We start from the raw sequence: 71096 nt of genomic DNA on the forward strand, positions 1-71096 counted from the left end.
GAGAAATTATCTGATTTGAAAGATACTTCTAAAATGCATTTGTATGCTGTGGAATAACAGAGACCTCATGTGGCCAGTTTGACTAATTCAAATAATCTAAATCTCCTTCAAGCAAAGGAATCCAGACTTGGGTGCCTGACTCAGTGCTCAAGCTGACAGTCTTAGCTTTTCACGAGATTATCTTTTTAGACCTGGTTTTCATTGATGCTAAAACTGACCTATGTCTAATAAGTAGAAACTGATAGAAAACACTAGAAAGTTAATTTACTGGGTTTAGGGCGCCTGGGTGGCTCAGTTGGTTAAGCGACTGCCTTTGGCTCAGGTCATGATCCTGGAGTCCCTGGATCGAGTCCCGCATCGGGCTCCCTGCTCGGCAGGGAGCCTGCTTCTCCCTCTGACCCTCCCCCCTCTCATGTGCTCTCTCTCTCTCATTCTCTCTGTCTCAAATAAAAAAAAAAAAAAAAATCTTTAATTTACTGGGTTTATCACAGAAAGGCTTGTTGGGTTTAGAGCACAGTGATTTAAGATTATAAAATTGCATTCTTGGGTGAAATATGTATTTTGAATATAAATGGTTCCCAGCTTATCCTTCCAGCGGATCTCTTCACATCTGCCTTAAAAGTGCTATTTAGAGATACATTAACAGAATTTCATGTAATAAAAAAGTTTGAAAATCTAACCTACAAACAAAAACTGCATTGAGAATGATGTTCAGTGGATCCAAAAGCACGTAGGAACATGTTCCTGATTTTATTCTCTGAATTATATTCAGTTTCATGGTTATAACATGAAGAAGTCATAATTATTCTTAACACCATATGGAATTCATTTGGTAATTATGGGTCATTTACTTATTTCCTGAGTGAATGTTGTGTTAACTCTTTAGGTGGTTGAATGTTACCTGGCAGTTGGGAATTATGGTTTGAAGTGATTTGTATGGGAGGTGTGTACTCTAAACAAAGTCATCTAGCTATTAAAAACATAGCCTTCATAACCCTTCTTTTCTTAAAAATCCATGATCGTCTGCAGTTTCATCCTTTTACATAAATTCTGGCCTGAGTTTTTACTAAGTTGCAAGTTCTTAAAATTGTCCTTGATCTGGGATTGCATGCTTCCTCAGAAAAAGTTTATAGTTACTGGAGAGTGTCCTATAGGGTCTGCATATGACAATACTTGTAGATTAGTTCTTTGGGCTCTTTCACTCAAAGGTTTTTGTATTTCTTATTAGTCAAATAACATTATTCTTCTGTGATTTTTGACTGTAGCTTATATCTCCCTGTGATTTGTATCAATGCTGAAATGATTTGACTATCCAAAATTTCTAGTGTAGAGGTATTTCAGTTGAAGGTGGACGTTTCCAAGTTTGTTGAAACAGTTCATTAGGAGCCAACTAGATCAGCTGATGATGTTGCCATTGTTTGTTTTGGCAGGAGGACTCATTACAATTTATTGATTTCTTCACCAGATGCTTTTTTTCCTGGAAAAAAATACGCTATCTTAGAGATTTTATTTTACATAATTTCTTAACCTTGATTTCCTCCTGCTGACCAAATAGTGTGAATTTTACATCCATTATTTCCTTAGCTGACCTGACTTTATTCTTGGCTTTTTCAGCCCTAGATTCCCTAGGTTTTCTTTGGCATTGCTTATGAGTATTGTACCACTTAAGAGAAAAGGTCAAAATCATTTTGAGGCAAACATGCTCTTTTATCCTTGTTTATGACAACAGAATAGTGAAATTTAAAATTGTCCGTTATGAAAGAATTAACAATGTTGAGACATTTTCATTTGGAGGATAGTAACATTGCTCTTGGCGGCCTTAATGGAGGAGCCAGCATTGGCTTCTTTTCCTGACACTAGGAAGCATAGTCCTAAAACTGATGATCACGTACAGGTTTCCTAGCAGAGCTCATGGAATTCAGCACATCACCAGATTTCCATTTGCCCGTTGTCTTTTCTTTATATTTTTTAGCCTTTTTTCCCTCTATTCCTACTAGCTCTGAGTAGCATTGATGTTCTGCTGAAGTTGGAATCTGTGTTAAAAATTGACTTTCAATTTCTGATGTAATTGTTTATTAGGAATAGCTTTGATTGCTATGAAATGATTGGTATTTGTTCATTTTTAAAATTATCACTGATAATCCTGAAATAATTCACCTTCCTTTTTATCTGCGGCTCAGTTTCAATGAACTATTAAACATTTGTGTGCAGCATCCTATTTTGCCTGTCTATATGGCATTTTCACTTGGAGGAATTGAACCCCAGGAACAGGGCTAGAGGAGAATGCGGATATGTTAGAGAAAGGAAAATAGGAGCTTTTTGCTCATGGATGAGAAGGTCCACAAATCTAAATGAAAAAGAAAGCTCTCCATTTTGGACCCTAAATTCATTTTGCTAATGCAGTGCTGTGAAGATGACTATCAAAAGGAATCACAGCTCATTCTGTGTCGTCTTTGGAAAGCAGCATTCCTGGTTAGTTTCTTTTCTCATCTTCTCCCAAAGAGCTGTTAGAGGTCTTGGAACGGAAAACCCACTGTGATGGGCTCAAGATTTTAAACTAGCTGAGCAGTTTCTTGAGAAGGATCCAGTGGGAAAACCAGCAATAAAACATTCTGACATGCAGTTTTGGGGCTCCCATGGGACTTGCTTTTTCATCAAGTTGAAGCTCTTGCCACAGCACAAGCTCTGTACCATCTGGGATGCTAGCATTCACAGCACTTAGTGTGGATATCTGAGCTGTCTGCCACACCAATACCAGCCTGAAGAGATCATCATTCTTCAGTTTCACCCAGTGCTTAATGACTGCCAGATTAATTGGCAGGAAGGAAAAGCACTGTGTGATACACTGAACAGGCCTGTGTGCATGATTATGGAGTTGCTCAAGTAGCCGGTTTTGAGCTTTATTTCTCTCTTTTGCTAACAAATCTCAAGAAAGCCTTTGTTACAGTTTAGCCAGTGTCATTTGGTTGGGGTTTATTTTCTAGCCTTTTAAAATAGGAAGAAAATTGTCATTTCATGTTTAACTTACAACCCATACAGAATTACACTGGCATCAATTGTTTTCTGTACTTTAATTATGCACAATCCCATGGGTCACTGTTTATCTACTTTGCCAAGAAATCCATGAGTTCTGGCATTAGAAGTATTTAATAATTTTGGAGGTGCCTGGGTGGCTCAGTCAGTTGAGCTTAGGTCTTGATCTTGGGGTTGTGAGTTCAAGCCCCACGTTGGGCTCCATGCTGGGCCTGGAGCCTACTTAAAAAAAAAAAAAAAGTATGGAATGCCTGGGTGGCTCAGTAGGTTAAAACTTCTGCCTTTGGCTCAGGTCATGATCCCAGGGTCCTGGGATCATGCATTGGGCTCCTTACTCAGCTAGGGGGCCTGCTTCTCCCTCTGCCTGCCACTCCCCCTGTTTGTGCTCTCTCTCTCTCTGACAGATAAATAAAATCTTTTCTTTTTAGGGGCGCCTGGGTGGCTCAGTCATTAAGCGTCTGCCTTCAGCTCAGGTCATGATCCCAGGGTCCTGGGATTGAGCCCCACATCATCAGGCTCCTTGCTCAGCGGGAAGCCTGCTTCTCCCTCTCCCACTCCCCCTGCTTGTGTTCCCGCTCTCGCTGTGTCTCTCTCTGTCAAATAAATAAAATCTTTAAAAATTTTTTAATTTAATTTAAAAAGTATTTAATAAATTTGGTTTATTCTATAGGTCTCCTTCATGTCTAGAAAGTGATTAATTATAGAAGGTATCTAGAATAAGTCCAATTCCATTGCAGCTGGCAGAGCTTTATAAATTCCTTTTGCAACAAAGAGAGGATCTTACACCATCAGGGCCGTGCCATTAGATGTCTGCTAGTGACCGTTTTAGCATCTTGCCTTGTAGTTGCTGTGTTTACCTTCTTGTGATGAAAGGGGAGGAAGCTGAGGACAGAGATGCATGGCTTTACCTTTTTTCAGTTACCTACGTTGGAAGTCCTAGGATACTCCACCTTTGTAAAGGCTTAGCTCAATGTTACATATACACACTAGCTTTACTTTCGAGAGCACCGAATATAAACTGTTAAGACATACTAAAGTAAGTGTCTACCTGACCTCAAATCTGATAGCAGGATATCAAACTCCAAAATTTAAATATGAATACTCTTCTGTGGGGAAGATACATGTTTTTAAAAGTTTTATACACTTGGTCTCCTTTTGAGATTTTTTTTTTCCTCTCCCAGAAAAAATGATTTTGGTGACTGACCAGTTGTAAACTGTTTTCTCCTTCAATTGTAAACCACCCATTTAGAGAAATTAAAGTGGACTTCCTTTCTTTATGCATCACATTTAGCCTGGCCAAGAGATGCTGTAATTTTGTTATTCTTTAAGCCACCTTGCTTTTTTGACTTGTGCAAAATGTCTTTTGAAATGAATAAATTATGTAGTATAGTATTAATTTTCCTTTATGCATAGCCTGCAGCTCAATTGCAAAATAATGTGATATTTTCCTATGAGCAAATTTCCTTTATGGATATATATATATATATATATATATATATAATCTGTTTTTAAAGAGATTCCTTCCCTGTCACCACTTCAAACTCTATGTACAGTTGAGTCTGCAGCCTCAGAAAAAGAGTATGGGATAGCTAAGATAAGGACCTTCTTGTCTTGGTCTTAGTAACAAACATTATTCCATCTTTCAAAAATGCCATATTTATACCTAAGCAGCTTGGGAAAGATGTTACCATTTTTTTTAAGTCAACTCTTTTACTTCTTTTGTAAAGTAGCATTCAGTGGCCAGAAATTAAGATCCCTTCAAATTAGAGATAGATCCTCAAAACTGAAGTTGGACTGGAAATTAGATTGGGAAGAAAGATACAGCTCCATCCATACCCAAGAGTCTATCTTGCCGGGTTTGCTTATTAACACTGTGGACAGCTTCTTCTCTTTGTTAGACTGGAAACATAGTGTTACCGCCGCTGGCTCATCTGAAAGTTGGAGAGTGTTAAATTTCTTTTATGGGACTTTTAATAGTAACACTTATTGTTGTTTGTGATATAAAAAATGTTTATCATAGAAATTTAGGAAATTACTAAGTGTAAAGAAGGAAAACCACTATTAATTAACTGATGAGACTTACTCATTTTGTTTTTCCTGACTTTCTTCTGTTACCCCACATCGTAAAGCCCAGAAAAAGTTAAAAAAAAAAAAATGGATGCAGTCATTCTCATTGTGTTTTACTACAAGTGAGGAAGAGCAAGATGCGAGCGTGCGTCCCTGCCCTTACTTAGATCCCTTTAAGCACTGCCCCTTCCCAGACTGACAGTCTGAAAATAATTTTCTTGATATGTATCTTTTAAGCCTGAACTATGGGTATAAAGTATCGCTATAGGGAGCTGCCTTGTTCAGCTTCCTGGAAATATCATCTCTAAAACTCAATTTGAATGTTTAAGCCCTTTATGCACAATTTATGCAGCTTTTTATGATGTTTGAAGCATATTCATACCGATGAAGAGCTTTCTGTTTCGGTGGACTTTTTAATATGACCATAAGTAAACCCACACCCAAAGAGAATGAGGTACTTTTTTCAAAGGCCAAACGAAAAGCAGAGAAAAACAAAGCAAAAACAAAACAGATGCACATAAATGTAAATAAGGAATCCTGTAAACAAGAGTTCCCTTACCATGCTTGAACACATGTCTCTCCAAAAAAATGTATTTCTCTGCTCACCAGGTAAGATTCAGTTGTGTATTTCATATGAGACTCCTTTTCTTAGTGTGTAAAGCAGAAAGCTGCAACCTTTCAAGGTTCTGCTCTTTCCTTTTACCCTCCTCTTCTGTGGCAACATGGCTTAGGGCTGTACCCTAAAGGACCTAAATCAGAAATGTAAATCCTGAGGGAACTCTGGAATAACAGGCGTGAGCTAGTTGGAACTTTTAAACAGAAATGCTTTGGGGGCATCAGCTCTCTTCTCACATGATTGGTGTTCTGGGTCATTGTTGGACTGTGTTGGGTGTGTTCTGCAATCTTCCCCACTCCCCTCATGATCCTCTCTGGTTTATCTTATTTTTGCCCAGTCTGTATGGACTTTTTAGGTTTTTCCTTTTCTTTCTTTCTTTTTCTCTTTTTTTTTTAGTACAGGTAATTTTCTGATCCCAGGTTTGGTGAATGTGTTAACACTGCTTTGTGAATAAATAAACGAGTGATCTGCTGAACGATTGCAATTGTAGAATTATGTTGTATGTAATGTACATATGGAGAAAGAATGTATTTTGTTCATTTTCTTAATAAAAAGTTATATATGTACACTACAAGATGTCTCTTATGTTTGCTGAAACTGCTTTTGAAGTCAACTTTTAAAATGTTTACATACTTTATACTTAGCATTCGTTGTATTTTTCCCCTCAAAAAGGTGAGTTTTATTCAGGCTTCCAAAGGTGGAGAATGATACCCGCTGTAGAAGGGCCCTTTGGTGTTTTCCTTTGAGACAGGGCCGAAATAAAGAAGTTGTGATGGATCTCACAAAATTTCCTGGAGATGTTTCCATTTTTAAAGAACACTGGTAAATTATTTTGTAAGATGGTGTCTTTTATCTACCATTGATGTCCAGCAGTATTTGATCTGTTTTGTAAATTTGGACTGGTTGTTTGCCAGGTTTTCTTTAAGGGGGACATACTTACGTAAATTAGGAGCTAGAAGAAAGTTAATTGTAGAAAAGATAGTAAAGAGAGTTGGAGCTGTTGCAAAGTTTTCAAAAATTCTGGATCCCTGTGTCTAACAAAGGGGACAGAAACTTTAAGGACTGAACCTTTGAAAAAAGAAATACAAAGATCATGGGTTGTTAGGGGGGAGTTGTGTGAGCGTTTCCCAGATGGACTCGACAGGACCTCCTCTTGACCGTTTTCATCTCCTGGTCTCGTTTACATGCTTACTATAAGCTTTGTGATCCTGCATTCTGCAGTGAGTTAGTTGTCAACCGATTTTATTCAAAATGGGGATTATAATGTTTTCTCAATTTATAAATCAGATAATCCCTCTTACTGCATAGCTCTCATTTCTAGAGTGTGCTTTGAACACTCTAGGTGTTCATCAACGGCTCATAAGTAACATTTTTATTTTCAAAACAGGAAAACATGATGTGCAGTGATAAGGTAAGAAATTGGCCTTTCCTTGGTTAATCCTCCAGAGATTTAACTCAAAAGGATCAAAAATGTGGTACACCACCTCCTCCCCCTTGATATATTTTGTCTTCTGGCAGGAAGACAGCAAATAAGCCAAGAGGGCTTTGTGTTCGAACAGTTGGGAAGACACCTGCTCACACGCCAAGTGAGTGTGGAGACCTACAGCGGTTGGAAGGGCTACATGGAGACTCTGCTTACCCAAGGAGATAACCCAGCTCCAGCAGGGAAATGGCTGTGCCCATATCGACATTCTTAGAGAAGTCAACCACAGAGGTGATGGAAATTGAAAAAGTATCTTCCCTGTTAATGAAGGCAGTATTTTTGGTTTTTACACCACTATGAGTGGAAAGGCAAACTGCTGGCTATCCTGAAGCCTGGGTTAGTCCTGGCTTAGACGTAAATACTGGTTGGTTATATTTCTTCTTTCCCTTAGCACCAAGATGCCAGATCTTTTGCCGTTTTGGTGTCTTGGCAGAAGAAAAGGAAGAGGAGAAATTTAGCTTTCTGTTGTATAGGGAAAGTGGGACAGTATAACACGATGCCCGAAACATCCTATCATTCTTGCTCTGAAACTTCTGTCATGTTCACAGGGGACTTCCCGCCACTCTGGGCCCTCACCTCGGAAAAGCAAAGGCAGTTATATCCTTACCAGAAACGTTCTTATTACAGGGAAGAGAGGAAAGCTATAGGTTGAGGCAGCCTGTCCACTGTCGTTCTAGGAAGTTTTAATGGTTGGCAAATCCCAAGCGGGGAGATGAGGACACTAGGCAACATGTACAGCACACATTGTTAGAGCTGCCGTCTGAACTTGGGCCAAAGGATGGGTGGCCCAGGGCAGAGGCAGGAACCCTAGGGTTATTTCCAGATCCACCAAGGACTTCTGTGGAGCCCTGGGCAGCCTCAAATCCTCTGCCTCACTTTCTCCATCTGACAAATACATGTTGGCAGCAGATCCTGTTTGCTAGGATCGTGTTGAATTTTTTAATTTGTAAAATGTCAAGGTCTTTGAAAAATACCATCTCCGTATTCATCACTTGTGTTAGTTATAATAGCCAGGCATATATATATATATATTTTTTTTTTTTTTTTTTTTTACTTTTTTCCCTTAGGCTACAGAAGAAATGCCTGGTTTGGGACTGAGCTTGCAGGACAGGGGAAATGTGAGTGACAGAGGCCTAACAAATTGAAAAGGACTACTGAATGCTTCTTGGTTGGCAGGGCAGGGAACAGGGTGAATGACCTATTCAGGAAAAGAACGGAAAGCCTCAGGTCTAATTGGTGGCCAACGATAAACTGTGAGCCATTCTCTTCTTAGAACAGTGTGCCTCAAGCATGGCCAAGGAGCCTGCCCTGTTCCTGGTGCTTGTACTCTTTTCTGTATTCTTGGCACACTCCTGAAGTTAACCTCAAAACACCCCAGGCCCAACTCTGGCCCACTGTTAAGGGTGTTCACTGCCTTTCAGAATTCCCGTATAAAAGGAAAATCCTATTGGGGTGGGGGGAGAAAATTCTATTGTAACAATGGTCGCATTGTAGAAATATACTTTGTTGTTGGAACTCCTGCATTCATGTGGTATTGAAAAAAGAATGGGAGACTAAAGAGAACCGATACAGCTTCCAGGCCTCATGCTGCCACAGAAATAGCTGTGTCCTCTCAGAGAATCCTTCATCTCTGTAGGTAAGTTCCCTGTTGGTAGAGAAGTGCCCATCCCTAAGCAAGATTATGTAAAAATGTTTTGTGAACTGTAAGGTACCAGGCCCATAGAGGAGATTGCTGTATAGCAGTCTGAGCGGGGGCCAGACTCATCGGACGGTTTCCCTTCCACAGTTCTGCAAGTTGGGAGCGATAGTTTCCCCCTCCAGTGAAGAACAGGGAGCGAATACCACCCTAGGAGAGGAAGAGAAGCAGAATCATTTGAGTGCTTCCTTCCCTGCACTTCTCCATCTTCACTCACATCTCCAGACAAGGGACAGAGAGAGGCTTCTCATGACAAGTAAACGGAGCCTTTTGTGAGCAGGAACAGGGCCAGAACAGAACCTCTTTATTTTTCATATCTTCGTTTTGTCTCTATGCCAGTGTATTCACACCTGACCAGGACTCTGGGATCTTTAGTGGTGGGTGACTCATTGTATCTGAGGCAGAAGCACAGGAAAGGAAGAAGGTAGAACACTGACAAAAGTGTGAGGGAAAATTCAGCTGTGATCACTGCAACAGCCCAAGATCCCCCTCAGGATCCCCCTCTTCCTTTCTTTTCAGCTTCCCTCTTTCTCCTTCTCTCTCTGCACCCTCCCCCTCCCCCCCCCCCCAATTTGGGCGGCACAGGGTAAGAGCAGACGGCACTTCCGTGTCTTCGGGCGCTTCGGCCATGAGCCTCAAGCACAAGTGAAGAACATAAGCCAATCAGTCAATCCAGTTCAACAGGGCTTGAACCAGCTTACACAAAAGCACTTTAATTGACAGTATACAATTTTCCAAAATATAGTTCTGTAAGAAAATGGCAATAATTAAGTATAATCTTTACAAACAAATTTCTCAGTAAATTCCAGTGTACTTCAGACCCCTGTCCACGAAGACACATGCTCCCCCAGTCACCTGGGCAAACTGTTTAACATTCACTGATAACAAAAGAGACACACACACATTGAATAGTCATCCCCTCCCTTCCACTGGGTGTTGGGTTTTCACCAAACCTGAGCCAATCAGCTCATGACAGTGATAAACGGTAAGCCATTGCTTTACTCTTGCCCCCTCTGCCTTCCTGGAGCTTGTTCCCTTTGATCCTTAGTCCTGCTAGTAGAAGATCCATGTGTAAAAATTCATTCAAAACTGTTTCTTCACAGAAAAGTATCACTCATTTAAGTCTTAGGACTAAATAACTCCAAGGAAGTGTAGACCAGTTATGGTTCCTATTGTGGTCTCAGGTCCTCCCCAGCCTTGCTGCAGGACAAGATTTGAGAAGGGAATTCTGTCCTTGGTGTCATCCTGGTGTCTGACCTTACTTTACTCATTCATTCTGAGGCCCACAGCACCAGTGTTTTAACCCTGTTTCTGTCGCTAACCATGTGATTTTGGCTAAGCCACTTTATTTTTCTGGGCTTCAGTTTCTTTTTCTGTAAGAACAAAACAAAGACTGGACTAGGTCTCTAAAAGCCTCTCCCTAGGACTAGAGTGTCACATACTGACTCCAAGCCTTCCTGTAATAGGCTAGGACTTAGCTGGGGAGGGGGGTTGAGGATTGTCTTTAAAAATAAAAATGCCTGATCTATAAGACAAATAATTTGTCATCAGCTTGTCTTATATTTCACTTTTCACTGGAGAAAAACAAAACAAAACAAAAAAAACTTGTCATTTCTAGTGAAATAGACATTTACATTCCTGTTCAGAGAAAAAAAAAAGCCACCTCAACTAACAAATGTTTTTACAGTGTATATTCACTTAAAGCAGTATAGAGTGGATTAACATGTGGCTGTTGTATTTACATTATTAAAAACTATGTATATCTGTATCAGCTTGGTTTTCAAAGTTTCTCCAGTATATTGTCAAAAAAGTTTAAAGCTCAAGAAGTGGTTTAAATAAACCTTCTGCTAGCTTTCCTTATCATGAGGGAAAAAGAGAATCTTGCGTCTAGACTAGATTAAACCCGTATTCTGTCCTACGATGCAAAGCGTATTCTGTACCTCCTTCATAAGCACTGCTTGCTTCCCTCCCCAGCCACAGAACAGCGTGCTTCCCCACTGGGTTTCCATCCAGTCATCAGATTCATGATTTCTGGCCTTTTATTCACCTTAGGGAAGCCAGTTTGCCGCTGATCGAAAGTTTATAATCTCTCTTCGGCACAACCTGTTTAGAGTCATGCTGAGTTCCTGGTGTTCCTTTTCTTTCTTCTCAGCCCCAGAATCTGACTTACCAGACAGCACTTAGAACCTAGTGCAGACGTGGGGTGAAGAGGACCTTTGCAGATGCATGGCTGGATGGCCCTGGACAGATGTCTAGTGGCAAGAGCAAGCCAAGGCAAGGTATTGGATTCTGAAGTTGCCCTCAGAGGCTAGAGTCACCCAGTCTGGATGCACCCAAAGGAGCATCTGAACCAGCCCAAAGCTTCCCAAGGTTCTCCTTGGACAGAGCCACCACAATCATTCCTCTTAACCAAGTATAATTTTACTCTCGTCCCTGCCATGCATCATCTCTCTGCCCAAGAGGCCATGGGGCTGTGGCCCTCGATCAGTCTGCAGAGGCATACTTGCTGTCTCTGTCTAAAGACCTGGCTGGCTGGTAAAATGTGACCCAGAAAGAGCAAAGGAGTAGGATCCAATCCTGGCCTCTTCCAAGAAGCCCACAGGGTGGAAAGAATCAAATGTTAGCCAGGAAGGAAGCAAACGGATCTCTTCCTGGTATAACAAGATTTCCTCTATTTTTTCCCCCAAACTGGCACTGTTCTCTACCCTGCCGACCTCCAGATGGTAGAGAATCAGGGCAAATACTTTTGGATCCTTGTTACTCTGGCATCTCTCTAGCTCTTGGGAAACTCACCAGAGGCCCTACTTGAACCCTAGGATATCAAAGGCCAAAGGCTATGAAGACAGAATCAAGGCAGCCAGGGAAGGACATAGATCTTCCCCCAGCTAAGCTCCTTTAAAAAATCAGCTGTCCTAAAGGAGGCTACCTATTTCATCAGGACTCACAGCCTGGGCCTGCAGGTTCTGGGGTTCTGACCTCTTGCCCTGAAATTACAGTTTTCACTTTCCTAAGCAGTTCTGCCCATCCTCCTAGTTGGTGCCAGGAAATTTCACCCAGGAGCAAAAGAGACTGTGGGCAAAGTTCCACAAAATCTGGGATTTGGGCTTCCCAGAAAATCAGATTAAACCTCACTCTGTCCAGTCCTCGGGTGCCTTCTGCTTGGAAGCTAACTGCGAAGCTCCCTCAAAACCCCTTTCCGGTACTGCTTCCCTGAGATGCCACCAGAAACTGCAGAAGTAGGCAGCCCTGCTAGGAACACAGAGAAGGGGACACGGCAAGGCCCAGCTGCATGCCCAAACAGTGAGGGGTCATTGGGAACCCCACAGCACCCCCCACTGACTGCTCCTGAGCACCTTAAAATGCATCGCACTTCCTAGGCCTTTCTGGCCCTACGGCACAGGAGAACCAGGAGTCAGTGAGATTAGTTAACTGAAAAAAAAAGTCTCCCAACAACTGAAGCTTTGGCTTGTGGCAGTAGAGGGCTGGACTAAAAAACAAATAGAACAAAACTCTCAGCAACTTGAAAAGTCCCTGAGTTTCCTATGGAACAGAGAGTAAAGCCTATCCTTCCTAACTGTATCGGTCGATTGTCTGGTAAGACACCTCTGTGGACTGGGCCCCGGGAAAGCCTGCCCTACAGCTACTGCTCTTTCTTGCTGGATCTCAGGGGGATCTCAGGGGGATCCCCGAACTTGGGTCCTCACCCCACCAACTGAGGAGTGAACAACAAAACAGGAACACTTCACCTTCATAGCCGCTGCAGGTTTCAGTCCCCGGTGGGAGTGGGGGGCCAAAGGAGTTCCTGCCCTGGGTGATGGGCCAGGACCCATCCTGGGGGTGAAGGGCCCCCCCTTTTCTCTTCACCTGCAGAAGGATCCCTGAAGCAGACCTCGTTCACACTGAAGTCTCGTGTGGGTTAAGTCTCAAGATCCCTAAGCAAATGCAAGGAAGCCAGAATCCGGGACAAGGGGTTCGAGGCCATGAACGAATGGTGGAGTCCCAGAGGCCCTGGGACAGAGTGGGGCTACAAAGTGAGTGGAGGGCGGGTCAAGCACAGAGGGGACGGGAACACTGGCAGGCGAGGCTGGGGACCTGTCCTTGGAAGGAATCAGATCCCCCGGAGACAGATCTGGCCCTGCTGTCCCTCCTGTCCCATCCATTGTCCCATCCATTGACCGTGAGCTTCGCCTCACCGGGGAAGCTGAGGGGAACGTGCACCGCTCTGAATGAGGGGATCTCTGTTTCCATCCTGCCTCTGTTGCCGAGGGGCTGTGTGAGCTGGACCTTACCCCAGTTAGGCCTCAGTCACCTCGGATGCGAGATGAAGGGATTCTACTAGATGACCGTGTGGGTGGCTCTCCCTCTCGTCTTCCAGCAGCACTGAGCTCAGGCACTAGTGGGTTATTTTACAAGAGGAATCTAGACAGAATGTGATTTGTTCAGTTTGGTGAAAAGGGAAAATTAAGGCCCTGTGGGGATTGGGAGGAGGGGACCTCCAAGTCTGCTTCCCTCCCCCATCTTTCCCTCAGCTGGGAAGGATTTTCCTCCCCTGTCCAAATGGCACTTGAGGTGGTTCAGTCTGGAGCACTGTTGTCCTGTCGGAGGCTGCCCACGGACCTGATTAGAGGTGCGTGTCTTCCTCCTCGTCTAGGTCATCCTTGGCCAGGTTGTCCAGAGGGACGATCCAGCTGTCCCCCAGCTCCCCATTAAGGTTGACCACCTTTTTCTCTTGCATCTCTGATGAGGTCTCCATCACTTCCAGTGTGGGATTGTCATGGTAACCATTCTCCACTGTCTGCAGCTCCTCTGTTAGCCGTTGCTAGGATAGGGAAGACGACCCAAGAAAGGGTGATTTTTGAGGGCTCGTGGCCTTCCTATTACACAGGTACCCCTACAATCCAGGAACCCCAGTTCGGGTAGGGTGTGCAGTAAACGCTCTGGGAGGCCATCGTGGTTACTGGCCTGCCTCAGGACTACTTTGAAACAGGGACTTGCCCAGCATCCTAGAATGCCCAGCTCACTTGACCTTTACCCTGTGGGCAAATCCGTGAAGTCAGCGTAAATGGACTTTTGTTTTCCAGAAGGCTCCAGTCTCTTTCCTCCACCCCCCCCGCTGCCCCCACCACCCACCCAAACTTACTCTCCAGGCACCGGCCTCACCCCACTGTACTGAGTCAGGAAGGACTGTAAGAAAATGACTTTCATCGGGTCGGGGGACCGAGGACCTCTCTCAGCCTAAGCCACCTGGGTAGAGCAGGACCTCACCATCTGTGCCAGAGGAGCCAGGAGATAGCACTTTCCCTGGTCTTTATCTGACCTACAATCTGGCTCTCACAGTCGAGTCACCCGGGACGCTTTTGGCAAATACTCAGATCCAGAGATTCCGTTTCAGTTGGTGTGTGTGGAGGCAGGCACGGGAATTTTCCTAAGTGCCCCCGCAGTGCGCGGCCAGGGCTGAGAACCACGTGTCTGGGTGCGGCTGGCCCGACGGGAAATCGGACAAGGCGGGTAAGGAATTTCTGGTTAGCCAGGTATGCCTCGCCCTTTTCTTTCAGGAAATCCTCAGCGCAGCTCCGCAAGGTGGTCATTATCCCCACACGCAGATGAGAGGCTCAGAGGTTACAGGCCGGGCTCAAGGTCACACAGGTAATCAGAGGCAGAGCTAGGGCTTAGCCCCTCCCCCCACACGCCTCTTCAATTTGCCATGGAACTTCGCAGTTCCTTCCTGTAAGGGATGGCCTTCGCCCGTCAGGAAGGGCCCATGGCCCACTCACTTTCCTCTGGCAGGGCGGTAATGGGGTGAGGTCACCTGGAGCACGGCTGCTTCCCCGGTGAGGGCCGTGAAGTCCTCACCTGGTCCTTCCTCTGGGAGAGACGCTGGTGGCAACAGCCGTACAGGGCCGCAATGAGGAGCAGGAAGGATGCCATGCACACAATGGTGATGATGAGGGGCATGCTGAACCGGTCCTCCGTCTCTTCGGGTGGCCCTTGGTTCCCAAACTTCATGTTACTGACTCCCACCTGCCAGCAAGGAGGACATTATGTGGCAGACAACAGAATGTGGGTCACTCCCACCCAGTTAGGAGCTCTTCTGCTTGGCGTTTGTGGGGGCCTATCCCGTCACCCTGCTGTCGCCTCTCTAACCCTCCCGTCTTCCAGCTGCTTGCAAGCGGGAGGTTCTCCCACAGCGAGAGATACTGCTGAGCAGAGCAACTATAGACTTCTGAGGAAGGGGCTTCCGCCCCAGCACACAGAGGAGTCCACTTACCTCTTTCAGCTCGTCCCACTTGTCTTTCAGCGATTCATACACATCCCTGGGCAGGAGGTTTGCTGTGGGGGAGAGAGACGTTGCTGGTGGTCCAGCTCAGAGGGATGTGTAGGGGATGGAGACTGGGCCCCAAGAGGAGGACGCGCTGTACCTCAGTCTCCCGAGTGCGGTCTCTCTTGGGTGGCCCTGGAAGGGGGCGTGGCCTGACCCTTCTGATGAAACACCGGCCCTGACCCATCTTCATGGCTCCCGAGCGGTCAGCCCCTGCCCCATTCCCACCCCACTTAGACCTCAGCACCCCCTACCCTCAACTCACTCTGGACAGCGATTTCTTTGACTGCCACTGCCTGGGAGTCTTGAATAGGTACCAGCCGTATATGGCACTTATCTTGAGCTGGGTTGAAGGCGGCTTTTGCTGCTCGGCACAGAAGCGTGACCAGTTTGTCATCCGAACTGCTGTTCCCCGCCTATTGTGGGGAGACCACAAGTGATTCCTCAGGGATCAGGACAGCAGCCTAGGCTTGTGGGGCTGCCCTTCGGAGCCAAGTTCAGGAGAATGCTGCTGCCTGGTGTGAACCTATTTCCCGCTTCCCTCAACTGGGGCCACTCCCAGGCCTGGTAGGAGTCACCGGTTATATGCTGTGCTGGGCCAGTCCCTGCCTTCTCTGACTCCTGCAAATCTCTTCCCCGGTCCCCTCACCCTGTTTATCTCGTCTGTGGCTGAACAGGATCTTTCACCTGAGTGCCCCCTTCTCTCTCGGAGCTCTTCAGGGGTCATGACCTGATGCCCTTATCCTCTCCCTAGAAGGGCCTGAGGCGGCGCTGCCCAGCAGCCTGCCACTTGCCAGACCTCAGGAGGTGAAGCCCCAGCTCTCAGCCCAAGGTTATCTTTCTGAAAGTTGAAGCGTGCATGCCCTTCCCTAGACTAAGACTCTGGTCGTGAAGCCAGGGAAGGCCACCACTGAACAAGGGGACATGGGAGTGTCTTGAGGATGCACGTGGGGATGTCTTGGAGGGGGATCTTCTGTACCCCTCAGCAGAAAGAGCACGGCTGACACACCTTTAGTGCTGAGGGTGAGGAAGGAAAGTGTGGACAGCTTTTACCTGGTCCTGCCATGTCATCTACAGTCACCCCAAGCTGTGTTTCTCTGACCTGATTTTGGAATAGGGTACTGAGGTGAACAAAAGGACTCTTGGCATGGCTCACCTCGGGACCCCAAGCCATCCTGGGGTTTCTATCTGGGATTTCCTAAGCTTAGCAATCCCTCTGCCACCAACCTTCCTTTTATGGCACACGGCAAAAATGCTTCTCCCAACCAGTCACACAACCTGGCAAGTTTTAGCCAAAAAGAGAGCCTGAGAATGGCTGGGCATGCATCAGTGTGATTCCTGCCTTGTCCAATAAGCCCAGCCCCAGGGCAACACTGCTCCCCTTTAAAACTCCAGTCTAAACGTATGCTTTTGGAAAATTCCAGCAAAATGAGCACTCAGAAGAAAACAACTGTAAAAAAAAATACAGGCGGCATTAAAATGCTGTAAACCCAAGTTCTCCATCCTTTAGAAACCCTGTCGTTCCGTTCTACTTCCTAGGGGGTGTTTGCAAAAGCAGTCACTGACCAGGAGAGGGCAGCCGTGAGCCACCCATCACTTGCACTCAGGAAGGCCCTTAATCCTCAAAGACTGGCTGGCTGCGGAGGCGGCGGCCAGCGGCAGCAACACCCCACCAACATAGCACTCCCTCTCACACAAATGTCCTCTGACACAAGCAGACGCTCCCACCCAGCACACACACACACACACCACCACCACCCCCCCGCCCCGAGTATGGGCAATGCCTCCCCGATGCTCCGGAGCTCTGACCCCTCAGGCGAGAGCAAGATTATCTCCATGCTGTTCTTCCACTGAGACCGTCAGATGAATACAGGGACCAGCAAACAGAAAACCACAGACTATTAGAACAGGGAAAGTTAGTTAGGCTGACTGAGCCTCTTGTTTTCAGCCGGGGCCTCGGAAGCCCAAAGAGATCAACTTAACTAAATCACAGCCTGAACTAGGATTGAGGTCTCCAGACTCTGGGAACATGTGAATAATTACAGAGGGCAAGCCTAGGAGACCCGGGGACTTCTGGCCCTGCAGCAGCCCTGTGGGACTTGACTTAGGAATCTGAACTTCACTTTGTCTATCAGCTGGAAGGGGCCACTTCCCAAGGAAAGAGCAAGGGCAGGAAAATGAACACATTTCTCAGTCCATTTTCAGAAGAACACTCCATTCCCTTCTACCTTCCCTACTCCTGCTGCTAAACCACAGTTTGGGGGTATAGATCAGGCCGGAGCCTAGATCAGCAGGGTACTCACACAGAGGCTGGTTTTTGTGAAGTTCAGGATGAGCATCTTGTCAGTTAGCCTTTCGGGAGATTCGCACTTTATCTAGAAGAAGAAGCCACTGGGATTCAGGTTCAGGCTGAGCCTGGTGGGGTCCCATCACTGACCCCTCCCTTCCTCCCCCCAGGGTGGGCGACACAAAGGAAGGAGCTCCTGGCAAGCTGAGGGTGTGACTGGACAGAGTTTCAGAGCCAGGTGTGTTACTGGCTGTCCAGCCATCTAAGCCAGAATCTGGCAAAGCCAGAGAGAGGGGATGATTGGATGACGGTTCCTAACAGCCCTCGCCAGGGGCTCTGGGCTGGAGGGACGAGTAGAAACACTTCTTAGAGCCCCTTCCATCTGAGCCTGGGCTCTCTTCTCTGTCCCACCCCTGCTGGAAGTACCCTGTCATCCCCATGAGCCAAGGAAGGAGGAGGGATGTTGGAGACTCGGGGGGCAGTCGAAGCCAACTGAGTGCTGGGGCTTCTGGGTCCCTTGACTGGAGACGTGGCCACAGGTCCCGATGAAGGGCCTGCAGGCTGTGGAGCCTCCGACGAAGAGGTCCCAGGAACAGAGGGAGTCCCAGTGGCAGAGGAAGAGGTCCCAGTGTCGGAAGAAGAGGTCCCAGTGGTGGAGGAAGAGTTCCCAGTGATAGCCGGCATCATGCTGGATTTCTGCAGATTTCCTTCTAAGGTAACCAGTGATGCTGTAATTGGGAAAGCAAAGGCTCTGAGAAAAGAGGAGTGGTACCTTTAACAGCAGAGGGCAGTCTCTCTTGTTCTTAGTTCCTGGGGGTTCTTTGGCCTTATCCCCCACCTGGACCACAAGCTAGAGTAAGCAGGCTATGAGGAAGAAGGGGCAAACTGATGAAGCCATTTCCTGTACCGTATTCCAGGGTGGGTCAGACTGGACAAGCCAGGGTGAGACCCGATAAAAGAAGTCACAGTGACAGTGATAGCAGCGACAGCTAATACTCAACGGGCACTCACTGCATCTGGGGGACTGTCCTCGTGCCTCCAGGGTTACTTTCTTAGTCAATCCTCACAACACCCCGACGAGGAAAGTACCATAAGCAACCCTCGTTTATAAATAAGCCAACTGGGCTCAGAGGGGCCTGATGATTTGCCCAAGGTCACATGTGAAGAAGCGGCACATCAGGAACTTGAATCCAGGTGTACCCGGCTCAGAGCCCTTGCTCTGACTGCAGGATGAGACCTCCTGCAGGAGAAGCAGGTGCGCTTAACATCAGGAGGCATTCTGACCACCTGCAGAGTTCTCGACAGTGCAGACCCTCAGGTCCACACCGAGAAATTCCGATTCAATAGAGATCTCCCACGGGTCATGTTCGTGAGGCTCATGATCCATCCGTGGGTTTTAAAATTTATTTACTGGGTTAAGATCAGCACTTTTAAAAAGGAACCAAGGAAATGGGATGGAGTAGAAAATACTAGGGCCCTATCACATACGGTAAAATCAGCCCTGGTTAGTGAAACTTCTGTTTTCAGTTACATGTGTGTTCTACGTTTGTGTTCCTGGATCATGGTGTAAAACTAAGTAAAGTGTATTTCCTACTGGAGACTGCCAGGTGGAGAAACACTGTTCTGAGTATTAATGCCCCACCACTGCAACTACCCAAGCCTTACCCAGGAATAGACTGTTGGCTTATGCGTTCCACTGGGCAGGCCAGAACACCGGCCCCATCAGAGTAACACGGCCCTGCTGGCCTCTGCTCGGCACTGAAGGGGGAACCCGAGCCTGAATGGAGGTGGTGTATTCACAGAATTCAACCCTAAATTCCATCTTCCAGCTGAGCAACTGTATGGAATGTAAGCACTCAGAAGTTTCTTCTTGCTTGGGGGGAAAAGCATTACTTGGGGCGCCTGGCTGGCTTAGAAGAGCACGGGACTCTTGATCTCGGGGTGAGGGGTTCAAGCCCCATGCTGGGTGTGGAGCCTACTTAATTTTTAAAAAAGAAAAAAAAAAAAAAGCAGGACTTACGTGGTGTGGTAGATGTCCCGGGTAACGTGGAGCTGAGACCTGCCTTCATGCCTGAACTACTTGAAGCTACTGTAGGGATTTTGCTTGGTCCCTCGGGAGGGCTCCCTGGAGGCTTCAAAGTAGCAGGGTTTGCACTTGGTTGGTGAGGGCCTGTTGGGGCGCTGCCGGTGGGGAGAGCAGAAGCGGGGCTGAGGGTGCTAACCCGATCTGGGGACGGAGAGGTCGCCTGCTCCTGGTCCTTAGTGGTCATGTGGCTGGTGGTAACACCCGGGCTACCCTGCTGGGCTCCAGCTGTCTGGTTCTTCGCGGTTTCAGGCTGCATGGACTTAGGGGGTGGGCCAAGTGTCGTCTTGCTTAAACCTTGAGGCTCCTTTGCGCCGTCACCAGTTACGCTGGGCTTGCTGGAGGCCTTCGCATCTTCGTCCGTGGGCGCGACGGCTGCGCTTGGCCTGCCCGGGGCTGATGTGGGCCCCAAGCTGCTGGGCGTCGTGGTGGGACTTCCGCTGGTGGCCGCTGCCGTCACCCTTTTCTCAGTCTGCGTCAGAAGTGTGCTTACTGTAGTCTGGTCTGTGGCCCCCGCCGCCTCACTGGCTGCTGGCGCCAGGATGGGCACGTTTGGGACTGTAGGTTTTGTGGTGGTGGCCGGGCCACTACTGGGCTTGATGTCTGTTTTCAAAGACAACACAGAAGCGAGTTAGGCTATTAGCTGGGAGTGTTTCTCTCCACTCTTCTCCAGCTCTTCCCCAGGATCTAGAGGCCTTGCTCCCACCACTGCCATGTGCCTTGGCTGAAGGCCTGGGTCTTCGATGTGCCCAGATTTTAGGAAGTTCTGGAAACCTCTCAGGACAACAAGAGTGAAGCAGAGGAAGTCAAGGGAAATTGTGCAGAAGAAAAAGGGCGGGCCGGCTAATCCCAGTGCACGTGGAAGCCTGCAGCCAATGCCCTGCCCCTGCCCCCATCCAGCGCCAGGCCCGCACGCCCTTCACGGTTTCCACATGCCACCACAGAGCCAGGCCACCCAGATCCCCTCTGCCCCCTTCTCCCCAGCTCCCAAGCACGTCACCCTGCTGGGGACACAGCAGACTCCTACCTACTGAACTGCCCTGTCGTAGGCATGGCAAGAGAGACATGCCTCTGTTCTCAGGGAAGTATAATCTAGAAGGAGAAGCTGACAACAGTGACGTGACACCAACTGCCATTTAAGTACAACTGGGAGCCATGCCAAGGAAAAGAAGTACAGCGTGCTTTGACTCCGTCCAGCATGGTAGTTTAACCTTAGCAGGAGATCAGGGAAGGAAGGCCTTACTAATTTTATTCATTTGTTTAACAAGTTCTTTATGAAGGGAACTGTTAAGTGTGGGCCCTAGGATACAATGGTAAGACACATATGATCCAAACCCTCAGGGAGTTTATCTTCTGGTGGGCAAGACAGGAATTAAGTGGGACAGAACAACTAAACATCAAATCCTGGAGCCTGTCTGGGAGAAATGAACAAGAAAACGATACACAGAACAGGGGGTGGGGGCTGTTTAGACAGGGTGGTGAGTAGAGGCCTCTCAGAGATGCCCGTTCAGCTGAGACTTGCAGGGTAACGAGAACAGTGTGGAGAGCAGGAGGAAATGTGGCCAGGCAGAAGAACAGAGCCTGCAAAGGCCCCAGAGCAGAGAAGACACGGGTGAATGGAGTTTGGGGGGGGCGGTGTGGCAGGGAGCAGGGCTCAGAAAATCAGGGCCTTACAGGTAAAGGGCCAGGAACTTACGGTCCAGACCCTACGTTTTTGAGAATAAAAGGAGACTCTCTTAAAAATCATATCCTAGGTAAAATGAGACATAAGATCACCCTCCAGTAAAGATTTTGGACTTTAAGTGCAAAAAGAAGCCACTGAAGGTTTTAAGCAAAGAAGTTTTATAGGGTGATTTGCAAAGAAACACATTTGCTGCTCTGGGGGCTGTGGATTGGAAGGGAGAGCGTGTGGAAATGGGGAAGAAAGAGGCAAGGGCAGTAATCCAGATGGAATGGATGGCAGTCAGCTGTACAAAGTTATTGACAACAGAGACAAAAAGAGAATGGATCAAGATTCTATTTGGGGGGCACCTGGCTGACTCAGTTGGTAGGACCGTGTGACTCTTGATCTCAGGGCTGTAAGTTCAAGCCCCATATTGGGGGAGAGCTTACTTTTTAAGACTATATTTTGGAGACAGAATCAACTACTGATGGACTACTAAGTGACGAGAAGAGAGGAATCAGGATTGTTCCTGGTTTTCTGTTTGGAGCAGAAGGGCGAGAGTGGTGGGAAGAATGTAGTGGACCTTTACTGTTCTTTTTTTTTTAAGATTTTATTTATTTATTTGTCAGAGAGAGAGAGAGAGCATGTGCACACAAGTGGGGGGAGGGGCAGAGGGAGAAGAAGGCTCCCCGCTGAGCAAGGAGCCCGACGCGGGACTTGATCCCAGGACCCCGGGACCATGACCCGAACCAAAGGCAGACGCCTAACCGACTGAGCCACCCAGGCGTCCCATGGACCATCACCATTCTTTATAGCCAATCAGAATCTATGCCATTTTTCTCCATTTGGGGAACTCCCCACATAATACGTTGATGGCAGCAGGATTTGTCTCCTCCTCGCCTATTATACACTGAAAATGACTGATATTTCCTTTTCTAGCCTCCCTTGTGACTAGAGCACAAGCATGTGCTAAGCTGTCATGAACCAGACACTTCCATCCCAGCCAGGGAGTGAAGGGGCAGTAGATGATGAGGAACGCTGATGGCAGTAACCATGACATCATGCTCAAGTGCAAGCGGCAGTGGGGGGGACGCCAGAGTGAGGATCCACAGCCAGCCCTGCAGCACCTACTGCTTGGCACTGCTGAGCAGTACTGGCCTCTTTGGACCACTTCTATAGCCTAACTTGGGGTGATATTAAAAGTAGCCCTAAATGTAATGGGGTCTCCAGCAATCCCGGTTCCTCCATAAGTACACAGTAACCCAGTATATTTTACCTGTGCACACACACACACGCACAATTTTGCTGCTGAAAAGCAGAAATTTGTATCAGGAGTGGTTGTAAGCAACAGGACTTCAAGGATTAGGTTTTGGGCTTTATTGGGTTTAAAGGCAGAATTCTGCAAGTATTAGGGAACATGACTCCAGTATCCTATGGCATCTTGTAGAGAAGCAGTCACATTATCACCTGTCATCTAGAATGAAGTACCCCATGAAGGGGCTTCGGTATTTGCTGACACAGAAGAGTATGAAGGGCACACATAAAAGGATATGTGTTAAAAATCAATGTACCATTGGGGCGCCTGGGTGGCTCAGTCGTTAAGCATCTACCTTCAGCTCAGGTCATGATCCCGGAGTCCTGGGATCGAGCCCCGCATCGGGCTCCCTGCTTGGCGGGAAGCCTGCTTCTCCCTCTCCCACTCCCCCTGCTTGTGTTCCCTCTCTCTGTCAAATAAATAAATAAAATCTTTAAAAAAAAAAAATCAATGTACCATTATGGTTTGTCAGTGGTTTTTCCTTCTTAGTAGTCATAAAATAGTGGTGCTTCTTATAACTGATCATGTCATAATACTTTTTTGACAAGAGAGGAGATTGCTGAGGAGGATACCAGCATATTTGAGGAATTAGGGGATGTGGAAAAGGGTGGTTACTTCTTACTGTGGTGAATAGCTTAAAACAGGGTTTCTTAAACCCCAGAACTACTGACATTTTTTTGGCTAGGATATTTATTTGTTATAGGAGGTTGTCCTATGCATTATAGGATACTTAACAATATCCCTGATCTCTATCCACTAGATGCAAGTAACATATACATACATCTCTCCCCAGTTGTGACAAACAAAAATGTCTTTATATATTGCCAAATATCCCCTGGAAGAGACAAAACCACTACCAGTGAAAACTGGCTTAAAGAAAGAGAATAACAGGGGGGGCCTGGATGGTTCAGTTGGTAGAGCATGCAACTCTTGATCTTAGGGTCATGAGTTCAAGCCTTAATGGTAGGCGTAGACCTTACTTTAAACAAAACAATACAAAAAAGACAACAAATTCTAATTCCTAAATCCTCCTATCAAAGCACAGACTGAAAACCAGAGGCTTTCTGAGACTACAATAAAGGAATTTCTTCTTGTTTGCAGTTGAAGAGCAGAGAAGACCAAAAGACAAATGTAAAAGTTTGATCCCATGAGTTGCCAAATTACAGTGTTGGTTTAATTCGTAACTTCACCAGGTCTCTCATGTGAAAAAAGGATCTTGGGAATTGTAATGGTGACATATGAGAGGATGCAGATGAATCAGGGTATCCATAAGTCTCAATCTGCAGTGGAGCTCACTTTGCCAGTATCCTCAACTGCTGTTCTCCTGGCTGCTGATGCCGTTCCTGCCTTGCTTGAAAACTCTTAATAGGCTCACCTGAGCTCACTGACACAGAAAGCCACATTGCCTCATCATCTCTTCAACTCTTCACTTTTTCCAAACCTATAACAATAATCAGACTCCAGTGTGCCCAGAAAGACAAATACAGAGTCTGCCCCGGGAGGAGGCTTACACACAGAAATATCTGTAATAACTCTAGCAAATATGTATGGTTATACAATATGAGTGTCCTAGATCAAGGATGGGTCATGATATCAGGCTGAATTTATCAATATGGGTAGGCATACCAGAGATTTTAGATTCAATATGCTGACTTAAGCAGTCAGAAGTAGTAGTTCTAGTTGTTTTCTTAGTTGGTGAACTGAAACCTAGACTCAATTGTAGTCTACATTAAATAAAGTTAAGTTGCCAAAAATTCCCTGGAATAATGAATAAGAAGAAATCCGAAATCTTAGAGAGATACAAATGTTTGGTTTATCATGGGGGCGCCTGGGTGGCTCAGTTGGTTAAGCTGCCCCGCTCTTGGTTTCGGCTCGGGTCATGGTCTGGTTGTTGTGGGATGGAGCCCCACATTGCGCTCTGCACTGGGCACGGACTCTGCTTCAGATTCTCTCTCCCTCTCTCTGCCCCTCCCCCACCCTGCTTGCACGTGTGCTCGCTCTCTCTCATTCTCTCTCTCTCAAATAAATAAATCTTTAAAAAAAAGAATGGTTTATCATGTGTAATCTGCTCACTCACACTTTTTTCCTTAGAAGAGCTCATTTGACACCTGCTTCACCAAGGCTTTGAGAACTACTATATTTCATGAGTTCTGAGATGCACATGTTTTCATGTCTGTGAAATGAGAATGTTTTATAAGTTACTGTAGATCACACTTTGACAGTGGTCTTTTGTTTTTCTAAGTGGGTCATAAAATTAATAGTTCATCTTATCACTGAGAGTATCTTGGATTTGATTAAATTTGGGATATTGTTGAGGAGACTAGTAGCATATTCTAAGAGATCGTCGTGGCTGTTCTTCATTGGCCAGGTGTGCTAGTAGGGGATAATGCTGACTTCAGTGGGGATGGACACCAGGTTCCTTGGGTAGCAGTAGAGACAAGAGTAGAATTCCATTTCTAGGAAAAAAAGGTGGGTATAATACCATAATGGATGGCAGGACCACCATGGTAATCAGAATAATCCAATGAAAGGAATTTTGGACAGGGGCTAATAATCCTATGGTCTTTAGGGGCAGCCCACTAACATCCCACCTCAAGACTCAGCAAACTGTGACCTGTGTCAAATCACCACAGTAGAGAACACAGCCAGCCACTCATCCAATTCCCAGGACTGAATCTTTCCACAAACTCAGGGTACCCTGAATGAAATATGTATTTGTTTCCAAGACTGCTGTATCAAATGACCAAAACCCAGGTGGCTTAAAACAACATAAATGTATTCTCTCATGGTTCTAGAGTCTAGAAATCCAAAATTGGCAGGGCCATGCTTCCTCTGAAGGCACTCGGGAAGAATCTTTCTTTGCTTCTTTGTGGCAATCTTTGGTATTCCTTGGCTTGCTGTCATATCCGTCCAATTATGGCTCCATCATCACATCATGGATGCCTTCTTCCCTGTGTGTCTCCCCTTTTATAAGGACACTAGTCTTTGGATTTAGGATTCACCCTGATCCAGTAGGACCTAACCCAGGATGATCTTAACTTGATTATATCTGCAAAGTCCCTATTTCCAAATAAAGTCACATTCACTGGTACTAAGTACAGGGGATTAGGACTTGAACACATCTTTTGGGACAGGACACCATTCAACCTCATAATCTGCTCCCCCAACCCCACTTATTTCACTATAAAAACCAGGGTTCTTAGTTTCAAATATTAGAAATCAACTAATGGAACCCTGTGTGCCCCTCGGTTGAGCAGTGGCTTTCTATGGTCTCCTCTGCAAATGGGCTCTGTGCCTAGCATCCCTGTCCCCACCACCCATGATCACACGCCGAGGCCGGGGGGGGGGGTTGGTCACCGCCGAGGTTTCCACCAGCCCACAAACAACAGTAAGGCAGCCACCTCATTCAGTGGCTCGCTTGTGGCCACCCACAGCTATGACTGGCGCCGCCTGCGTTCCCTTCCAGTAACAGCTCCTGTGGAAGTGCAGAGTATCCTGGGGAAGCCATCCCTCACCACCCCAGCTTCCCCAAGGCTGACCCGATCACTGGTGGGCAAGCTTCTTTTTCGGGAAGTCCACTCTCCCATTCATGGCTACAGTGTTAGAGTCCCAAAACGCTTGGAATCTCCCCAGGCCTCCAGCAGGACGATCACCTGTGACTTGGCTCCAGAAACCATGAGGAAGCAGCCTGTGGCCAGCCTAGCAAAGCCAACACCGGGCCCCAATCCTGAGTGGCCACCACCAGCCACCAGGCTTCAGGAGGCACTAGCTTATCAGAGGCCCCCCTCCCCCCTCACCTCCTCCCCTCGCTGTAGACTAGGCAGGCTGCAGCAAGCAGAAGCAGTTGGGTTCTTTTTTTTTTTTTTTTCCCTGCAGTTGGGTTCTTTTATATCAAAACAGCGAAACACCAAAAAGGAAGTTGAGAGAACCCCACTCTTTACTATCCAAGCCACATGCAAGCCTTCCTGACACCCTGTAACTCCATGCCTTCCACCAAGTGGAAAATAAACTCCAAGCAGCCAGTAAAAAAAAAAAAAAAAAAATCATCATTTTGCTAACAGAATCACTTAAGATGGCTAAAGAATCAGGCTTAGGGGGCACCTGGGTGGCTCAGTCAGTTAAGCATCTGCCTTCGGCAGATCATGATCTCAGGGTCCTGGGATCGAGCCCCACATCGGGCTCCCTGCTCAGGGAGGAGTCTGCTTCTCCCTCTCCCTTTGCCGCTCCCCCCTCCCACTCATGCTTTCTCTCTCTCTCTCAACTAAAATCTTAAAAAAACAAAAACAAAAAAACAATTTAAAGACTGAGATAAAAATCCTTGCATTCCAGATCTATCCCAAGAGGTCCATCCATAATCCTTGTCCATAAACTTCCTTACACTGATTCCCTATTCTTGTTCCTTCTGAGTTCCTAACCTTCTATTTAAAAATCATTAGCTACTACCTGTAAATCTGGTCAGATCCTCACCTCAGTATAGCTTGCCTTCAAAAAACCCCAAAAAACAAAAAAACAAAAAACTGACCATGAAATGTACTATTCAAAGTCTTGCCCATTGGAAGAACTTTCCTTCCTTACTATACTTCAGTGTCTTCCCTAAACAGGGCTATTATCCCATATCAGTCCACTCTTGCCTGCTCCAGCATATTATACACATAAACATAACTTGGCTTTATTCACTCCTCAGACAACTGATCACAGGGAACTATTCTCTTTGGGACTTTTGGGGATGAGTTGAGGGAAAGGTGGCAGTATGGCAGGAATAGGCATGCTGAGGGCATGAGCCACATTGCAATTTACAATGTATACTTCCTTAGGACCTGCTCAGATCTGGTCCTGTATATACTCTTCAATTTCATAATGGAAAGCTGCAAAATAAACCCCCCCAAAATAGGAGGAATGAAATAATAAAGATAAAAGCAGAAATTAGTGAAACAGAAAACAAAAGACAATAGCAAATATCAACAGTCAAAAAGTATTTTCTTTTTGTTAATATAGGAAATTTATTTCTTTTATTACTCATTTTTTTTCTTACATAATCTCTACACCCAACATGGGGCTCAAACTCATGACTCAAGAGTCGGATGCTCTAAGCCAGCCAGATGCCTCCAAACAGACTTTCTTTAGAAACTAATAAAATAGTAAAGACTTTGATGAGGTTGATCAAAGGGGAAAACAACCCAGAATGCATAAATACAAAATACGAGGTATAAAAATAATAAAAGACATTTATAGCATAGGCTATTATGAGCAAATGCTGATAAATTTGAAGCAGATTAGATGGACACATTCCTAAGAAAATACAACTTACCCGAGTGACTTAAGAAGAAACAGACATAATAATTTGTCCTATATGCATAAAGAAATTGAATTGGTAGTTAACACTTTTCTCAAATAGTAAATCTAAGCCTGGATTCAAGGATCAAATAATTCTAGCCTTTTACATGAACTTCTCTATAGCATAGTCTGTTCTGCCTTAATATGTGTGTCTGTTAAAAGAACTAGTTCATACACAGTGATCAATCAACAAGACACAAAAAGTACACACCAAAGAAAAAGACTGATAAATTTGGCTTCATCAAAATGAAGAATCTGTGTGCATCAAAAGAACCCCAGGAGGGTGCCTGGGTGGCTCAGTCATTAAATGTCTGCCTTCAGCTCAGGTCATGATTCCAGGGTCCTGGATGGAGCCCCGCATCGGGCTCCCTGCTCAGTGAGGAGTCTGCTTCTCCCTCTACCCTTAGCTCATGCGTTCTCACACTCTCTCTCTCTCTCTGTCAAATAAATAAAATCTTTTAAAAAAAGAACCCTAGGACTTCCAGTTTCAGTCAACGAGAACAGAGAGCCGGAAAGAACACTGCTCCCACCCTTTCAGCAAGAAAAAAGCTGGAGAAACAGAAAATTAATGACTTTCCTTGAACCATGGGAGAACTGAGGTTGTGGGCAAACAACTCTCCTGAAAAGTGGAGACAGGCAGCTGCAGGGAGAAAGGGGACCCAAGTATTTGTGTGCATGGGACAGAGTTCGGTTAATGGTTGCTAAAGTTTGACTATGGGCTACTGTGAAGCCTGGGGAGCTGCTGACTCGGGAAGGTCCCCACTCTGTTTGGCTTTCTCCCCCTGGAACCCCACCAGGAGCTCATGAGGAAGCCTGGGGAGAACCCTGAGAAAGTTCCCCCGTGGGGCTGGCTAGGGGAAGAAAACAGTAGTCACTGCTGAAACTCCATATAGCCCCATGCCCCCTAGGGGAAAAAAACCTTACTTTCAGGGAAAAGGCCAACAAAGTCTGTAGCCCGAGGACACTGGTGGAAACCCACCCAAACTGGGAAGGAAAATGATAGCCACCAATGAGACCCTGCCCAGATTCACCTCTCCTATTTCCTCTAGGAAACAGAAGCATTAACTGCAGGAGAAAGGCAAAAAATTATAGCCTGAGGGCACTCATGGAAACCCACTGCAGCTGGGAAAGGGAACAGGAAAAATAAAAAATGCTTTTTACCCCTGGGGAGGGCAGGGATACGTGCTAAGTCCAGCATAACTTCTAGAAAAGAGGCAGAGCACCAATGATGGCCACACCCTCAAGCCCCAGGTTCCAGTGCCTTTATAAGAATCACGTATAAGAAAACATCAGAGAATGTCCTTCTCCCTGCCACTAACCCAAAGTGCTAGCAAACAGCAAGTGTGAAGTAAAAATAAGTTGAATAGGAGCGCCTGGGTGGCTCAGTCAGTTAAGAGTCTGCCTTTGGCTCAGGTCATGATCTCAGGGTCCTGGGATCGAGCCCCAAGTTGGGCTCCCTGCTCGGTGGGAAGCCTGCCTCTCCCTCTCCATCTGCCTCTCCCCCAGCTCATGTTCTCTCTCGCTCTCAAATAAATAAATAAAATCTTAAAAAAAAATAAGTTGAATACAGCTGGAGGGAATTGTGAAAGACAGACTCTGCAAAGCAGCAAAAAGGGAAGACTTACAGCCAAACAGGGAGACCAACAGAGGTATTAATTGGGGGATTTGCAGCCTGTGGTGCAACAAGTTTTAAATGAAGCCCAACTCCTCACTAGATTAACACAAATCCTCACAATGAAGACACAGCAGAAGAAAAGCCACAGGCTGGGCAAACACCAATCTAATCTCTGTCTCTGTGGATTTGCCTGTTCTGGACATATAATGAAGAGTCTCTCGTGACTGGCTTTCTCCAGTTTAGTTTCACCCATGTTAAAGCAGGTGTCAGTTCTGTATTTCTTTTGATTGCTGAGTGATACTCCAGTGTATGGACATACCACATTTTGTTTATCCATTTATCAGTTGATGCACATTTGGGTTGTTTCAACTTTTGGCCATTTGAATAATGCTACTACGAACATTTGTGTACAAGTTTCTGCGTAGACATATGTTTTCGTTTCTCTTGGATATATACTTAGGAGTGGAATTTCTAGATCATATGGTAACTCTGTATTTAGCACTGAGGAACTGCCAAACTGTGACTGCACCATATTACGTGCCCACGAGCAGTGGATGAGGGTTCCAATTTCTCCACCTCCTCAGCAACAACTGTTATCATCTGTCTTTCATTACAGCCATTTTACTGGGCATGAAGTGGTATCCTGTTATGGTTTTAATTTGTATTTCCCTAATGACTAATCAAACCCAGCAATATATAAAAAGGGTAATACATCATGATCAAGCAAGGTTCATCTCATGGCTAATTCAGTACTTGAAAATCAAAGCAAATCACCGTATTAACAACAAAATGAAAAACCATATGATCATCTCAATATATGCAGAAAAATCACTTGACAAAATTCATCACTCATTTATGATTTTTTAAAAATCTGAGCAAACTAGGAATAGAAGGGAATTCTCCTAACTTAATAAATGATATCTTCGGGCGCCTGGGTGGCTCAGTTGGTTGGGCGACTGCCTCCGGCTCAGGTCATGATCCTGGAGTCCCGGGATCGAGTCCCGCATCGGGCTCCCTGCTCGGCAGGGAGTCTGCTTCTCCCTCTCCCACTCCCCGTTTGTGTTCCCTCTCTCGCTGTGTCTTTCTCTGTCAAATAAATAAATAAAATCTTTAAAAAAAAAAAAAAAAAAATAAATGATATCTTCAAGTTAAGCCAATAGCTAATATACTTCATGTGGAGAGACTGAATGCTTCGCCCTTAAATTTGGGAACAAGGCAAGGATGTCCTCTGTCACCACTATTTAACAATTGTACGAGAAGTCCTAGCCAGTTCAATAAGGGGGGGAACGCTCCTTAAATAACTTAAACTGAACAATAAAAAGATAAATCCGTTTTTTTTAGTGTGCAAAAGATCTAGAAGGAAAAATTACCAAAGAAGATATACAGATGGCAAATAAGCATATGAAAAGATGTTCAATGTCATTAGGCAAATGCAAATTAGAGCTACCCTGCAATGCCATTACACACCTATTAATGGCTAAAAACAATCTGACAAGGCCAAATGTTAAACAGGAGCTCTTAAACGTTGCTAGCAAGGATGCAAAACAGGACTGCCACTTTGGAAAACAGTGTAGCAGTTTCTTTTAGTCAGGCATACAATTGCCATACCATCCAGCGGGTATATTCTTAGTATTTACCCCTAAGGACTAGAAACTTGTGGTCACTCAAGAACCTATATGCAAATGTTTATCACAGCTTTATTCATCATCAAACTGGAAACAACCAAGATATCCTTCAGCAAAGGAATCGATAAAACAAACTGTCATACATCCATACAATGACTACTTAGCAATAAAAAGAAACTACTGATTCACATTACAGGGATGAATCCAAAAGATATTTTAAGTGAAAGAAGCCAGAAGGCTACAAGTGTTTGAGGCCATTTATATGATATTATGGAAAAGGCAAAAGTGTAGGAATAGAAAAGAAGTCAGTGGTTGAGGGAAAGAAGAACTGACTTAGGACAATGGAACTGTTGTTCTTTTTTTTTAAGATTTTTTTTTTTTTAAGTAATCTCTACACCCAACTGCGGGGCTCGAACCTACAACCCTGAGATCAGGAGTAGCATGCTCCATGGACTGAGCCAGCCAGGGGTCCCTGGAACTGTTCTATGTAGTACTGCAGTTATGGATACAAGACTGTATTTGCTGAAATCCATAGAATCAAATACCCCAAAGAATTAAATTTACGTAGTGCAAATTTAGAAAAAAAATAACTGAAATGTTCAGGAAACCCTAGGATGTAATGGAGACTATGAAAATAAATTTAGCTATGTTGCAAATGTATAACATAACCTCATTGGAGGGATGGGGGAACACAGTTAACCAAAGTGACTAAAAAATAGTTTATTGGCTGGGTACTGTAAAGCTAAAGACAAAAAGAAGTGGATTCAAAGGGGTAAATTTCTTCCTCAGGAGAGTATGGGTTGTCAATTAAAAACCTACTTTATGGGGAAGCCTGGGTGGCTCAGTTGGTTAAGCGTCTGCCTTCGGCTCAGGTCACGATCCGAGGATGCTGGGATCGAGTCCTGCATCAGGCTCCCCGCTCAGTGAGGAGCCTCTCCCTCTGCCTCTGCCTGCAGCTCCCCCTGCTTGTGCTCTCTCTCTCTCTCTGTCTCTCTCTGACAAATAAAATAAAATAAAATAAATCTACTTTATGTGTATACCAAGGTTGGTAAATAAGAAAATAAATGATGAATAACACAAGCCAGGTTTCTCACTGTCAGAGAAAGAAGTTGCAAAGAAGAAGGCAGGTGGGGAGGAAGCTAAATGAACCCTGTGATGTTTGATTAGTGACAGATGTCACTATGAACTCATGGGTTAACATATGTATACAGAGAGATAAAGAAATATACAGATGAACGTGTGTACACAGGGGTAAGTACACAAACATTTATTTCTTAGCACTCCACCGAGGATCTAGAAGCAGTGACCCACAGCAGTATCAAGGATCCCCAACCATTCTCCAAAAACATGAACCAGGGTTCTTTGGAGAAATGTCTTGATTCTAGCGCTGATGTAGGGAAAATGCAAGATGAGCCTGGAACATCTTTTATCATGCCAGAAAGTAAAGAAGTGCTTAAAAAAAGAAGTGGGCCAAGTCCAAAAGACCTAGGGAGCAACCTAATATACATTTCCTGATGTATATCATTGTTGAATCACTGTGTTGTTCACCTAAAACTAATACACGATTGTATGTCAACTCTACTTCCATAAAAAATAAATAACACATAACCCCAGTCAGTCTAATCATTAAAAAAAAAAAAAAAAAAACCCAGCAGACACACCTAAATTGATTGCCCATTCTACAAAATATCTGGCTAGTTCTCTTAACAACCAGCAAGATCATAAACAATAAGGAAAGACAGAAAAACTGCCACCAATTGGAAGAGACTAGTGAGACATGCTGACTAAATGCAATGTATTCTGGAACAAAAAAGACCATCAGGGGAAATAATGGTAAAACGGGAATAAAGTCTGTAGTTTAGTTAATAGTATTGTACCAGTGTTAATTTGTCAGTTGTGATGAATGCAGCATGGTTATGTAAGACGGATAATATTAGGCGAAGCTAAAGGAAAGGTATATGAAACTCTCTGCATCATCCTTGCAACTTTTTGGCAAATCTAAAATTACTTAAAAAGAAAAGGTTTTATTTTTTTTGTTTTTTTGTTTTTTTTTTTAAAGATTTTATTTATTATTTGACAGAGAGAGAATGAGAGAGAGAGAGCACATGAGAGGGGGGAGGGGCAGAGGGAGAAGCAGACTCCCCGCCGAGCAGGGAGCCCGATGCGGGACTCGACCCCGGGGCTCCAGGATCATGACCTGAGCCGAAGGCAGTCGCTTAACCAACTGAGCCACCCAGGCGCCCAAAAAGAAAAGGTTTTAAAAAAGAAACCAAAAGGAAATTAAAAAGAATCAGAAGATATTTACAACATATATAATCATAAAAGATTCATATCTAAAATATATTTCTTTAAGGTTTTATTTATTTATTTAGAGAGACAGAGAGAATGGGGGGAGGGGCAGAAGGAGAAGAAAATCTTAAGCAGACTTCCCACTGAACGCAGAGCCAGAGGCCCATGGATAGATCCCCAGGACCCTGAGATCATGACCTGAGCCAAAACCAAGAGTCTGATACTTAACCTACTGCTCCATGGAGGCGCTCCTAAAATATATTTCTTAAAAACTTCTGTATATAAGAGAACAATAACCCAATAGAAAAACAGACAAAACAATTAAACTGGTATTTTACATAAAAGGTAGCACAAGGGGTGCCTGGGTGGCTCGGTAGGTTAAGCATCTGCCTTCAACTCCGGTCATGATCCCAGGGTCCTGGGATTGAGCCCAGCATGGGGCTCCCTGCTCAGTGGGGACTCTGCTTCTCCCTCTGTCCCTCTACCCTACTCGTGCTCTCTCTCTCTCTCAATCTCTCTCTCTCAAGTAAGTAAAAATCTTATTAAAAAAGCAGCACGAAAAGCCCATGAACGTCTGAAAATATGTAAGTCATTAGGGAAAGGCAAAATGAAGTAAGAATTATTTCATCACTAGACTGGCAAAATTTTGTAAAGTCGGACAATAGCAAGTGGCAGCAAGAACATGGAGCATAGGGGCGCCTGGGTGGCTCAGTTGGTTAAGCGACTGCCTTCGGCTCAGGTCATGATCCTGGAGTCCCGGGATCGAGTCCCGCATCGGGCTCCCTGCTCAGCAGGGAGTCTGCTTCTCCCTCTGACCCTCCCCCCTCTCATGTGCTCTCTCTCATTCTCTCTCTCAAATAAATAAATAAAATCTTTAAAAAAAAAAAAAAAAAAAAAAAGAACATGGAGCATAAACTGGTACCAACATGCTGGAAAACAGTATGGCGTTCCGAAATGAAACGTGCACATACCTCTCAATCTACAACTTCCAGTTGCACCACTAGATATTTATCCTAGGGAGCCATGTATGAATCAGGATGCGTTCATAAGAATGCCCCTGACAAGACTGCTATATCGGCCCCATACAGGTATCAAACAAATGCTTGCCAACATGGTATCTTCATATACTGGAATACGACACAGCACTGAAAATCAGTGAATTGTGTATTATGTTACATATGTATTACATAGTATAATACATGCATTTACAGAAATTAATCTAAAAATACTAAACAGAGGTGCCTGGCTGGCTTAGTTGGAAGAGCATTCAACTCTTGATCTCGGGGTTCTAAGTTTGAGCCTCACGTTGGGTGTAGAGACCAGTAAACAAAAATAAACTTAAAAAAAAAACTAAAAGAACAAGAATACTTAATATGATTTATATGATATTTTAATAGGGCTCAAAAATTGGCAAAGTGAAACAATATATTTTTAGAGACAGAATTATAGAAAATATCATTAAGATTCTACAGATAATTTATTTTTTTTTAAGTTTTATTTATTTATTTGAGAGGGAGAGAGAGAGCGCACAAGCAGGGGGAGTGGCAGGCAGAAGGAGAAGCAGACTGCCCGCTGAGCAAGGAGCCGGATACGGGACTCGATCCCAGGACCCTGGGATCATGACCTGAGCCGAAAGCAGACAATTAACCAACTGAGCCACCCAGGCGCCCCTTCAGATAATTTAATACTAATTTAGGACAACGGCTACTTCTAGAGGGAAAGAGGGAGATGCAACAGGAGTTTCTGGTCTCTTCCCGAAGAAGAAGGGCTGGCTGATGGTGCTGAATGAAGAGCCGCACCATGGAAGTCCCTGGCGGTCCCAACTTGCAGTTTCATCCGGAACAGTGTGGCTGGAAGCCTAACCAGGGCTGCCTGAAGGGAAGTGAGCTTGTGTGTAGATAATATCAAACATTAGGCAGGAAAAGGAGCAGAGAAATCGCTGGAAGGGGCTGGAATAGTCAAGAAAGTTTTGCTATTGGAGCGCCTGAGTGGCTCAGTCATTAAGCGTCTGCCTTTGGCTCAGGTCACGGTCCCACCGAGCCCCGCATCGGGCTCCCTGTTCCGCGAGAGGCCTGCTTCTCCCTCTCCCACTCCCCCTGCTTGTGTTCCCTCTCTCGCTGTGTCTCTCTCTGTCAAATAAATAAATAAAAAATCTTAAAAAAAAAAAAAAGTTTTGCTATTCTTTTTGAAGGTAGGAAAGGCTGAGAAGAATGCTCCTTGTTTTGTTCCCTCTGTGATGTCTCATTGGGTCCTTAAGATACAGAGTGACCGTCATTAGACAGGCGGACACTTCCGCCTTTGAAATGGGAAGAGATGGGTACACACATAAGTACGTTTGTCATTCTGGTAGTGGGAAGATTAAGTGTTCTCAATCAAGCCGTGCTGTTATAGATGAAGTCATGTGCAAGGGCAAAGTACGAAATGCTCATTTTGGAAAGGAGAAAAGTGAGCCTACTGGAAAATGGTTCTTGAACTTTAGTGTGCATCAGAATCACCGGGAGGGCTTGTTAAAACCCCAGGTGCAGACCCCAGCGCCAGAGTTTCTGATTCAGCAGGTCTGGGACAGAGCATGAGAATTTACATGTCTAGGGGCGCCTGGGTGGGTCAGGCGTTAAGCATCTGCCTTTGGCTCAAGTCATGATCCCACAGTCCTGGGATCAAGCCCCACGTTGGGCTCCCTGCTCAGCGGGAAGTATGCTTCTCCCTCCTCTGCTCCTCCCCTGCCCCCGGCTCATGCTCTCTCTCTCTGTCACTCTCTCAAATAAATGAATAAAATCTTTAAAAAAGGGGCGCCTGGGTGGCTCAGTCGTTAAGCGTCTGCCTTCGGCTCAGGTCATGATCTCAGGGTCCTGGGATCGAGCCCCGCATCGGGCTCCCTGCTCCGCGGGAAGCCTGCTTCTCCCTCTCCCACTCCCCCTGCTTGTGTTCCCTCTCTCACTGCCTCTCTCTGTCAAATAAATAAATAAAATCTTTAAAAAAAAAAAAATCTTAAAAAAAAAATTTACATGTCTAACAAGTTCCCAGATGATTCTGCTGCTGCTGGTCAGAGGATAGCCCTTCAGAACCACGGTACTAGAGAAAGAAAGGATGAATGCCAAGTAATATTTGGTGCCAAACGGGGGCCTGGAATCACGAATTGAAAATTAATCCAATCAGCCAGCGTGTGGTTTTACCCCAGCTGTGTTCTGCTTGGGCGTGCGCATGGAAAAAGCGGAGGCAGAGTTCACCTGGGAATGGGGCTTGCTAGGTGAGTACCCTGGTGGGACAGGGTGCAAGGGACTTGATATTTGGGAGGTCGGGGTTACTGTGGTGGGGAATGAAGGACAGGAGGGTAAGAACAGATGGGGGGCCGAGAGGCCACGAGGAGGGGATGGGTCACTAGACTGTCTGTCTTAGGTTCAAGCATTAGGTCCGGGTGTACTTAAACAAAGGAACTGGAAGGTAGAAAAATCGTGATCAAAGAATGCAATGCTTAGATTTCAGAGGTGGTGCAGCTTGGGGCGTTGGTCACGTTCAGGGTGTGAAACAGGAGTGACCAAATGAAGTGGAGATGGGAAGAAGTCTCGGAAATGGGAGGCCAGGGTATCTCATGGTTTATACAAGTGGGTACTGAGGTCACCCAGAACTGAGAAGGAGAGGAAGGAGTCAAAGTCTGCAGTGGGGGAGGGGAGGCTGCCGAAGAGGTCAGAGGTACCAGCAGCCAGGAGAGACCCTGAATGGGGTCTTGAAAGAAATGAGTGGGTGCTGGGGGCTCCACCTGCAAGGCGCCATTCCTCCGCACGCCCATCTGCAGTGAGGGAGCGGGAGAAGCTCGCCCGTCTTCTCCCTGGGGAGAGGAGAACACTGCTCTCAGCCTTTGGTAAGGGCCTGCTTCCTCCCATTCCTGGCTACTGACAGACCTGGGGTGACTCGCGGCTATTAATAGCGGGAAAGGAAACTGGAAAGAATGCCCCAGGAAGAGGGCGTGTGGAGGGAGGGCAGGAAGGCAGTGAGCTGGGAGGGAGGGCCAGGCCTGGACACCAGTGTCCACCCCTCCTTCCTTTGTTACCCCCAGCTCATCACCCCCGACTACTCTAATCTCCAGGGAAATCACACCAAAAAGCCGGGAGTAAAATGGCAAAAACCAGGTGGGATAAGCTGGTGTCTTCCCGGATTGGCGGGATAAAGGAAAGCACACAGACTGGGAATCCAGAGATCTGAGCTTTCTGGTGCTGGCTCTGCCTCTGATCCCCCAAGGCCTTGGCCCCCACGAAGCACATCTGTTAAAAAGGACAAGATTTCTCAGGTAGAGGCACTTTGCTAAGCATGACATAGGTAAGTCTGCTCTTGCTGGGAAAACAGCCACTTCAGAGGCCTTTCCAAGAACGGACCGACCTCAAAACTCATTTTCCAGTTTATGCCACCCATTTCCTGAGCCTCGCCTTTCCCAGGAGCCTGATGCTACCTCAGGTGCAGCCTGGTTGAAGTCTGAGCCCCTGCTAGCGTGCTAGAGCCCACCTCTCTCAGCCCCCAAATCCTGCTGCCCATGTTGGATTGGTCCGCTTATTGCCAGGCTCCTGGGTCGTAGCTGGGAATACAGCGATGTGGGGCAAATGGGGAGCTTTGGGAGGATGCAGGCCCCAAACTCAGACGCCCTCTCTCGATGCCACACTTACTCCCTTGCTCTCCTTGGTGTGCCCCCATGTTATGTCCCCACCTCTTTGCTTCCAGGCACCCCTCATTCCATGCAGGTTTTCATAAGTCCCCTTCCTCAGCGCTGTCTGCTCATCCTTCCCTGCCACCTCCCTGCCTCCTACTTAGCTGAGCACTCACTGCCTTCCACCAAGAGGCCCTTCTGGATTCTGCCCTCTGCCCCAATGTGGGTGCTATCCTTGGAGGCTGTTTGCTCTGATGTTCTGCTCATTTGTCCTGTACCCATCCCTTATTAATGCTGTGGCTTTAAGAAAGCCAGTCCCCACCCCCCACCCCCCAAAGGTCCTAAACAAGTGTTGGTGGGGGTGGGGAGGGTGGGGAAGCCTGACCTGAGTGAACAACATCAGCAAGGGGCTTGTGGGCAGAGGACAGTGGCTGGGAAAGGTCAGAGCTCTGGGCTGGCAGCCCAGGGAGGGGAAGAGGGAGGCTGTACCAACCAGCTTCAGCCTTCTCCCCAGGCCTGCACTGGGCGCTGGGGAAGCCAGACCCTCTCTGTGCCTTGGATCCTGGATTAGGTTCCTCTGGCTGTCGTAGCAAATCCCCACAAATTGGGTGGCTTAAAACAAGAGAAATGTATTCTTTCACAGTTCTAGAGGCCAGGTATGGCAGGTCTGCACTCCCTCTGGAGGCTCCAAGGGGGACCCTTCACTGCCTCTGGAGCCTCCAGGGGCTATGGGCACTTCTGGGCCAATCTCTGCCTCCTGGTCACACTGCTGTCTGTCGCCTCTTCTCTGTGTCTCTTATAAGGAAAACTGCCTTTGGATTTAGGGCCCACCTGGATCATCTCACCTCAAGATCCTTAGCTTAATTACAGCTGCAGAGACCCTTTATCCAAATAAGGTGATAATCACAGGTTTGAGGATTTTTTTTTTTTTTTTTTTTTGCAGGAAGTGGAGGGGTTGGGAGCAGGTAGGGTGGTATTTTTCGGCCTACCACAGGCCCCCATCTGAAAAACAGGGATAGTGACCTCTGGGGCTGTTCTCTATACCCCTCCAAACAGCCTGCTATTTGGGCTGAGGGCCCCCAAAATGCATCTGGTGAACTTCCCTGGCATGAGGGGTGCTATAGACTAGCTGTGTCCCCCCACCAAAGTCATCAGTTGAAGCCCTACCCCCCAGCGGGATGGTATTGGGGGGGGCCTTTGGGAGACAATTAGGATTAGATGAGGTCATGAGGGTGGGGGCCCCCTGGTGGGAGTAGTGTCCTTAAAGAGGAAGAGACCAGAGCTTCGCCTCTCTCTGCCACGTGAGGACACGAAAGGTGGCCATCTAGAAGCCAGGAAAAGGACCCTCACCACAACCCGAACCTGCGGCCACCCTGATCTTGGACTTCCCAGCCTCCAGAACTGTGAGGCATAAATGTCTGTTGCTGAGGCCACGGGGGCCGTGGTGTTTTGTAGCAGCTCACACTAAGACAAGGGGCTGGGGCTGGAGGTCAGTAATGAGAACAGAAATGGCAGGAAGGGCTGCTCCGACCATCTGGGGAAGGGCACGGTCCCGCCTGCCCTCACCAGCCCACTGGGGCCGAGTGGACAGGCCGACGTGCGGCCACAGGTCCTGGTCCACCCTCCCTGCCCCTCCCCCGGGTCCCCACGGCTCCGCCGGCCCCACTATGAGCCTGTCTTCTTGGTGCCTCTTGGCAGCAGGACGGTAGGTACCCCAAGGGGCTGTCAGGCTTGGCTCCTCGGCACCAGCTCTCCCAGAGGGGCCCAGGGCTGCCCCCTCGGGGGAGATAATTCCGGGCATTCTTCAAATCTAGAATTGTTCTGCCCTTATCAGCTTGTTTCAGCTGGCCTGCCTGACACTCGCGCTCAGGGTGGGGCCCTGTCTGGCTGTTTCCCCAGGCAGGAGAGGGCTGCCGCTGTCCAGCGTGGGGGTCTCAGCAACGGAGAAAGGCGGGCTTCCCACGGGCACACTCCTCCCCGCAGGGAAGGCACCAGGGCCAGAGGACCTCATCCCGTCTCTCCCTCCCCAGGCCAGTGCTCCTCTCTCGTTTCCCACCCCATGCAGCACCCCTGCACCAGGAGTGCCGCCCAGAGCCCGGGCCTACACACAGCCCGGCCCAGTCCCACTGGGACGCCTTTCCCTCCCCCCCCCCCCATGAGAGCAGCACAGGCCAGTGCTTGAGTGCACGCCCTCAGGAGCCCGACCACCTGATCCGCGTCCCCATCCCCCCGCACAAGCCTGTGCGCCAGGCAAGTGTCTAACTCTATTCCTCAGTTTTCCCGTCTGTCTGAAGTGAAGAGGAGTGTGATATTTAGTAACTAAATCCCTTTAAGTACTTAGAGCAGGGCGCCTGGGTGGCTCAGTCGGTTAAGCGTCTGCCTTCGGCTCAGGTAATGATCCCAGGGTCCTGGGATCGAGCCCCGGGAAGGGCTCCCTGCTCAGTGGGGAGTCTGCTGCTCCCTCTTCCTCTGCCTGCCGCTCGGCCTACTTGTGCTCTCTATCTCTCTGTCAAATAAATAAAATCTTAAAAAAAAGAATAGGACTTAGAGCAGTGAGCACACAGGGAAAGTGCTCGGCTAACGTTAGCCACGGTTATATCCTAAGGGAGCCCAGAGTCACGCCCACGCCACAAGTCCCTGTTACAGAGCCAGGCTGTTAGCCTCTGGGGATGCTCACCCCTCTAAGGCCTCGACACGGCGGGGGTAGGGTGGACACAAGGCGGCCTCAGACCCACTGGGTCTCTTCCTAGGCTTCCCAGTGCAGCGCAGGCCCTTAGGTGACAGCATCAGGGTGGCCGTGGACAAAGGGAGAGGGTAATTGGAATCTTCCTGCAAAAGGAAGAAGAGCCTGAGGTCCGGGACTCACCTCCTCAGACAAGCCTGGGGGAAAGCGGGAGCAGGGGTGAGGGAGGAAGCCTCCAGTTCTGCCCTGACAGCACCCCCAGACCATACAGTCTCACAGGGAAAGGCCGGGCAGCCCAAGCCTCCCTTCAGGCCAGCTGGGCTCTGGCACCAGCGGGCAGGGAGCCGCGGGGAGACACAGGGCGTGCCCATCTCTCCCAGGCCTGGGTTTCCTCCTCAGTGACCCCAAGCTACATCCCTTCTGCCCCCTTCCCCATGCCCCCCTGAGGGGTGTGGGCAAGATGGGAAGAGTCTGCTTGAGTGTGTGCCCCTGGAAGAAGGTGGGGAGCTCACATATTAAAATGCACTGACCACCAGGGCGCCTGGGTGGCTCAGTTGGTTAAGCGACTGCCTTCGGCTCAGGTCATGATCCTGGAGTCCCGGGATCGAGTCCCGCATCGGGCTCCCTGCTCAGCAGGGAGTCTGCTTCTCCCTCTGACCCTCCTCCCTCTCATGCTCTCTGTCTCTCATTCTCTCTCTCTCAAATAAATAAATTTAAAAAAAAAATGCACTGACCACCAACTGAGGGCCAGGAGCTTTTATGTGGTATCTACACCTGCTGAAAAACTCCAGTGGTTTCCGCGAATAAACCGAGAGGTGAGAAGAGGTAAGCACCACAGAGAGTGAGGGGTCAGGGGCTGCGGTCTGCGGACCCCTTATGTCCATGAGCCTCCTGGGTCTAGGGCGAGGCGCCCAGGTTTCTATCCAGCTGTGGACACAAGGCTTCGATTTCCTGGAAGAACCCAATGGGAGCCACTCGTACCGGCAGACTAGGAGAAACCAAACTACATGATGGCGACCTGGCAACAAGTATTTGTAACTCATGCCACCAACAGAAACACCTGCATTGTGACCTACTCAAAAAACCAAAGAGAAAGAATAAGTGAAAAAACTCTAAGAGCAGCCCTGCCCTGGCACCTGGAGCCCGCACAGCACCCATCCCCAGCAGGTGCTTGCCGCGCTCCCCAGCTCGGGGCCGCCCAGCGCTGGGCTCTCTCTGACCCCCGCAGGAATGGCCAGGGCAGGGCACCTAACTTGGTTCCCTTCCTGCTCTCCTGGGGGCTGGTTGCTCCTGGTCCACAGAGCCTCTCTCCCTGGGCCGCCACCCCAAACTGTCTGGGGCCTGGGGTTTGGGCTGCTGAGTTGAGTCAGGAGATCCTCAGAGAACAGCTCCTCCTCCTTCATCTTAACAGTGTTTCAGTGAAGAATCACACACACTCGGAGAACGGAGAATGGCACACATCACAGGCGTTGATGCAGCTCGGCCCCGGCCCCAGATCACCCAACAGGACGCCTGATCCTGGAAGCCCGCCGGTCCCTTCCAGCCGCAAGGGTAAGCTCTCCTCTGACTTAAACATCACGGGCCAGTGGTGTGTCTATCAGTGGTACTGCGCACCCACTGACGTTTGCGCCTGGCCTTTACCTGGGCTTCTCATTTGCATGACCCATCCTTCTCTTGGCACGGAGTCGTGGACCGCTGCGGCGCGTGGCCATCCCACGACGCGCTTACCCACTCCACTGCTGGTGGGCGTTCGGGTGGCTCGCAGCACAGGGCCACTTCGCATGAGCTCACTGCAGCTCCTGCCTTTGGCAACATCTGTCTGCACTTCCCGCAGGGCGTGCGGGGGCTGGGCCGAGGGGACAGGGCTCTTGCTGCGAGTCCCTGCAGTGTGTGGGGAGGGAGAGGAACCAGCAGCGCTAGCCCCAGGCCCCGTGTCCTGAGCTTCCCCATCTGGCACGCAGATGCCATGCCCAGACGGAATCTCCACTCAGCTTTGGCATCCCAGACCCACGCCCTGGCTGGCTAGCTGTCACTCCCATCTGGCTTTCAGGGGCTCTAGAGCGACCCTGCTCTCTCCTCCTTCCCTAGGGGATCAACCGCAGGAGGCCTTAGTTGGCACATGGTTCACAGAGGGGTGGCTCCAATGACCTCTGCAGTTCCTCCTAATGAGGGCACACCCGCACCCCACCCTCATCAGAAGCTCTCCAAGTGGGGGGTCAGAAGGTGGAACCCTACCCCCACCCTGTGCAGGACCGAGCTCCTCAGCAGGAAGCTTCTAAATACATTCTTTGGATTACTCATTATTCTAATTCTGTGGCTGAAGGCAGAGAGGTAAGAGGAGAGCTTGGAATTTAGTCAACTGTGCCACCGAAGACTGCAGCCCTGCCTCTGCCCAAGCCCCAGCTGCCCCGGCCTGGTTCCTCTCCCTGCCCATGCGGAGGTCCCTGTCCTGGGCCTGCTGCCGGCCTCTGAGCCACCTGTCGTGACTGTTCCTGATGAGAGGAGCATGCACATGCTGGCCCTAGAGGTCTGGGGCAGGTGCGTTCCACGCTTCATGTGAGGGCAGCCAGCCAGGCCAGGAAAGGGGCTGGGGCTCTTCCTGAGCTGGAAAGACAGTCTAACCTCCTGAAAACAATACCCTTCCCAGGGCCTCCTAATCCCTTCGGCCGCTGCAGACCATGTGAATCCTGATCTGTGTGACCAGGCAGCGTGCCCGGGAGCTGCCGACCAACAGGCCTGCGAGCAGGCAGGGGTGATGCCCAGCCAGCTGAGCTCACCTCTCTGCCAGGGCCAGGAAGGGCTCCCATGCAAAGGTCAGGACAACAGGACAGCACCCTGAGGGGGAGACAGGCCTTAGGCCTGTCTTTAGTATCGTTTTCGGGGACCCCATGTGTGATGCACATAGACAACAGGAAGAGTGAGCTCTGGGGTAGGAGACCCAGATCCTGTGTGAGTCTGAGGCTTCTGGAGACTTGGTCTCCTTGTCACTCCAGGGAGAGAGAAGTAGTTACCTTGGAACAAAAGCGACACTTAAAAAAATGTGTAAGCTTTGGGGGGAAATGTCAAAACACTCCAAGTCTGCAGAAGGGCAGGTCTGGTCGGATGGGAAGCCAAGCTGGCAACCTTGCCGACACCCTCCCATGCGCTGGAGACGCCAACGTCGTGCTAGGGCCAGGAAAGCAGGGCAGGGTGCTGCGGGCCCCGCTGGGCTTACGTCACGCCTGAGACCATGGGGCACAAGTATGTGCTTCCTCTCCCCTTACACGGTGGCATTTTCTGCAAACCCACCCATCAAAACCCATTTATCACATCACTTGAGCTTTTATCTAGCCCTTATGGAGGCCTTACACGGGCCAGACACTGAACTGAGAGCTCTCTGGTGGGTGATCCCACTGGTGTCTCCCACACCCTCTGAGGCGGTCCCATCATCGTGCCCCTTGCAGAGCAGGCGGGACGGGCTAGGAGAGGGGGCAGGAGCAGAATCAGTGGGGTCCATGGAGGCGAGGGTCCTACGCTCCACCCCCCATGACAATGAACCACTGCACAGGGCTCAGCCGTGCTGTACAACTTTGCAACTGACCCCACGGCTTCCCCCGGGACACCTAGTGTTCTCTAAGCCCCCAGGCACATACAGGCTTCCCACCAAAGCATGCGCACACTTGGCATCCAACTCTTCCCTTAGAGGTCAGTTCAAAAACAACCTTGGTAAATATTTTTCCGAGGGGGGTGTTGTCATTCCCACGCCACCTTCCCCGTCCTGAAGCCATGAAAATAACCAGATGTGTACAGATTTCTCCATTGCCCTTGGAAACCTCCACCAGGGCCCAGTATCCACTCCAGGCTGAAAACAAACAAGGGCCAGAAGCCAGAGGGAAGTCCCGCATACAAGTGGGGACAGTTGCCTCTGGGAGCGGAATGAGAAAGTTCTGTGCGACGGGGCCTGTGAATTTCCCTGGGAATGACTGGTTTCCGCCTGCTGGAAGCTGAAGGTTAAGGCAGCAAGCAGAGCTTTCCAAATTTCCAAACTTTTTTTTCTTCTGCCCTGGAGAGAATTCTCCCCTTCCAGGAATAACACCTGCATCCTTCTTGCTGCAGAATAATCCCTGTTAGGACATGTCTCCCAGACTAAATGGGTGTGTCGGGAGAGCTAAGCTAAGGCTTGGTTGGCTGGCTCCCCATCGGAAACCCCACTTACTCTGCAAAGCAAGTTAAAAATAAAGCCAAAACTCTGTCACCCAAGACTCTTTGCTTGGCCCTAAGAAGTAAGGGAAGAAGCATGACGACTCCCCTATCAAGCACAAAATCTAGACTTCTTTGGTGTTTAAGGACAGAGGAGGTCTGCTTGCCTGTGGGGAGTAGGGGGTCTGTTGGGCGTATTGCTTAAAAAGAAACAAACAAACCTCATAAATGAATATAGCTAAACAATTGAGGGCTAGCTCTCTTACCACCACCACCAAGGCCTGTGGTCGGGGGAAAGTTAAAAGCCACGTTCCTTTTAAACAAAGCCAAGTTGTCCCCTCTGTGTTTGAGATGTTAGAGCTAGTCAAGGAAGCTTGGTTTCCTATTGGCTCCACCTAGGGAAGTGAATCAAGAATCCCAGAGCCAGCCTGGTTGGAGCCAGGTGTCCAAACAGCTGAAAATTCATCCCTGAAAAGTAGTCGAGGAGGCTTAATGACAACAGAGGGGGAACAGAAAGTAGGGGTGTACAAACACACACACACACACACACACACACACTGTACACACACACACGGTGATTTCACAGCTCTTCTATTCAGAAGAAACTTCCAGCAAAATGGAATGTTTCCCTCTAAAGTTTTTCAGGTCAGGAAAGGGGGTCAGGTTTGTTTAGGTCACACAAGACTGATACCAAAGTCAGACCTGGGGCTCCAAAAGGGGTGGAGGCAGGGGAGGTACCATCTCCTATCCTGTGGCCTCACGTGCGCCCATCCCCCCTCTCTTTCTCCACCCTATTGTGTTACTAGTCCTGCTACCATGCAAGGTGGGTACAGATGGCTAGGTCAAGTTTATCTGGCCACTCCTGGGCCCAGAGCACTAAGGCATACCTAAAAGGGAAGGGGCTAGGAGTGCCTGGGTGGCTCAGTCAGTTAAGCATCTAACTCTTGATTTCGGCTCAGGGTTGTGAAATCGAGCCCCACTTTGGGCTCTGCACTGGGTGTAGAGCCTGCTTAAGATTCTCTCTCTCCCTCTCTCTGCCCCTCCCCCTCACACACTCACTCGCTCTCTGTCTCTCAAAAAAGTAAATAAATAAATAAAAATAACCAAAAAACAAAACAAAACAGAAGAGGCCAGTTGGAACCTCAAGACTGGGTAACTCATCACCATCCTCCCACCTCGGATGTCCCACCTGGAAATTGGGTGCAGTCCTCTGGAGTGTGGCCTAGCCCAAGGCCAGAGGACTTCAGAGACACTGGCCCCAGAGACTGTTGCCTTTTTCATCTTCCCTGACAGCCTGGTCTTTGCTTTTACAGTGATGATATCATGCTGAAGATGCTGCCAGAAAAGGAGCTGATGTCCACCCCTCATTTGAGGAAGCAGCTGGGGAAGCAGGGGCCAGAGAGGCAGTGAGCTGCTGAGCAGTGAGGGCCAAGGTGTGGCTGCGTCCACAGCCCTGCATGACCAGCGGCTGAGCACATCCCCTGCTCTCGAAGCCATGCAGACCTCACTGTCCCCCACATCCCTGGCTGCTGACATCAGAACTAAAGGGACCCAAGACATCACTTTATCCCACCCCAACAAGGGAGAAATAGGCAAATCGTCAAGAGTTCTGGGCACCGGGTCCCACCTTCTTTGGTTTCTAGAACGTTGTGGTCCAGCTCCTAAAGCAGGCTCTCTGTCCTGTGGGGCACATATGCTTCTGGTTCCAGCCCCTGCTTCCCCTCTTGCCCCTGGACAGGGATGGAGGCAGCTGACCCGTAGTGAGATGAAGAGGAAGGAGGGCCTAGGCCAGCCAGACCCTGAGAGCTCTCGCACTGCCATGTGCACACACCCTCCCTCATCCACCTCCAGCCATCCCCAGTGACACAGCATCAGCACGGCCCAGGCGGGGCACCCCCCCCAGCTCCCCTCCCCCTCCCCCTCCTGGATACATCCACACGCTTGCACCCAGCGCTATTATGCTCCCAGTTCTGGGACCAAAATCATCAGGAAAGTGAGGCCTTTCAGATCACTGGGAAATACTGAACAGGAGGGTCCTCAAGACCTCCTGGCCAGCCCCTCATCCATAGATGAGAAAACTGAGCCCCACAAAGAGGACTCCCAGCCCCGGGTGGATGGAGCCCCTTTCTCCTGCAAACCCATTTTCTTATTGTGCCTGCTCTTTATTCACCACCCAACACAGGACCCTCCTGGGTCTCTGCTCCATGCCTGCTGTCATCCCACCCCCCCCCAGACACACACGGAAGTAGCTCCATACACCAGAGCTTCATTCACAGGAGGCCCCAGGGGCCGCCGTAGCTGCTGTGCTTAAGTGAGTGCCCGAGAGGACCCACGGAAGTCAGAGATCTGATAGTGTGCGGTCAGGACCAGACTTCCAGACTCTCCCCGGGGCCTGGGAGGAAAGCCAAAGTGTTTTTCAGCCAAGTGCAACCTCCCCGGGATGCCGAGGGGAGAATGAGAGCCGGTGGACAAGCTCCCACCCTGCCTCTCCCCAGGAACCAGGTTCAACAGCACGCGCTCTCTAGTGCCTTGGCCCCCTGTGGCCGGTGAGAAGTGGGGACCAGGAGGACCTCGGGGTGAGAAGCAGCTCTGTGTGGGAACCCCTCCTTCCTGGCCGGGAGAAGGGGCGTGCTGGGGACTGTGCTGACAGCCCAGGGCTGCTGCATGCTTAGGCAGGCTGAGACTCAGCCACACTCAGCAGCGCCCCCTAGAGCTGGGGTGCGGGGCTACCTCTGCCTGAGCAAGGGGACCCCAGGCTCCCTGACCTGCCCCTGTGGGGATGCCCTATGTGCTCCCAGTAGCCTGGAAAGCACAGGCAAGCTGGTTTCTCCATCAAACACGATGCACCCCCTTCCCACCCTTTGGCTCCCTGACTCCCAGAAAAATGACAGCCTGAAGGTGGATGAGATCTACGTGTAACCAGGGCCGAGGACAAAGCCCCAAGCACCACTGCCTCCCCGTGAGCCATCGTGGCAGTGCGGGCTGACGGAACATCCTCTGGAAGCCCCTTCTCCAAGCCCCCGGGGGGGGGTAACTCATCACCATCCTCCGATGGTGTCACCAAGGGTGACAGCCTCGGACGGAATTTACAACAGAAATCATGAGGCTCTCAGGAACAGGGACTCAAAGAAGCTGGGGCAGAAAGAAGCACCACGGGAAAAGAGCAGCCAGAATCAACCAGCAAACCACGGGTGCCCCCATCTGAGTGGAAAGATCCAATGCCAAAAACACGCACACCCACCATTTTCTTAATAACGCCTTCAACTTCTATCTGAGAAGCAGCACCGTTAATAAGTACCCATGGGGGGCCACTGGCCTGGGATGGAACCTGTTCCTGCACAGACTCTGGTATAAGCAGCCTTTACTCTGGCCACAAGCTCCCACGTGGTTTCCTACAAATCCGCTCAGGAAGGAGGGTGCTGTGAGGCTACATTTCCATTCCAAGAAGATCCTGCGTAGCAATGTTCCTGCCCCTGTGTGCCTGATCCAGCTCCTTAAGTAGGACTGTGTGGCTCCTAGCACTGAGTCACACACCCCTGGATGCCTCTCTGTCCTGGACAAGCTGGGACAGGTGGTCCCTCCACCTTTACATCAGTATTTCCCACCAGATGTTAACGGAAGAGAAAAGGTAAAGTTTCCATGATTCAAGTGCATTTGGGGAAGGCTGACTTAAGCAAAAGCAGTAAGGGGCCTTTAAGATCTGGGAGCATTTAAGATCATAATAGGCACTGACTTTCCAAGAAGGGGAAGAGTACGCAGCCTTTCCCAAACTTTTTGGATCATGCTTCTCTTTTATTCATGAAAAACTTCCTATTCGTTTAGCAAACACTTACTGAGAGCGTAACTGTTAATATCTTTTAAGGACTACTGGTGTTCTCTTTAGGCATAGTTTGAGATACGGCTTATTTTACCGAGTTGTAAAAGTAAAAGAGCGCCTGGGTGCATCAGTTGGTTAAGCGTCCAACTCTTGATCTCAGCTCAGGTCTTGATCTCAGGGTTGTGAGTTCAAGCCCCATGTTGGGCTCCAGCGTGGAGCCCTCCCCACCCCACCCCCCAAAAAAGGTAAAAAACAAAACCAAACAAAAAAAATAGGGCACTAGCCCTGATTTACCATGTGGGTAAACTGAGGCACAGAGCAATTTCCCGCCCCCCCCCAGGGATTATTGTGCAGAAAGCCAAATGCAACTCTGAGTGGTTGCTATCTTCCTCCCACTTCTCATCTTTGGGAGGAGATACTCGGTTCCCTGGTTTATATTTGCTGCTGGATTGCAACCTCCCCAAAGAAGGAAAAGTGTAGAGATGCTGCAAAGACCGCCATCGTGCTTTGTTGCTTGGCTTGGATGGTGCCACCGTGAGTTTGGCGCTGGAGTCAGGTAGGGGTGGAGGAGGAGGAAGGAAGCTATTTAGAGGGTGATACTCAGATCTGTGGCCTGCCCAGGGGCAGTGGAGCACGAGTGGCCAGAGGACTACTGATCTTGGTAGACAAGGAGTGGTAGGATGTGACTCTCCATTTCACAGTGTGATGAGCAGAGCCTCAGGGGCTGCCAGGATCAGGGTGTTGGTGGCTTCAGGAAAGCCTTGACTTGCAGCCTCAAGTGAAGGGCAGTGTGCCCGAGAAGTGGGGCGAGAAGCACCAGGTGGGAACCAGGCATGCGTGGGGCAGGTGGTGCTGGCCACCGTAACCCCTTCTTAGCTGAGCCCACTCTCATCTGTGAGCGTGGTCTGCAACATGCTCATCCTGAGTGACCCGGCCGTGGGCCAGTGAATAAATGGGCAAAGGCCTGGCCTGGAGAGGGCACTGCATGTGCTCCAGCTGGGGAAGGGGCAGCGACAGGGTCCCTTTCATCAACCTCACGCAGGGCGAGAGCGAAAGCCGATGCACTGATGCTTCCTACATGTCAGACGCCTCACTGTGGAGGAAGGCATTAACACCTAGTTTACAGCTAGGGAAACTGAGGCCAGGGAATGAGTCTGAAACCACAAGGCTGGCAAGTGCCGAAGCTCAGACTAAAATCCAGGCTTCTAACTTCAAAGCCTGGGGCCTCATGCCAAGCGACTTCATTTTTTCTTCTCTTTGACAGCAGAATTTTTCTCAAAGGAATTCTTCTGTGGAGACCTACCGTACAGAACAGATAAAAGCAGAGCTGCCCAAAGAAGGGGGGGGGATGCAGAGTACCCCCTAAATTGGCCTCCTCTTAGCTTTCCCCTCTCGGTGTACCCCAACCTCTCAGTGGCCCCCAAACCAGCTCCAGAGAGGACCTCCACCGGGTTTGAAAGCTACCGGCTTCCAGCTGTGCTCTCATGAGCGTCCGCGGACCGAGCTCTTAAGATGGTACCTCCCTCCGCCCTGTACTTACCCCTGCTGAGCTGGAAAGGGGAGGATCCGCTGTAGAAATCCTTCTTTCCCATTCCAAGGACAGTGAGGGGAAGCAGGTCCCCCAGGGCCAAACCCGGAGGAGGCCTGGCTCACGGGTGGTCCCCAGGGCACCTCGGCTCCCTGGGGCAGCTCCAGGCTAAGGGGCCTGAGTGGGAAGTGGCCAGGATTCCTTGTGCATGACAAGGAACTCCTCCATCAGCACACCAAAATGTGGGAGCCACAGAAAATGAGGGATAAGCTGAAACTGGCTTAGCCAAAGAGGGGCAAAGCCTTAGGCCATGAAGTTTCCCTTGTGCAGAAACAGCTGATGTGATTGGCAAGATGAGGCCTGCGGGCAGCTGCAGAGAAACCCAAGGTTTGCAGGGACTAAGGCTATGGTCCAACATCCATTCTTTGTGAATGTGATATTATTTATTTATTTATTCATTTGAGAGAGAGAGAGAGGGAGAGCGCGGGCATGAGCAGGGGGAGGGGGGCATGAGCAGGGGAGGGGGAAGCGGCAAGGAGGAGGAAGAAGGGATAAGCAGGCTCTGCGCTGAGTATGGAACCCCGCAGGGCGCTCGATCCCATGACCCCAAGAGATCATGACCCGAGCCAAAACCAAGAGTTAGACACCCAACCCACTGAGCCACCCAGGCCCTCTGTGACTTCTCCATAACTGAACTGATTTTTGGGTCAGCCATATGGGTGCCTGAAATAAAAATTACTCTTCCCTGAGGGAAGTATGCTTCCCTGCTTCCCTTGCAGCTAGGTGTGGCCACAGGACCAAGTTCTGTTTGACAGATGTCACTGGAAGTGTGGTGTGTGGTTTCTGGCAAGTACCCTCAAAAGAGGAGCCGCAACCCTCTCGTTCTTTTTTCCTGACAGCTGAAGCCCCAGTAGCCATTTTGGACCACAAGGCAGCGTGCTCAAGATGGCAGACCCACCGTTCCAGCCCTCTGAACATCTATCATGTGAGAGGGAATGTCTATCTGTCTTGGTCAATCCACTATTTTTTAATGGCTAAGAGCAGCCCAATCAAGTTCTAACCACCGGCAGCCCTAACCTTCAACAGCAGGGTCCCCTGGGTGGGGGAAGCCCAGAAGCAGCTAAGAGGTTGCTGCACGTCCCACAGCACTCCTGCCTCCCCGAGTCCTGCTCCCCTTCATGCCCAGGCATCTATCCTTCCGGGGCCCAGGGCCAGCCCTGCTGGCCACCTGCCTCTCTTCTTCTGGAACCGGGTCAGAGCCTTGCAAGTGGACAGCACAGAACTGGCAGACAAGACTGGGTTCTAAACCAGCCCTGCCACTGATTCATTCATTCATTCCTTCATTTGTTCATTCAGCAGTTACTAAGTATCTACTATATCCCAGGTCCTGTTCCAGCTGTTGCAGCAACAGCACTGGACAGAGGACCTCGCCCTCATGGAACTTGTCTACTCAGGGGAGAGACACACAAAGAAATGAGCAGGTCCCAGGTGATGAGTGCTTTGGGGAAAATATGCAGGGTAAGGCCGTGAGGGTGTGTTATACAAGGCAGCCCAGAAGCCCTCTCTGAGACGGTGGCTAGCGGACAGAAACGAGGGAGTGAGGCATGTAGATATTTGGGAGAAAAGCCGTTTGTGTCACTTACTATGAGTGCTTGGTGCTGTGCCTCAGTTTCCCCTCTCTGGAGTGGTCTGTGAGATAAAATCCATCCCAGGACAACCTCCTGCTATCCTGGCTGGAGAGTGTGGCTCCATTGAGCATGTTCAAAGCCAGTTAGCATGGGAATCAGACTCGATGGGGACCCAAAGGGCCCCTTGGACAGAGCTCCGTGAATTTCAGGTAAGAAGGGGGGCGAGGCCTCCAAAGTGCCCTCCTCACCAGGCCTCGCTTCCCCACTGTCCCTTCTATGCTGAAAGGTAGAGGTCAGACAGTTGTGGGCTCCTGGTCAGCCCATGTGTCTCCGGGGGCCTGGCTCTGAGGGCCCCCAGCATCCCAACCTGGGGCTGCCTGGCAAGACTCAGTCAGCCATTCCTCAGAATTCTCTTCCCCTTGGGCTGAGGCACACAGCCTTCCGGCCACGACAATTGGCGGACAGGGTGCCACCCAGAGCCCTGGCCATAGGGAAGTTCGAGGTGGCTGACCCGAGGGGGATAAGGCTACAAAGGAAGAGAGGGTGGTGGTGGTTTGTCAGGGAAAGGGGTGGGGACAGAGGGAGGATGGGTGGCCGGGAGGCCGAGCAAAGCTGGGGGTCTGCGTTGACTATCACTAGTGTGGTACAGGGTGGGACCACAGCCCAGAGTCAATACAAGGGCTTGGAATGGAGGGTAGCTGGAAGGGCCGGATGCGTGCACCAGGCATCCAACAAGCATGGCTGCCCACTTGTGTTCCAGATGCTGGCTGGATGCTGTAGTCACCAGCGGGGCTCCCAGGCAATGGCAGATAGACAGGTACAGTGTAGCCCGCATGGTGGCCACAGCCCGTGGAGAGCCTTACTCCAAGGAATAAAGTAGCTCCAAGCCTCAACTTACCCTGAAGGTGGAGGGATGGGGAGAATCTGGGCACAGTATAGCATTGTCACCATCATGAAACCCTTTCTAAAAAGGGTTTTGATGAGTTTCTCCAGTGCCCAGGAGAGAATCAGCACAGAAAGGCACAGCCCAGGGCTATGGCGGCGCACGCATCTCCTGGGGCGCCGTCGCTGGGAGTCACGAAGACTTGGGCAAGCAACCCCACTCCCTGGTCTGCATTCCCTCATCTGCAAAATGAGTGGGTGTAGAAGATTTCCAGAAGGCTTCCCAGCTCTAGAATTCTGTGTTCTATGATTTTCTGGATTATTTAGAAGCGGTGTGGAAATCACCCTTGGCCAACTGAATTCTATTTTGAACAGCCTACTTGAAGGGGTCTCATGGTTAATGCTGTTGCAAATACGAACAGGCTCCGTGTACTGTATCCTCTGTGGAGATTCTCTTGAAGGCCTTCCGTAAGGGAATACTTACTGTCATGAGGCTTGTGTGGCCCAGAGTCACAACCTCCTTGATCTTCTAACATCCCCACCACGTGCACAGGACCCATGATAAGGAGAGACCCCGAGCAACTTCACCTGCGTTCCTGGGAGTGGGACGTGACAGGAAACGCTGCCAATTGAGCTCCCTGCCCTGCATCATACCCTCAGGTGCAAACAGGAAGTGAGCCCAGAGCTGAGGAAAGAGCTCCTTGGCCTCTAGGAGTGAGGAAGTCTCCAGGCAGGCTGGGGCTGGGACTGAGGCTCGGGCTCATGGGCAGCGGATAGACAGAAGAGGGCCATTGTCTTTCTCCAATATGCAGCTTCCATTCAGCAAACTTGCAGAAGGCTCCTGGGGCCTTGGCACGGATGATGTGAAGAAGCTCTTACCAGAGTAGAACCATCTAAGTCCCGACCCCCGTCCCAAGAAGTGCAGCGAGCTGTCCAGAGGGTTCCTCCCTCTTTCCTGAGGAGTGCGGGGCCTTGAGCTAAGTGCTGAGCTGTCCTCACAGCAGCCACTGGTCCGTTCCGGGACCCCAAGCCCCGACCCTCAACAGTTGTCCCTGCCAGTTCTGGCCGCTGCAGGAACAGCCCACTGGCCAGCATCACTGCCCAGGATGTGAGCTGGTCTCGGGCTCCCCTTTCCGAAAGCCTGAAACCAGGGCCTGGGCCAGTTCCCCTCAGGTGAAGGGTACAGATAAAATGTCGAGCCACTGCTCAGTGCCCATGGCTGCAGGGGGCCCTGGAGGTAGAGACTGCGGCTGCCCCTGCCCTAGAGGGGCCCCTGCATGGCTGAAAGAGACACCCAAACACCATCTGCTTCCATCTAGAAACCAGGGAAGGCTTCTCAGCAGAGATGATACCGGAGGACAGACAGGATTAAATTATCTAGTCTGCCCTGCTAAGAGGAATTCCAACCAGGTGGGGGCCCCTTCTCTCAGCTTCCAGAGGACAGAGGTCTCAAATCCCAGCCAGCAGGAGCCCCTCCTCTCCCTTCAAGCCTGGATGTCTCAGGAAAAGGCAGATGTGGTGCAGCCCCCATGCCTATGTGCTTATCCCCACTTCAGTGTCCTGGTGACTGCCAGAGGACACCCCCTCCAGCAAGTGCCAAGCCCGCCTCCTCTACCCCTCCTGGGGTGGCCACACCCTAAAGCTCTGGCCAAGCTGCCACCTGGGAGCTTTGTGACCCCCTACCCCTCCTCTTCTCCCACCAGCTGAGACCAGTCTGCTCCTAACCCCCCACGGCCTGCACACTCTTGCCTCAGAGCCATGCCCAAGCAGCATCATGCTAGGAATACCCACCATCCCCTGACCTCATCCCATGGAACTTTCTCACTGGGCTCTGAAAGCTCACCTCCTCCCCAAAGCCTTCCCACAGCTCAACCCATCTCAAGAACCCACATCATGACCCCCAGCCTGTGTCTCCCCTCCACCCTGCAATTCATTCGGCCCCAGCCAGCCTATGAAAGGGTCTCACCACCCCACACTGACCCTTTTTTTAAAAAGATTTATTTATTTACTTGAGAGAGAGAGAGCACACAGCAGGGAGGGGGCACAGGGAAGGGGGGAGAGAGGATCCCAAGCACACTCCCCACTGAGCACAGAGCCCAACATGGGGCTCAGATCATGATCTGAGCCCAAACCAAGAGTTGGACGCTCAACCGACTGAGCCACACAGGCGCCCCCACACTGACCCTTTTCATCTTAAAATCCCTGTATAAACCCCCACCTCCTTCAGGAAGCTTTGCCTAGGTCACCGCTCCCCACATCTCACCACTTCTCTTGCACAAGCCTCCTTTACCCCCACCTCGTGGCTCGAAAGCTTCAGCCTTTGCTACCACATACCAACTACTACCCACAAACATTAGCAGAGTCCTGCCGCTCAGTGGCCTTAGACCCATCAAGTTCTCAATACACATGCTTTATTCATCATCACAGCTAGGACTGATTGAGCTCTGACCATGAGTCTGGCACACTGTCGAGCTCATTCCGTCTGTTCTCTCTCATCTTCAGAGCAACGTACAAGGTAGCTTTGTCATTATTTTATGGACAAAGAAACCAAGGCTCAAGAGGTTCGCTATTTTGTCTACAGTCTCGCGGGTCTGTCTGACCCAAAGTCTGAGTGTTTTCCACCACACCGAGCCACCTTTCCCTTCCCGGGATTCACCCATGGAATGACTCAGTCAGACTGATGTTCCAAGTCAGCCTGTCCTTTCCGCAGCTAACAGGGCAGAAAACCCCAGAAATGTTACATAACGAGAAACTAGAGGTGCCCTCTTCTCTTTTATTCTGTCTTATAGATAAGGAAACTGAGCTCAGAGGTACAACTTGCCATGTGGCTCAACCCAGTGAATATCAAACCAAAAGTACTGAAAAGAGGTCTGTCTAATGGACTGTCAGGCCCCTGGGCTTAATGCTGCTTATGCTTTCAGCAGCGTGATCCGCCTGTACTAAAAGGTAAGCTCCGTAGGTGGGGTAATTCCCTTGTTAAGGAGACTACTCACACTATAACCCCTTATGGTTTAGAACTGAATCACAGGATTCCACCAGCTTGGGGGGGTTACCCCATCCTTGATGATGGCAGCCCAGGCGGCCACACCTTCAGAACGGCAGAGAGATAGGGTAGTCCTTACTGACCCCCTCTAGGAAGGTATTAAATCAGCACAGCCACTGAGCAGCACGCCTGCACCCCTCCAGCCTTTTCTGCCTCAAGGTATACAAATAATAATAAAGAGACTCCCTGTGCTTTACAAGTTTCCAAACACTTACCTTTATCCCCTTATTATATATCACAATAGCATTTTAGGGATTGGGCACTGGCGGCTTGCAAAGGCCAAGAGACTTGCTGATGGGGATGGGAGTGCGGTGCTGGTCATTGTGGTTCATTTGTTTTCCGTGTATCAAGTCCTTCCACATGCCATGCCCCGTGCTGGGCTTGAGGAGGGCTTCCTGGAAGAGGCATGGTTTCTGGGCAGTGCCCAGATGCTAGGGAAGGCAGTCCCAGCCTTGAAGCCAGCAGTGAGTTGGGCTTGGAGCTTTTCCCATGGTTGGCTCCGGAGCATCTCTTAGTGCAGAACAGCCCACGGCCTCTCCTCAAAGCTCAGTCTTTTTAGGCTCTGGCACCCGGGGAACTAGCCTATCCTTCTCAACACAGCCCATCTCCCTTCTGGGTGCTGCTAAGAGGCTCTTTCCAAAAAGGTGCGTGTCAAGGCCCTCGCTGAAGTCTGGCTGCTCTGAGAGCAGGGTTGAGGAGTGGCCACACTCCAACATCTTCTCAGTCCTGCAGGTCGTGCAAATGCAAGGTGACTGTCATCCTCAGAGCTGTTCAGACCACTCTTCACACCACAACATACCCTTTGGGAGCACACACCTTTGCCCACTGCCAAGTGCCCTTTCCTTTTAGGCTGAGCTGGTGGAGTGTCAGGGCCGCCCATGGCAGGATGCTCACACCTGCTTGCCCTCAGAGAACCAGCCCCTTCCCACCCAAGGTTCCATGTGGTGCAGAGAAGAGGCTGTGCTGCCCCTAAGAGTTCAGCCCCAAATGCCAGGGCCTGCCAGCAGCAGGGTCCCTTCTGGAGCTGTCACCAAAGTCCTCCTGGCCCCAGGGGAGGAGCACCCCCTCCACTCTTTCTCCTGGCGGGCATGTGCTCAGGCAGGCCACAAAGAAAATGCCTCTCTTTCCTGGGGCTGACCCTCCAGCTGTTCTCAGGGGCTTTGGGCCACCCCCTTGTCCCCCTAAAAGGGTAACATTTCACCTTCAGAAAAAATATGGGGGTTGTTTCTAAGGTGCACCCAAGCTTGTTTCATGAGGCAAGTTCCTGTTTATGGGGGGAGGTTCACCTTCCTGGCCATATGCGAGTACAGAAGTATATAGGTAGTGTAGAAGACAGGGATCCAACACAGCCAGGTGACTCTGAGCTGGTGGAAGGTCCACTTACTCCCCTTTTACATGCCCCAGCACAGGCTCAGGTGAGCCCAACTGCACACACCGCTTGGAAAAAACCTCTCTGCCAACGCGGAACACATCACCCGCGTGAGCCGTTACCAGAGGCTTGTCACCTGCTTCAGGGACTTCCCCATGAGCTTCCAGCCTGCCGTTTTGCTGGGATCGACGACTACACGATACCGTTGCTCATCCCCTCCGACACCGAGAAGAAGAGCGATCAGACTTGGGGGGTCCCGCAAAAGCGTGGGGCCTCGCGGTGCCTCAACTCCCCGCTCGCTTTGCCCGCAAACCCATTCATGGCCGGCGCGCCACTGTTTGCCCCACCACAATCCACCTCCCACTCCATCGGGATGGAGACCGGGGACTATCCGCGCGCGGGCCCGGCACCTGCAGTGTTCTCGGGTTTGGAAGGGGAGTGGATGGTTCAAGGTCAGGGCTCCGCGTGTGGCCCCAGCGGGAGGCGCGCGCAGGGGCTGCTCAGGGTCCCGCCACGAGGTGCGGCCCGGCCGGGGGCGCACGGGCACGGTGGGGTCGCAGCGGAGCCCGGGCCACCACTCACCTTCCTGGGACAGCGAGCGCGGCGGCAGCAGCAGCAGCAGCGCCGAGAGCGCCAGCGCGGAGCGCATCGTGTCCTGGCCTCGGGCTGGGAGCAGGTGGCTGCGGGTCCGAGCGTCCGAACGGCGAGAGCGTGGGCGCCGCTCACGGAGGCCTGGCTGTGGCTCCGGCGGCGGGGTTCCCGAGTCGCGGGGTTCCCGAGTCGCGCTCCAGCGGCCCCTCCTCGCAGCCGCTGCGGCAGAGCTGGGCTGAGGCGCGGCGCCAGGCGGCGGAGGAGCGGCGGGTGGCTGCGTCGCGCGCGGTGTCTGCGCGGCTGGGCCCGGCCGGCGGCTGCGGCGACTCCCGTCCCGTCCGCGCCGGCCCCCGCCCCCTCCTCCTCCCCCAGGAGCGCGCGGGCGGAGGCAGAGGGGCCGGGCGGGGCGGGGCGGGGCGGGGCGGGGCGGGGCGGGCGCTGGGCCGGGAACAATGAGCAGAGGAGGAAACTCCGCCCTGGGCGCCGGCGGGCGGGGGAACGCGGGCTGGCCGCGGGCTCCCGGCAAGCGGCCCCCGGGCGGGCGGGGTGGTGAGTGTGTGTTCGCGCGCTGGGCGGCGGGGGGGCTCCCGGCGCCGGACCGCTTCCCCGCCCGCGGGCCAGCCCGCCCCGGCGCACAGGTGTCGCCCGCAGTGCTTCTGTGGGGATCCGGAGGGACCCCCGACACCGCCAGGGCTCTCGCACGCCCAAATCTGGAGCGAGGCGACCCCCCAGCCTTGTGTGTTCGCTAAGGATCTTTCCAGGCCTCCGGGCTGCGGCGCGTTGTGCTGCAACTCCGGAGAAGCACGTCTCCCGGCTGCCAGGTGCAACTCACCTGCGGGCGAGCCCGCCTTCCGCACCACTTGCGAGCAGGTCTGCGCTGCAGAGTGTGCACTGGGCAATCTGGACTCGTTCGTTGCTTCATCTTTCCAAGCCTAGGTTCCTCACCTGTCAAATGGAGGTGATGGTTTAAAAAAAAAAAGGACTTTTTGAGGGATGAATATGTGCCCGTCTGTGTTCTCATGGCTTTACCAATATTATTTCATTTACTCTTCACAACAGCTATATTTTTAGCCTCATTTTGCAGACAGGGAATTGAGTCAAAAAGAGGTTAAGAAATTCGCTCAAGACCCAGTAACTTGTAAGTGACATACCTGCCTCTGAGAGTAGTTTGGAGAAATACTTTGCACACAGCGCCTGGCAAATACTAATGCTCAAGAAGTATCAGCTACTATCCTTATTCTTGCTGTACAAAGAACAACAATAAAGATTTAGGGCCTGGGGTCAAACCCGATTTGGGTTCCAAATCCAGTTGTGCCCACCTAATTAGTAAAGACCCTGGGCAAGTTGCTCTTGGTACTCGGTTTTTCGCATCTGTAATATAGGGACCACACCACCGACCTCCGAGGCTTGCTATGAGATTTTAACTAAGGCACTACGGGACGAGCACTTCGCCCAGGACCAGAACACGGAATGAAGCGGCCAGCACTTGATGAGATGGTGCGAGAAATCTGCCTGCTTGGGATGGGGGTGGGAGTTGAATTCCATAAACCGAGTTAACCCAGTGAAAGAACAAAGAAGAATCCCCTCCTTTTTTGTTGTTGTTTTATGTTGTTTTGTTTTTGCAAAAGCTGTCGGTGGTGGTGTGGGGAGGAAAATGAAGTTTCCGGAGCCCCCTGGCGCCTTGGGCGGGGGAAGTGGGATGAAGCGCACCTAGAAGAGGAGGGGTAGATTAACCCTGGACGCTGCGGGAGTGGGGGGTGGGGGGGAAGCAGCCTGGATCTGGCTCACGAGACTCCTGGGCTGATCATCTGGAGTGTCTTTCAGATGGGTCTGGGAGAGAAGGAGGGTGCGCTGGCCCTAGCCCCGTTACAGGGACCTTGGACTCCTTGAGCCCCTCATGTCGCTGCACGCAGGCGCTGCAGGACTGGCACGGCGTCTCTGGAGCAGTGAAGGAAGCGCTGGAGCCCTAGCTGGGGTTCCGCCGGAGCTGGGCTCAACCTTGGGAACGGCTGACCATGCTGTTTTCATCGGGAAGTTTCTGCAGGATCGTTCTGACCCTGTTTTCCATGCCGCATATGGGAAAGACAGAGGGTGTTCCCTGTAAATACCGTGGGATGTGTGACTATCGTTGATGTATTTTAGTACTGTTCCCCTAATATCCATGTCAACAAAAGCTTGTTTCTCTGTCTGAAACCAAGCAGTACAATTAAAAAACTGGGAATTAAAAAATTTGCATTATATGCTCTTTGATTTAAAACAGTGCTTTGCGCTCAGTGGATCAATTTCTCTGGAAACCTGTAAAGGAACATGTTAGTTTTGTAAAAGGAGAATGTATATTTCAAAATTGGGGCATTTTAAATTCCCACGATTTGGGATCAGTCCAATTACCAGATCATGCAAAATTTAAAATGAGAGCAGACATCTGGGTTTAGGAAACAGGACCTGCTCTTTGTAACTGAAGACTTAGCAAAATAAGAATACTAGGGACCCTCCCAAGTATCCAACACCCCGCCCCCCCACACACACACATACTTATGTACAATGGGACTTTCAGGAATGACACCCGAAGCTGGCTGGACTTACTGGGGTCACCTATGGTCAGTGAGCTGATCTGTTCCCAGGTAACTGGCCTGTGTCCTTGGTCCTATTTAGCAGCTTGTTCCCACTAGCAAGCTCACTGGCCCAGATCACCTGAGCTTATGGTGGAAACTTCAAGTGCTTTATAAATGCTGTTCCACAATCCTTCTGGGATTTATTACATTTTGGTTATATTTATGCATGAGTTAGCTCCCCTAGAAGATTTTAAACTTCTTAATGTGGGGTCTTTCTTATTCTACTGACACTTTTTCAGACTACCCAGAACAGCCTATCACATCACAGATATAGATCCAGATACAGATAGAGATATTGAATGCAAACACGAATTCCACCTGGGAGATATTACACAGGGGCCTGTGACACAAGGTTTAAAATGCTTTTTCCCGTAGTTCCTGTTAAAGTCAGGGGACATGATTATGGGCTCCACCCGCAATTGGGTGAAGTTGCTGACCACATTCTTTTTTTTTTTTAATTTTTTTTAAAGATTTTATTCATTTATTGGACAGAGAGAGACACAGCAAGCGAGAGAGGGAACACAAGCAGGGGGAGTGGGAGAGGGAGAAGCAGGCTTCCCACTGAGCAGGGAGTCCGATGCGGGGCTCGATCCCAGGACCCTGGGATCATGACCTGAGCCGAAGGCAGACGCTGAGCCACCCAGGCGCCCCGCTGACCACATTCTTAAGTGCAGGTTTGGTAAAGTCCTCTTCATCCTCGTATGAAATAACTTTAATCCCGAGTCACAACATCTCAGTTGAGGGATGGGACAGAACCTCAGCCACCACACCCTCCAATAAGAGACAAATGCATATATTTACCCATCCTGAGGTCATAGCACCTGCTCATAGGTGCCAAGGATGCCCTTACTTTGGTTTTCTAACCCCTGACCTCCAAGTTCCTTGGGGGCCCAGAGTGGTATTTCATTCATCTTGGAATCTCAGTGCCTAGGAGAGGGGCAACTGACTCCACGAAGGTGCTCAATACACAAAGGCTAAATAGCTAAAGAAGTGATTGGATTATATCTACAAGGTTGGGCTTTATCTCTGACTGCCAAATTATATGATTCTGTGAATGTCACCTGGGGTTCAAGTTGGGCACCTCTCCCCAAAGTCATGCACTTAAGTATGATTATTCATCAACATCTGCTCTAATGTGCATAGCATGCGGGGCTCTGTGCACAGTGCTGAGCAGGCAAACGTGGGCAGCCCAGCCCCTGCCCTCTCAACACAAACACAGCTAAAGTGCCATAGAGGCTGTAGGAAGTGTCATGAGCAGGCACGAAAGAAGCGCAGAGCGGGACAGGCTCAGCGTGGCCTGGGGAGGTCAGGGAGGGCTCCTGAGGAGGACAGGAGGTCTCACAAGAGGAGTGAGACCTCAGCAGGGGAAGAGCAAAAGGAAAGGCATTTCGGGGCTGGTAGAATAAGGAGCTGAGAACTGCAGGTATTTTGCCTCAAGCAGAGTGCAGGTGCCAGACTGCAGGTGGTCACAGCACTTGGAGAGGCCAGTGCATCTGTCCCAGTCCCAGAGGGCCTGAACTCAGCGGTGGTGAGAGGGAGGAGGAGAGATCTGACGCTAGAGGGACTTGGGAGGCAGAACTGATAAGGCGTTAGCGACCCATTGGATGTAGACATGGTGCGTGGTATGGCGTGTGTGGTGTGCTAAGGGACTGAAGGCATGCCAGGCGCCCAGGGCTCCAGGTTTCCCGCTCGTGTTACTGGGTGGATTGTCTGAGCGCCGTGGTTGAATGTCACTAACTGAGACAGAGAACGTAGAAGAGAAGCAAGTTTGGGAGAAGAAAATGATGAGTCCAATTCTGAACCTATGGACTCTGAATACCCATGGAGCACTCAAGGGTCATGTCTAGAAGTTACATCTGAGACACTGAAGCTCAGACCTGAGAAAGGACTAGAAATCGAGATTGAAGAGCCATCAAGGTGCAGGCAGGAGTCATAGCCAGGCACCTAACTGTGATCCCTCAAATTCCCAAACACCTCAGATTCAGCGAGAGCCTGGGGCCCCGTGGATGTTTGAGCCCACCAGCAGCCTCATCACATGGGAAGAAAAGGCCAGGAGAGTTGGGCTGACCTGTCCCCACTCACACAGCTAGGAAGCAGCGCTGCCTCCAGGATCAGAATAGCACTCGAGCCTCGCGCATCCTGGTCAAGACTATCTGCATTCATGCATCTGTGTCCTGAGCTGTTGGTCTCTCAACTCAAAAAGCCACAGGTCCCATAGCAGGAACAAAAGAAGATGAGCTGGGGAGATGGAACTGGGGGAGGGAGATAGGAGTCAATTCCTAATTAAGCTGGAATAAAAGAAGCCCAAGTCATCAGCTTCAGCTGTCTTCACGACATGTTCGCCCCAACCTGCTTTCCAATCTCATCTCCCACTTAGCTCCTGCCCATCCCCTCTTGCCTCTGCCCCAGTGTGATAAAAACAGCATGCAGTCAGCTTCTTCTGCCCTGGAGGCTGACCAAGGCCAGAGCAGGTGCTTGAATAGTATCACAGGGAGCTATGCCTGTATTCTGGGCATGTGCTAAACACTTTATTCTCCTAAAATGACTTAATCTGCCTGCTTAGCAGGGAGCCTGCTTCTCCCTCTCCTCCTGCTTCCCCCCTCCCCCGCTTGTGCTCTCTCTCTCTCTCTCTCTCTCTCTCTCTCGCTCACTCTCTCTCAAATAAATAAATAAAATCTTTAAAAATAAATAAATAGGGGCACCTGGGTGGCTCAGTCATTAAGCGTCTGCCTTTGGCTCAGGTCATGATCCCAGGGTCCTGGGATAGAGCCCCACATCGGGCTCCTTGCTCAGCTCCCTGCTTCTCCCTCTCCCACTCCCCCTGCTTTTGTTCCCTCTCTCGCTGTGTCTCTCTCTGTCAAATAAATAAATAAAATCTTATAAAAAATAAATAGGGGCGCCTGGGTGGCTCAGTCGTTAAGCGTCTGCCTTTCAGCTCAGGTCATGATCCCAGGGTCCTGGGATCGAGCCCCGCATCGGGCTCCCTGCTCCGTGGGAAGCCTGCTTCTCCCTCTCCCACTCCCCCTGCTTGTGTTCCTTCTCTCCCTATGTCTCTCTGTCAAATAAATAAATAAAATCTGTAAAATAAATAAAATAAAATAAAATAAAATGACTTAATCTTCATACAACCTGGGAAATATATTACCATCACCCCATTTTGCAGATGAGAAATCAAAACTTTTATTTCCCTGGCATCCACCTGAAGGCAGATGGAGCTCTGTTACGTGGCCTTCCTCTAGGGATATTGACCTGAATGTGTCTAATTTTCCTGGTGGGCTCTGAGCTCCTTGAGGAAAGAGCTGTGTCCTTGGGACCCGTGGCACCCTTGGCAGCCCCCAGCTGTGCATCTTGCAGCCTCCCCTCCTTCCTCTCCTGTCTTCCCTCCATCTGCCACCAGAGTGTTATCCTCAGAATCAGGTGGGATCCTGTCCCTCACCTGCTCACACTCCTGTCTGCTTCCTGGTGAACAAAGTCCCGGACACAGCATTCAAGGTCTCCACAATCCGGCCCCAGCTAACCTTGCCAACTTCTCCCACCGAGAGGGACAAGGCTCTTTAGATTCAACTGTGACACTCATTTTCACCCTCGAGTCTTTGCCTTTGCTTCTTCTCCTTGTGCCTGGAATTTCTACCTGTCACAGGTTGGAAGGCTCCGATGTCCTGCAGCCCTGTTCTGGTCTGACCTCCTCCCCTGAGGTCATAATCACGTCCTCCTTTGGGGTCCCGTTGCCTTGAGTTGATGCCTTCAGTCGCTGACTTCAAGTGATTTTTGTGAGTTATAGACACATACAGACCACAAGTCCTTTGAGGACAAGAACCTCACTTTATTTATCCCTATGTCCCTTCCATAGTTAGCATGGTTGAATAGTGGGCACTTGATATAAAAACGATGTGAAGCACCTGCAGTCTGCTGATCTTACCCCATGTGCTAGCATGGAGCTAGGTGTTTCATGTGCATAAGCCTCATTTAGTTTTTTACTGATTAGGAAACCGAGGTGTTGATGGAAAGTAAGTAACTAGCCTGAGATCACCCAGTTATTAAGTAGTGGAGTCAGGATTCCAATCTGGCAGCCTGACTCCCAAAACCACACTGAACCTATACTATTCAGAGAGTGAATAAATGCATGAATGAATAGTGATATTCATTATACTATAATTTTGCCTGCTGTGTTTCATAAACATGGTTAAGATGAAATGTCTACCCCAGGGGCAATCTAGAATATACAACCCAGATGCAGCAGAGTACTAGTGTGTTTCTCAATTCAAGAAATGATTGTTCACCCACACAACCCCTCCTACACTTGTCAAAACCCGTACTTCCCCACACCCTCAAAGAAGTCCACCCCACTCAAAAATTGACATGGACTGACTTTACAGATTTCAGTCACTGAGACTTCATTATTCCCAGAGCTGTAGACTATGCTCTGCACTTAAGTGAAATACAGCAAGAACTTTTCATTGAATCACATCTCAGGGCTACTTGCTCCATCTGCAAAAATCAGAATTGCTGCACCCCCCCCCCCACCAGGGTTTTAAACCCTTGCACCGAGCTTCCTCCCTTTCACGCTCCAAGGATCTTGGCTGGGATTTTTAAGGGTTTTTATTCACTCTACTTGGTTGCTTAATCCACAAAACCCAGATTTATCCAATCCTGATATTACTTCTGCTTCTTGGCCTTAGGTCTCCAAGAAAAGTATCTAGTCTAAGTGTCTTTCCTTGCCACAGAATGAGTAAAACTGCTGCCGCCCCGCCGGGACTCATGGGGACAGGGCCGCAGACCCATGAAGATAAACAAGCTGGCCCAGATATGGATGAACGACAGACACGGGACAGGGCTGGGAGCAGCGCTGGAGGTTCCCATGACTTCATTCGCCTCTGAGGCATTGTTCTTCCCCTGTCACCAGGGCTAGTTGATAACACTTACACACTCGGTGCACAGCTGTGGGTGTGTGATCTGCCTTTAGGCAGCAGGGAGACAGTGCAGAGCCCCGAGCCCAGAGAGGGCAAGTCTACACAGGGGCGGCCACGGGCACTGAAGACAGAACGGAACCTCCCTGCCTCACACAATCACAGACTCTTGTCGGTGAGGCCACGTGGGGATTCCTGAATGCTCAAATTGGAAGGAATCCTGACAGTCATGTAGCCAAGAGGCTTGAATAAAATCCCAGGTTCAGAGAGTCTTAGAGTGTAAGGAAGGGGTTCTCCCCTGACTCCTTCTGTTCCTTCATTGCAAGGATGGTTGGTGCGTTTCTAGATTTTGTCTTCTCTGTGTATGCAGTTCTGGCATTTCCATTGCACTCAGAGCTCCATGAGGCCACAGGCCTTTCCTCTGTGTTCACTTTTACATCCCTAGGGCCTAGCACCGTGCCTGGCCATAGTAGGTGCTTGGTAAATACTGGTTGGATACATGAATCCATCTCCACAGATAATTTAAAAAGTTATATTTCTATTCTCTCTTCTACCATCAACTAGCTTATGACACTCTTCAAGTGTGAGTTTCCTCATCTGTTAAATGGGGTAAAAAAAGAAAAAAAAAAATCTACCCTACCTCCTTTTCAGAGATAATTCAAAACCCTGGAAGCAAAGGGCATCTGGCTGGCTCAGTCGGTGGAGCATGTGACTCTTGGTCTCAGGGTTGTAAGTTCAAGCCCCATGTGGGGTGCAGAGCTTACTTAAAACAAAACAAAACAAAACACACACACATACACACACAAAACCCCACAAAAAAACAGCTCTGGAGGCAAAAATTTTTGATGAGCTTTGAAAAATATAACACTCTGGGGTGCCCGGCTGGCTCAGTCAGTAGAGCATGTGATTCTTGGTCTCAGGGCTGTGGGTTCGAGCCCCATGTTGGGTGTGGAGATTACTAAAAATAAAATCTTAAAAAGAGAAAAAAGAAAAATATAATCCTCTTTGTAGTTATTTATCCTGCTCCCTTCTTCTTCTGAGTTATTTTCTCAGTCTCTCCTAGCCTTCAGACAGGTTGGTATCTCATACTGGCCATGGTAAATCCTTTGAACCCCAGGAATGAACACTCCATGTTATCTCATGAAACACCTCAGGGTTGTTGCTTTTTTAAACCTCTGAATCCTGGGGGCTAATTTATGGATGCCTTCCCCATACGGCTTTTTAGGAAGCCCTGTAACCGCCCCCTCACCCCAGAGATAGTGAAGGATGTAGGAGGACATGAGGTCAAGACGTAAGGCGGGGAGGCACCTAGTCCATTCTGAATGAGGCAGCTTCCTTCCCTCCCTCCTACGGAGACACCGGAGAGGGACTCTCACAGATTCCTTCAGCCCTCAGGGAGGGTCCAGCGGTCCCTGTGTCCACTGAGTTCTTGCCTCCGAGTCTATACAGAATGTGCTTCCTGGGTAAAACTGTTCAGACTCTGTAGAAGAAGGCCTGGGCTGAAATGTAGTGAGAAAGTGTCCCTGGGGACCACCCCTCACAAAGAACATCCCCCTTCCCCTTCTGATGACTCAAGGGGTCTTGTTTTTTTTTTTGTTTTGCTTTTGTGTGTATGTATTTTGTTTTTAAGATTTTATTTCTTTATTTGAGAGAGAGAGCATGAGCAGGGAGAAGGACAGAGGCAGAGGGACAGGCAGGCTCCCCACTGAGCAGGGAGCCCCACACGGGGCTCTATCCCAGGGTCCTGGGATCATGACCTGAGCCGAAGTCAGACGCTTAACAACTGAGCCACCCAGGTTACCCTGAAGGGGCCTTTTTTTTTTTTTTTTTAAGATTTTATTTATTTATTTATTTATTTGAGAGTGAGAGATAGTGAGAGAGAGAGAGCAGAAAGTTGGGGAGGGAGAGGGAGAACCAGGCTCCCCGCTGAGCAGGGAGCCCGAGGCGGGGTTCAATCCCAGGATCCTGAGATCATGACCAGAGCTGAAGGCAGACACTTTATCAACTGAGCTACCCAGGCGTCCCTCAAGGGGCCTTTTTTTTTTTTTTTAAGATTTTATTTATTTATTTGACAGAGAGAGACACAGCGAGAGAGGGAACACAAGCAGGGGGAGTGGGAGAGGGAGAAGCAGGCTTCCCGCGGAGCAGGGAGCCCGATGTGGGGCTAGATCCCAGGACCCTGGGATCATGACCTGAGCCGAAGGCAGACGCTTAACGACTGAGCCACCCAGGCACCCCTCAAGGGGCCTTTTTAACAGCAAACTCCACCTACAGGGTCAGAAGACCAGACTGTGGGGCACCTGACTGGTGCAGTCAGTGGAACCTGCCACTCTTGATCTCGGGGTCATGAGTTCAAGCCCCACGTGGGGTGCAGAGATTACTTAAAAATGAAAGAAAGAAAGAAAGACAGAAAAAAGAAAAGAAAGAAAAGGAAAGGAAAGAAAAGAAAAGAAAAGAAAAAAGAAAAGAAAACCGGATTGTCTCCATAGCTGTTGCATGCTGGGTCCCCCTGTTGCCAGGTACACAGACCTAGGCTCCTCCGTGGCCCGCCTTTCTGCCCTGTGCCCCCACACCCCCAAACCCCAAACTCAGCCTCCTCATTTTCCTCCAGGGGCCGTCAGCGTTTTTGTCTCCACTTCTGAAACCAAAATCCCCCAAGGCGGCAAGGTGTTACTTGGGAACTGAGGTGCACAAACAACATGGGGGCTCCTTGGGCCACGGAAAGTCAGCGAGCCTGGAACTGCCCAGATTTCTAACCGGTACTCAGTCCTTAAAGACCTTTTCTTCTTTGTGCATCAAATCTGTCTCAAATCACAGCTAAGGTTTGCTGAGCACATACTTTGTGGGAGGCCTTTTTTGAAGTGCTTAGTAAGCATTATCTTATTTCCTTTTCTCCACAAACCTGTGAGGAAGGATCTATTGTCTTCGTGTTTTGGGGATGAGCAAACAACCTGAAAAACCTGCCCAGAGGCATACACCTATTTGGTGGCAGAGCCAGGCCTCAGAACATCCGGCAGACACTTACGCATGCTCAGAACGCACGCTCAGAACCATTTTACCGGAGCTACCTGGAAGAAATGCACCCTTCAAGTGAAAACCTTTTCCACTCTTCTTCAAGGCTGGCTCAAAGACACCCCATCTGAAAGCCTATAGAATTTTTCTCCCCTGTGGCACTTTATTCACACGCCATTGGAGCTCTTGCCATACCATGATAAATGGGGGGCACTGAGGGGCACCTGGCTGGCTAAGTAAGAAGAGCAGGCAACTTGTGATGTCGGGCTGGTGAATTCGGCCCTGTGTTGGGTGTAGAGATTACTAAAGAAATAATAAATTAACTTTCACAAAATGGGGGCAATCTGAGTCTCTCCCCCGACCCCTGCCCTTGCTTTAGAGGGAGGGTGTTACCTTATATCCATTGTTGGCTCCCCAGCTCCTAAAGAAGCTCCGCCAATGTTTCCCGATAGAAAAAAAACAGTAAACACTAAGGTGGTGGATTCTGTCACAAGCGATTCTGAGGACCAGGGTGAGCATCAGGCTTAGTTGGGGTCCTGGAAGATAGAGATTGAGTGAAAGAGATGATCTCAGAATTGTAGAAATTTATGATCTAGGGGCGCCTGGCTGGCTCAGTCGGAAGAGCATGACTCTTGATCTCCGGTTGTGAGTTCAAGCCCCACATTGGATGTAGAGATTACGTAAATAAATAAAAACTAAAAAAAAAAAAATTGTGATCCAACTGGGAAGTTACACGTGCACCCTCGAAATACATAGCTTAGGGTTTTATGAAGACACAGCAGCAAGGGCAAAAATGCATATCTAGATCTTCATTATGGACATAGATAAACTCAAAACATTTTTTAAAAGACTTATTTATTTTGGTGGGGAGGGACAGAGGCAGAGAGAGAGAGAGAATCTCAAGCAGAACTGCCTCCCACGCTCAGAGCCCTAGGCCGGGCTCGATCCCAGAACCCTGGGATCATGACCTGATCTGAAACCAAGAGTTGGATGCTTAACTGACTGAGCAACCCAGGTGCCCCAATATTTTTTGAAATAGGTAGCAAGTCACAGGATTCAAAAGTCTAAATTGATTATAATGACTACTCTCCTTTTCCTCCTACCCCAACTACTCATCCCCCTTCATGTAGACAACCAACTCTATTCCTTTCTTTTGTGTTCTTCCAGAGATATTTTATGCATGAGCCAGAAAAAATAACATGTTTTAGTTATAATTTATTGCATACATATGTGTGTATATTATATATATATTAGCTATATATATTATAGCAAAAATATATAACATATGTAATATATATGCTTTTTAATGAATTGATTTTGGCTGGGATGCCAGTAACATAATAGGCCATCAATTAGAATCCAACATTTAATAAGCTCACTATTTGCACAGGGTTTTTTCGAAACTGGACCCCAACATGAATATAACAGAAAACTTAAACCCTGTCTGTAAACAGCTCCCACTTAGGATTGGTTGAGACCTGTCCTATTTCAGCCTGCATCTGGGAGTGGGCTGGGTAGGGAATGGGGACTAGGGAGGTCAGTAGAGGAGGTAGGGTGGAATTCAGTTTTAAAGGAAAATTAACCGCTTTTCTCTACTTTGTGTCCCTGGAAACTCACCATAAAGTGAGTCATTGTAAAGCAGATCATATTTTCTTCATAAAAATAATGAAGCAGTTGGAGGTTACATCCTAAGTAAGGTCTTGGCATCTAAAAGCACAGATATGACTGGAGATGTCATAAGAGCAAAGAACTATCAACCTTTATAATCACTTAAAATAATAAAATTATGCTCCCAAGTATTTTACAAATGTACATAAATGTACCAATCATATTGATTACAAAAGGGTCCCAATGAACCATAAAATGTACGTGCAGCACATAAAAAGTACAGCATTTCTGCTTCATAAATCTTCCCTAGGACTGATAATTGCTTATGATAAGCATTAATTTAAAAATTAATTAACAATAATTCTCCTTGCCCTTCACAGATGTTAGAAAGGCTTTTGAGAATAATTTGAAGATATTTTGAGATAATAATTAGGAAACATTTTTTATTTAATAATTCAATAAATTTTGAGATACCTTTTAGGCATCCAGAGCTCATTAAAAACTTATCCAAGGAAGTCTGAACCACTGCCTAACTGTTACCCCAGTAAATTTTCTTTGATGGAAGCAGAGATGTTCAAAATCACCCCTTTGATCTTAACATCGCCCTCAAAATGGCAGCGGCTCATTCAGCAGGCAAAAATTGTGAGCCCAAACTTTGTGTTAAACACTGAGGGATTAGGGGCGCCTAGGTGGCTCAGTTGGCTAAACGACTGCCTTCGGCTCAGGTCACGATCCTGGAGTCCCAGGATCGAGCCCCACATCGGGCTCCCTGCTCAGCAGGGAGTCTGCTTCTCCTTCTGACCCTCCCCCCTCTCATGTTCTCTCTCTCATTCTCTCTGTCTCTCAAATAAATAAATAAAATCTTTAAAAAAACAAAAAAACAAAAAACACTGAGGGATTAAAAAGAAAAAGGAGTACGATGGGGGCGCCTGGGTGGCTCAGTCGTTAAGCGTCTGCCTTCGGCTCAGGTCATGATCCCAGGGTCCTGGGATCGAGCCCTGCATCGGGCTCCCTGCTCGGCGGGAAGCCTGCTTCTCCCTCTCCCGCTCCCCCTGCTTATGTTCCCTCTCTTGCTGTCTCTCTCTCTGTCAAATAAATAAATAAAATCTTAAAAAAAAAAAAAGGAGTACGATGTGGTCTCCACCTGGGAGAACTCATAGTGGGCTGGACATAGTA

General features: G+C 49.2%; 1 protein-coding gene across 1 annotated transcript; it reads right to left on the bottom strand.

The window, feature by feature from the left end:
* Positions 1 to 10574: 10574 nt before the first annotated feature.
* Positions 10575 to 58076, bottom strand: PODXL (podocalyxin like). Its single transcript, XM_021692861.2, has 8 exons — positions 57773 to 58076; positions 19522 to 20187; positions 17928 to 18229; positions 17518 to 17589; positions 15480 to 15630; positions 15164 to 15225; positions 14749 to 14916; positions 10575 to 13714 (listed from the first exon to the last, which is right to left on the bottom strand). Exons 1-8 carry the CDS (start codon positions 57837 to 57839, stop codon positions 13517 to 13519), a joined length of 1686 nt encoding a protein of 561 aa, XP_021548536.1. The 5' UTR covers positions 57840 to 58076; the 3' UTR covers positions 10575 to 13516.
* Between the last annotated feature and the right edge of the window lie 13020 nt (positions 58077 to 71096).

Source organism: Neomonachus schauinslandi, chromosome 12 (assembly GCF_002201575.2).
Source record: "Neomonachus schauinslandi chromosome 12, ASM220157v2, whole genome shotgun sequence".
Lineage (NCBI taxonomy): Eukaryota > Metazoa > Chordata > Mammalia > Carnivora > Phocidae > Neomonachus > Neomonachus schauinslandi.

Excerpts from the sequence above, each read along its gene's own strand:
- PODXL (XM_021692861.2), bottom strand. The coding sequence starts at position 57,839 with ATGCGCTCCGCGCTGGCGCTCTCGGCGCTGCTGCTGCTGCTGCCGCCG. Across the intron at positions 17,590-17,927 it reads TGGCTCATGGGGATGACAGG|ATAAAGTGCGAATCTCCCGA; the intron begins GTACTTCCAGCA and ends TTCTTCTTCTAG. Across the intron at positions 15,226-15,479 it reads CAAAGAAATCGCTGTCCAGA|CAAACCTCCTGCCCAGGGAT; the intron begins GTGAGTTGAGGG and ends TCTCCCCCACAG.